At 41.3% G+C, this 72,089-nt stretch overlaps 2 protein-coding genes and 5 non-coding genes across 9 annotated transcripts in view; 2 read left to right on the forward strand and 5 right to left on the reverse strand.

The window, feature by feature from the left end:
• The first annotated feature begins 1,050 nt into the window (after positions 1-1,050).
• LOC133614961 (U8 small nucleolar RNA) lies at positions 1,051-1,183 on the forward strand. Its single transcript, XR_009816662.1, has one exon. It is a non-coding gene; the product is annotated as a U8 small nucleolar RNA (small nucleolar RNA).
• A 2,434-nt stretch (positions 1,184-3,617) lies between these two features.
• LOC133614958 (U2 spliceosomal RNA) lies at positions 3,618-3,815 on the forward strand. The gene has a single exon (XR_009816659.1). It is a non-coding gene; the product is annotated as a U2 spliceosomal RNA (small nuclear RNA).
• Positions 3,816-16,118: 12,303 nt separating this feature from the next.
• LOC133614962 (U8 small nucleolar RNA) lies at positions 16,119-16,251 on the reverse strand. Its single transcript, XR_009816663.1, has one exon. It is a non-coding gene; the product is annotated as a U8 small nucleolar RNA (small nucleolar RNA).
• Positions 16,252-22,486: 6,235 nt separating this feature from the next.
• LOC133614967 (U1 spliceosomal RNA) lies at positions 22,487-22,650 on the reverse strand. Its single transcript, XR_009816668.1, has one exon. It is a non-coding gene; the product is annotated as a U1 spliceosomal RNA (small nuclear RNA).
• A 3,781-nt stretch (positions 22,651-26,431) lies between these two features.
• On the reverse strand, positions 26,432-26,595 carry LOC133614930 (U1 spliceosomal RNA). The gene has a single exon (XR_009816632.1). It is a non-coding gene; the product is annotated as a U1 spliceosomal RNA (small nuclear RNA).
• A 7,084-nt stretch (positions 26,596-33,679) lies between these two features.
• Positions 33,680-53,247, reverse strand: LOC133614386 (heterogeneous nuclear ribonucleoprotein L-like). Its single transcript, XM_061972295.1, has 14 exons — positions 53,082-53,247; positions 47,463-47,578; positions 47,138-47,375; positions 46,971-47,058; positions 45,247-45,341; positions 45,101-45,173; positions 40,962-40,994; positions 40,664-40,735; positions 38,481-38,725; positions 38,284-38,405; positions 38,006-38,207; positions 37,881-37,938; positions 34,211-34,321; positions 33,680-34,133 (listed from the first exon to the last, which is right to left on the reverse strand). The coding sequence occupies exons 1-14, from the start codon at positions 53,157-53,159 to the stop codon at positions 34,075-34,077; spliced, it is 1,590 nt and encodes a 529-aa protein (XP_061828279.1). The 5' UTR covers positions 53,160-53,247; the 3' UTR covers positions 33,680-34,074.
• A 1,208-nt stretch (positions 53,248-54,455) lies between these two features.
• Positions 54,456-72,089, reverse strand: part of srsf7a (serine and arginine rich splicing factor 7a) — an 18,281-nt gene continuing 647 nt past the window's right edge. For 2 of the 3 annotated variants that reach the window (XR_009816569.1, XR_009816568.1), the window contains exons 2-9: positions 66,680-66,910; positions 65,168-65,353; positions 64,979-65,071; positions 62,461-62,502; positions 57,000-57,044; positions 56,745-56,840; positions 55,597-56,089; positions 54,456-55,005 (exon numbers count right to left, since the gene is read on the reverse strand). Coding sequence is in view for 1 of the 3 variants with exons in the window: in XM_061972310.2 (XP_061828294.1) it covers positions 54,945-55,005; positions 56,745-56,840; positions 57,000-57,044; positions 62,461-62,502; positions 64,979-65,071; positions 65,168-65,353; positions 66,680-66,903 (747 nt within the window). In the remaining 2 variants the exon portion in view is untranslated. The remainder of the gene's footprint in view (positions 55,006-55,596; positions 56,090-56,744; positions 56,841-56,999; positions 57,045-62,460; positions 62,503-64,978; positions 65,072-65,167; positions 65,354-66,679; positions 66,911-72,089) is intronic. The other variant, XM_061972310.2, reaches the window with a different exon arrangement.

The following is a 72,089-nucleotide window of genomic DNA, read 5'->3' on the forward strand; positions in this document are numbered from 1 at the left end:
TAAAGTACTATCTATCTATGATATCACATATTATAGTAAACATTACAATTGTAACCTATTTTTATGGGCTTTCCTCTTGGTGATGTTAAGTTCCTTGTTATACGCTGTCATACAGTATATGCCTTGAGCTCTTACTTTGAAGGTGCTAAGAGCGGAAGTGATGTCACGTTGTTGGAGTGGAGCGGAGGAAAATAAAGTGGTCCTCGTGTAAACTGGAAATTCCGTGTTTATACGAGGACCACTTTGTTTTCCTTCTTTTCAAAACCTCCGCGCCACTCCAACAACGTGACATCACTTCCGCTCTTAGCACCTTCAAAATAAGAGCTCAAGGCATATACTGTATGACAGCGTATAACAGGAATTTAACATCACCAAGAGGAAAGCCCATAAAAATAGGTTACACAATGATTGAGTGGCATAAATGTTGCAACCCTGTCATGTGGTAATCTGATGGTTAGTTTTATTCTGGCAGGGTTGAACTCAGCACAGACATCTGCCTGCCGAACACCGACATGACCGCTTCTGATGTTATGTCACCTATTGTCTATTTCTAAACTAACCAAGGAACTGCAATTTACGTCGTTATTTGGTATATAATTACAAAATAAAGAAATATAACAAGTATGATCACTCAGTGAGTAATCCAAGATTTATATGTTCAGATCAAACCAGGAAGTAAAATCCTCCCTTTTCTTCTTCTGTGGTGCTATATTTGTGTGTTTTAATTATTTCTTGAATCAAAATAATATCAAACAAAATCAATGTTTTGGATATTTTGTTAGGGAATAAATGAATGATCTATAAGGGTTTGGTGAAAAAAGCTCCATCCTTGGGTTGGATAGTGAGTTTCTTGACTATACGACAACATGCTTCATTATTTACAAATTGATTTGATCCAAAACACAAAATGTGAGCATTTAACTCAAATATCCGAGCATGTTTGCCTTTTGGTTAATATATGAATATATGTGAGTTTGTGTCAAAAGGAAACCATGACTTTGTTATCTTTGCCCTGGAATATAAAAACATTGCTCTGTCAGTTGGGAGATATCTTCAGTGAGGTACATCCTTACCTGTTACTCCAGCAATGGAGTTACAGAACATGATGAATGGAGAATCATGAGATATGATTAATATCTCTTGTTTGCAGAGAACAGCAACACTCTGCAAAACTCATTCTGACATTATTAAGCTAACAGAGTTTATTAGTTTACACATTTTCTAAAATTAGTTTGTTTTTAAGTGAATATCCAAACTGGTTTTGTGTCATTTATTGATGCTCTGGTGTTGTCCAAGTCCTTCTTATTCTGCACAGTAAAAAAACAACTAAACAGAAAAGTTAAACACAAGATCCCAATGACATACTTGCCAACCCTCCCGAATTTTCCGGGAGACTCCCGAAATTCAGCACCTCTCCCGATAACCTCCCGGGATAAATATTCTCCCGAAAATCTCCCGATTTTCAGCCGGAGCTGGAAGCCACGCCCCCTCCAGCTCCATGCGGACCTGAGTGAGGACAGCCTTTTTTCATGACGGGAGGACAACAGAGTGACAAGAACTAAATCATCCAGACTAGAGATAAATTGTATTATTATGTTTATCTTACCTAAAAATAAATATATTTATTAATTTACAAAAAAAACAACTAAATACATGTTTACTATATTTTGCTAAAAACATCAAAATTAATTGTATTTTTATTTGTATTTTTTCCTGACTCCTTATTACATCCAGCCATAGAATTATACATTAAAATAAACATATTTGAAATAATTGATTTTAAATTATCATAATAATTCATTTAAAATGACCATATTTAATTATTAAAATAATTGCTTGTTTATCAACAACTTTTGCATTTTATTCATTACATTTTGAAGCTCTCAGAAGCCAAATTATGTTATATTCCTTAATATTTATTTATGCAAGTTTGAAGTATCAATTATCTAAACACAGTTTTGTTTGCATATTTTCAGGATGTATATATATATATATATATATATATATATATATATATATATATATATATATATATATATATATATATATATATATATATTAGAGATGCGCGGTTTGCGGACACAACCGCGGAGTCCGCGGATTATCTGCGGATCGGGCAGTTAAACCAATTCGGAAATATATATACATAGTTAAATGTTGTTACCCACATACGAAAAACGAGCAGGCACCTGCAGCATATGCCACAACAGAAGAAGAAAAAAAAAAGAGATGGACACTTTTACGGAGCGGAGAAGGGACGCCTCGCCGGGGTCCGGGACTGAGGCCCCTTCCCCCGAGAGGGCCCCACCGGGAGCCGTAGCTGAGGTGATCCGCGAGAAGGGCCCGACGCACGTCCAGGGTCACCACCGCGCCCACCGCACCGACACCCCGCCTCGTCCGCCTTCGCCGCGGCCGGCGTCACGCTTACCTGCCCGCCACCCCCGTGGCCGGGGGCTCGTAACAGGGGTCACTCCGCGCGCAGTGCGCTCACGAAAGGGGTGGGGCTCACCCTGGTTGATATAGACAGCAGGACGGTGGCCATGGAAGTCGGAACCCGCTAAGGAGTGTGTAACAACCCACCTGCCGAATCAACTAGCCCTGAAAATGGATGGCGCTGGAGCGTCGGGCCCATACCCAGCCGTCGCCGGCAGCAAGAGCCGCGAGGGCTAGGCCGCGACGAGTAGGATGGCCGCCGCGGTGCGCGCTGAAGCCTCGGGCGCGAGCCCGGGTGGAGTCGCCGCGGGTGCGAGGGACATCACACAGCGCGGCTCCCATATGATTGCGCACTGGTGTGCGTCTGGGCCGTGACAGCGAGTCACGCATTGAATGTCTCTGCTGCATTGGATCAGTCTCCTTTCTTTAACAGGCAAAAGCTTTATAACCTCACTAATGCCTTGCATCGTCTAAATTAGATATATAACAACGGGCGGGTGGCGGATGGCGGGCGGGCGGGTGCGGTTTTGATTAAATATTAGATCGGGTGGATGGCGGATGGTTGACGACTTTCTGATGCGGTTGCGGATGAAATAATTGCCTATCCGCGCATCTCTAATATATATATATATATATATATATATATATATATATATATATATATATATATATATATATATACTGTATATGTATGAAATACTTGACTTGGTGAATTCTAGCTGTCAATATACTCCTCCCCTCTTAACCACGCCCCCAACCACGCTCCGCCCCACCCCCGACCACGCCCCCACCCCCCTCCTCCCGAAATCGGAGGTCTCAAGGTTGGCAAGTATGGGCCCAATGATCATTAATTGAAGTAAACATTCTCAAATAACATGCAAATGTACACATAAACAACAATTTACAATACTTCATTATTCCTTCATTAAATTATTAAAACATGATTAAGTCAACTTAAGACCACTTCTGATTAATTTTTGTCGCAGTAAATCAACCAGGAGTGATCAAACACTTCCAGTCATTCAAAGTATTTTATAGCCTTCAAAACAGTGCAAGTCATTCAAAAAGTGCATGGTTGTTGTTTGGTGTGTTGATATGTGACGTGGTGGTTAATGAATGTGTGTAACCGTCACTTTAGCTTGTTGTGTCTGGAATGACATCCTCCCTTCTGACAATTTGGTAACAACGCTTCTCTGCCTTTAGACCAAGATTAAGTGCAGCGTCTGTTCTACTCAGTTAATATCGTATATGTACCCTACTTGGGGATTATATTTTAAATTGATTTTTTGGAACAAGGAGATGGAATAGGGGCTTTCTATGTCCACTCCATGCGTTGACCTGATATCGCAGTACTCTCTCTCTCTCTCGTCAGAGTCAAATAAATTGGTAGTCACTCTTGGACCCAGGAATGCGGCTAATGATACAAACTACATTTTTCAATTCTGCAGGATAAGCATGGAAGTCTTAGACTGAGGTGATATAGTCATCATCGTGCACATGTACATTATACATAACACAACTACCACCCACAATGATGTGGGTACTTGCAGGTGAACTTGCACATGCACAGTACGTTTTACGTGCCTTTCTTTATATCTAGTTTTAAATACATGCAAACTTTTACAGGATGAAACCAAATTAATGATTGAAGTGATAAACTTGCTATCCAAACAATATCCCGTTTGTTGACAAGAACACACAGCTTTGGAAGCACATTCAATCTATTCATTAGGCGGAGGTAACACAAACCCGTGAAAGATTCAAAAGAGCTGCCGTCAGAGCCAACAAATTGCTGCTGCCAACCTACTAAGCTAACAAAACAGCTCGAGCTAAAATGCTGAGACTCATGGTGCGTTCCATTTGTACTGGAAAGTTGGAATTTCTGAGTTCCTAGTCAGAATTTGTATACATTTGTATATGAGCGAAAAACATTTTGAATCCCAATTGGTTTGATATGTAACTTAGGTTCAAAATGTTGTTCCACCTCACGCGTAGTTTACTGCGACAGGTGTCACGATTACATTAGTAAATGAGCCGGACTACACTTACAAAAAGACTGAGGGTAGCTTAATGGTTAAGACTGCTGCCTCTCAGTCAGTAAAACTGGTTTCAAATCCATAACTTGGAATAGCTGCTTTTTTGTTTCACCTATCATAGTTAAATGATTGCATTTGTATATTAAGAAAAATATTTTCGCATCAAAACCCAGGATAGCTCAATGGTTAAGCCTCTCACGCAGTACTACCAGGTTAAAATCCATAACTTGGAAGATCTAGTTTTCTGTTTCACCTCTATCATAGTTTAATGATTGCATTTGTATATGAGCGAAAATCACATCTTGCTAGGATCCAGGATAGCTTATTTGTTAAGACTGCTTCCTTGCACTCTGTATTACTGGGTTCAAATCCATAACTTGGAAGGTCTTGATTTTTGTTTCACCTCTATCATTGTTAAATGATTGCGTTTGTATATGAGCGAAAATCATGTCTTGATGGAACCCAAAATACCTCAATGGTCAACACTGTGGGCTCAGAATACAGGGGTACTGGGTTTGAATCCCAATTGGTTTGATATGTAACTTAGGTTCAAAATGTTGTTCCACCTCAAGCGTAGTTTACTGTGACAGGTGTCACGATTACATTAGTGAATGAGCCAGACTACACTTACAAAAAGACTGAGGGTAGCATAATGGTTAAGACTGCTGCCTCTCAGTCAGTAAATCTGGTTTCAAATCCATAACTTGGAATAGCTGTTTTTTGTTTCACCTATCATAGTTAAATGATTGCATTTGTATATTAAAAAAACTATTTTCGCAACAAAACCCAGGATAGCTCAATGGTTAAGACTGCTGCCTCTCATGCAGTACTACCAGGTTTAAATCCATAACTTGGAAGATCTAGTTTTCTGTTTCACCTCTATCATAGTTTAATGATTGCATTTGTATATGAGCAAAAATCACATCTTGTTGGAATCCAGGATAGCTTATTTGTTAAGACTGCTTCCTCGTACTCTGTATTACTGGGTTCAAATCCATAACTTGGAAGGTCTTGATTTTTATTTCACCTCTATCATTGTTAAATGATTGCATTTGTACAGTATATGAGCGAAAATCATGTCTTAATGGAACCGAAGATACCTCAATGGTCAACACTGTGGGCTCAGAATACAGGGGTACTGGGTTTGAATCCCAATTGGTTTGATATGTAACTTAGGTTAACTTTAGCTCCACCTCAATCGTAGTTTACTGCGAGAGATGTCACGATTCCATTAGTGAATGAGCCAGACTACACTTAAAAAATGACTCAGAATAGCTCAATGGTTAAGACTGCTGCCTCTCATGCAGCATTACTAGGTTCAAATCCATAACTCGGAAGATCTGGTTTTTTGTTTCGCCTCGATCATAGTTCACTGATTACATTTGTATATGAGCGAAAAACAGACCATAACGGGACCCAGGATAGATCAATGGTCAACACTGTGGGCTCCTAATACAGGGGTACTGGGTTTGAATCCCAATTGGTTTGATATGTAATTTAGGTTAACTTTAGCTCCACCTCAATCGTAGTTTGTAACGATTCCATTAGTGAATGAGCCAGACTACACTTTAAAAAATTACTCAGAATAGCTCAATGGTTAAGACTGCTGCCTCTCACGCAGCATTACTAGGTTCAAATCCATAACTAGGAAGATCTTGTTTTTTGTTTCGCCTCGATCATAGTTCACTGATTACATTTGTATATGAGCGAAAAACAGACCTTAACGGGACCCAGGATAGCTCAATGGTCAACACGGTGGGCTCCTAATACAGGGGTACTAAGATCAAACCCCATACATGGAATCAGTAATTTGGCTGTATGGCGTCAAAACGACATACATTGTGGGGTGTTTCTCCTCCCCCACACAGAGTAATGTTATGTGCTAGTTGTTTGAGTAACATATAGTTGGAAAATTACGTAAACACTAAAGATAACAATAATCAAAAATAAATTGTCGAATAGTCAATGAGGACACCTCAGGGGTTACCTGTGAGTGTGTGTGCGTGTGCGTGTGCGTGTGTGTGCGTGTGTGTGTGTGTGTGCGTGCGTGCGAGAATGAACGAGTGTGTGCGAGTGAGTGTAATTCCTGAGGTGGGTGGGAATAGAAGTATAAAGTTAATAATAAAGAGCGTTGACCAATGACCTCTCCTGGGTACAATTAAAATAAAATAGGTTAATTGTAATTGGATAAAAAAAAGTTTATGAAATAATCACTTTAACATTATATGGGAGAAGTGACACAGTCACAATATATGTCACCTTGAAGCGTCCAGACATTTTTGTAAATTACATTTCAACCAACCAGGATTCGAACCCAGCACCCTTCAACCTGAGTCAACAGTCTTAACCACTGGGCTATCCTGGATCTTGTAGAGAGAATTTTTTTTTTCATACACAAATGTAATCGAGGACTCCTGGCTCAGTAAAGTATGATGAGGTAGAACAAAATACCATTAACCAGAGTGGGGTTTGAACCCAGTACCTTTCATTCCAAGTCTGCAGTCTTAACCACTGAGCTATTCTTGGTCTTGTGTAGAGTTGATTTATTTCCATACACAAATGTTATCTACGACCCCTGGCTCATTAAAGTATGATGAGGTGGACCAAAATACTGCCAACCGTAGTGGGGTTTGAACCCTGTACATTTCATTCTACTTCAACAGTCTTAACCACTGGGCTATCCTCAATCTTGGGAAGATAAGATTTTGGTCCATACACAAATGTAATCGAGGACTCCTGGCTCAGTAAAGTATGATGAGGTAGAACAAAATACCATCAACCAGAGTGGGGTTTGAACCGAGTACCTTTCATACTAAGTCAGCAGCCTTAACCACTGAGCTATTCTTGGTCTTGTGTAGAATTGATTTATTTCCATACACAAATGTTATCTACGACCCCTGGCTCACTAAAGTATGATGAGGTGGACCAAAATACTGCCAACCGTAGTGGGGTTTGAACCCTATACATTTCATTCTACTTCAACAGTCTTAACCACTGGGCTATCCTCAGTCTTGGGAAGGTAAGATTTTGGTCCATACACGAATGTAATCGAGGACTGCTGGCTCAGTAAAGTATGATGAGGTAGAACTAAATACTGTCAACTAGAGCTGGGTTTGAACCCAGTATGACCTCTCCTGGGTACAATTAAAATAAAATAGGTTAATTGTAATTGTATAAAAAAAAAGTTTATGAAATAATTATTTTAACATTATATGGTAGAAGTGACACAGTCACAATATATGTCACCTTGAAGCCTCCAGATGGTTTTGTAAATTACATGTCAACCCAACCAGGATTCGAACCCAGCACCCTTCAACCTGAGTCAACAGTCTTAGCCACTGGGCTATCCTGGATCTTGTGGAGAAAGTTTTTTTTTTCATACACGAAGGTAATCGAGGACTTCTAGCTCAGTAAAGTATAATGAGGTAGAACAAAATACCACCAACCAGAGTGGGGTTTGAACCCAGTACCTTTCATTCCAAGTCAGCAGTCTTAATCACTGAGCTATTCTTGGTCTTGTGTAGATTGGATTTCTTTCCATACACAAATGTAATCGAGTACTCCTGGCTCAGTAAAGTATGATGAGGTAGAACAAAATACCATCAACCAGAGTGGGGTTTGAACCCAGTACCTTTCATTCCAAGTCAGCAGTCTTGACCACTGAGCTATTCTTGGTCTTGTGTAGTTTGGATTTACTTCCATACACAAATGTTATCTACGACCCCTGGCTCACTAAAGTATGATGAGGTGGACCAAAATACTGCCAAATGTAGCAGGGTTCAAACCCTGTACCTTTCATTCTAATTCAGCAGTCTTAACCACTGGGCTATCGTCAGTTTTGTGAAGGTAAGATTTTGGTCCATACACGAATGTAATCAAGGACTCCTGGCTCAGTAGAGTATGATGAGGTGGAACTAAATACTGTCAACTAGAGCTGGGTTTGAACCCAGTATGACCTCTCCTGGGTACAATTCAAATAAAATAGGTTAATTGTAATTGGATTTAAAAAAAGGCCGCCTTAACAACAAAGCGCTGCGGGAAACCCTGAATATATCTTATTAATGCAACTATTCATTTGAAAACATTTACTCTTTTATTTCTCATTATTGTAGAATTGTTTTGTACTGTAATTGGAAGGTAAACAACTTTGTTTTCCTATATAAATAAACAAACAAAAAAATCAAATGGACTCATTTCTGAAAGCAAAAATGGAACCTAAGTAGATATTCAACATTTTAAAGTGCATTTGTTTCCCAGTTGAAAAAATGAGGTTGGACCTTGTCTTTTTGTTTATTGCTATCATGTGATTGTTGCATTATCGCTTGTTCATCCGTGTTGATGGGCTCATATTGCCCATTGATTTGAAGATGAAATATTCCCACAACAAGACATTAGTGATGCATCGGCGCATGCGTCGAGCTCATAGAGCAAAACCCTGTGTCGGTGCGCGTACCGCTTTTAGAAAGTCACGTGACCGATCATGAGCTGTTTCGGCCACGTGACCGATACGCGAACTGTGTCACACTGACGCCTCCTCTGTGTCCTGTGAGCGTGTCTTTTCTACAGCCGGAGAAATAATAACTAAGAAGAGAAATCGTCTAAAATGTAATACGTTGGAAAAACTGTTTTTTTTAAATAAAAATATGTAAAAAAAATAAATAAAAAAAATTCCCAGTCTACAGGCATTCTCATCCACAACACGTTCTCTTAGATTTCCATGTTATGATACATGTTCACATTATTTATTGACTGTATCTAAAAAATATAAAAATATATTTTTATCTAAAGGACGATATGAAATAATCCTAAATGAAATACAAAGACTTGGTTTATATTATTGTATATACTAGGTCTTTAGCGCCGCCCTAGTGGCTCTCTGGAGCTTTTTCAGAAATGTATGAAAAATGGAAAAAGATGAGGGGAAAAAAAAATCTATTTTTTGTTTTCATATGGTTTCTGTAGGAGGACAAACATGACACAAACCTCCCTAATTGTTACAAAGCACACTGTTTGTATTAAACATGCTTCACTGATTCGAGTATTTGGCGAGTGCTGTTTTGTCCTACTAATTTTGGCGGTCCTTGAACTCACCGTAGTTTGTTTACATGTATAACTTTCTCCGACTTTCGAGGACGTGTTTTATGCCACTTCTTTTTCTGTCTCATTTTGTCCACCAAATTTTCAAGGTTGTGCATGAAAGGTGAGTTTTGTTGATGTTATTGACTTGTTGGAGTGCTAATCAGACATATTTGGTCACTGCATGACTGCAAGCTAATCGATGCTAACATGCTATTTAGGCTAGCTATATGTACATATTGCATCATTATGCCTCATTTGTAGCTATATTTGAGCTCATTTAGTTTCCTTTAAGTCCTCTTAATTCAATTTATATCTCATGACACACTATCTGTATGTAATATGGCTTTTAATTTTTTGCGGCTCCAGACAGATTTTTTTTTGGTATTTTTGGTCCAATATGGCTCTTTCAACATTTTGGGTTGCCGACCCCTGTACTAGGTCATAAAATCAGTGTCAGTTACCTGTAGGGATTTTTAATGTCCAGCAGATGTCAGTATTTAGTGACACAGTGTCGACACAGTATCAATACAGTTTTGCAATGTGTCTAAACGCTTCATGACGCCTCATCAACCCATCACTAACTAGTGATGGGTCCGGCAACACCGATGCATCGGCGCATGCGTCGAGCTCATAGAGCGAAACACTGTGTCGGTGCGCGTACCGCTTTTAGAAAGTCACGTGACCGATCATGAGCTGTTTTGGTCACGTGACCGATACGCGAACTGTGTCGCACTGACGCCTCCTCTGTGCCCTGTGAGCGGGTCTTTTCTACAGCCGGAGAAATAATAACTAAGAAGAGAAAGCGTCTAAAATTGAATACGTTGGAAAAACTGTTGTTTTTTAAAAGAAAAATGTGTAAAAAAATTTTTATAATAATTTCTAGGTCCACAAGCATCCTCATTCACAACACGTTCTCTTAGATTTCCATGTTATGATACATGTTCACATTATTTATTGACTGTATCTAAAAAAGACAAAAAATATTTTTTTATTTAAATGAAGTTATGAAATAATCCTAAATGAAATACAACCTTTTTTCAGCAATGTACCCCCTGTGAAATTTTTTTTAATTCAAGTACCCCCTAATCAGAGCAAAGCATTTTTGGTTGAAAAAAAAAGAGATAAAGAAGTAAAATACAGCACTATGTCATCAGTTTCTGATTTATTAAATTGTATAACAGTGCAAAATATTGCTCAATTGTGGTGGTCTTTCTTGAACTATTTGGAAAAAAAAGGGTCGGGTCCGCGCCGTGACATCTTTCTTGTCTCTCCTTCTCACAAAGACATAAAACAAGCGCACCTTCTTACATACGTCACATACTGTCGCGCGTGCAACGTCATACGTCCTCGCGGAGCAGAGAGGTAGCGGCGTGGATAAAGTTAGCTGTGGCAGGTGGTGCTAGCGGAGTGGTGAGAGTGGTAATACGAGAGAGAAGGTGCGAATCTGGTTACAAATGGAGGAAGAACTAATTCCCTAAAAAAAGAGCAGGGGGTCCATCGTCTGGCGGTGGTTTGGCTTCAAGCGGGAAGATGTTGAACAGACAACCGTAATATGTAAAGTATGCGGCAAAAGCGTTGCTACAAAAAGTAGCAGCACTACTAATTTGTAGCATCATTTGGAAAGTCGCCTGCTAGAGAATGAAGAGTGCTTGAAAGGCTGCATGTCAACATCTCGGCCGGTGCCACACCCAACAAAATGTCGAAGCAACCAGCACTGACACAATTCAGCCTGGCGTCTTCCATTTCCACATCAACAAAAAATAGGAGATAATGTGTTTTAAAATATTGTAATGGCATTCTGTACAAAAAGTGCACTTTAATATAGTGTGGTTTTGATATGTCATCTTAGTGACATCATGCACTAAAGTGCACTAATAGCTTGTTTTAAAATGTCTCTGACAATCTTGCACTTTCTGTTTTGAAATGACATGAATGTTTGTGCCACTGCTTAATAACTGTTTAATAAATACATCCACCCATCCATTTTCTACCGCTTGTCCCATTCGGGGTCGCGGGGGTTATAGTTTTGGTAAATTGACTTAGTTGTGATTTCCCTCTCTGCATGAAAGTTTAAAATGAGCATATATTAATGCAGTATGAACAAGAATGTTTTAATGTAGACACATAGAATTCTAAGTTCATTATTATTTGCAAAAAAAAAATAAAGTTTATGAGTTTGAACATCAAATATGTTGTCTTTGTAGTGCATTCAATTGAATATGGGTTGAAAAGGATTTGCAAATCATTGTATTCGGTTTATATTTACATCTAACACAATTTCCCAACTCATATGGAAACGGGGTTTGTAGTACTACTAACTAGGGATGTCCCGATCCAGGTTTTTGCACTTCCGATCCGATACCGATATTGTTTTTGCATTTCCGATCCGATACCGATACTGACCGATACCGATACTGACCGATACTGGCCTATCCGAGCATGTATTAAAGTTTAAAGTTATTTAGCCTACTTAGTTGTCAGAATCATGTTGAAAAGGGTTTTAGTACTCTTGATAACAACTAGCCAGCTGAATTAGGGGAGTTTGAATAATACACAATGGTTGGTAACAAGAAACTGACCTGTTTATTCAAGGATAAACACAAAATAGACAAAATTATACATGACAAACAGAAATGGCATCATTGAACTAGGGCTGGGCGATATGGCCTTTTTTTAATATTGCGATATTTTAAGGCCATATTGCGATACACAATATATATCTCGATATTTTGGCTTAGCCTTCAATGAACACTTGATGCATATAATCACAGCAGTATGATGATTCTATGTGTTTTGATTGATTGATTGAGACTTTTATTAGTAGGTTGCACAGTAAAGTACATATTCCGTACAATTGACCACTAAATGGTAACACCCCAATAAGTTTTTCCAGGGGTCCACTTCAATTGATTCATGATACAGATATATACTATCAGATATATACTATCATCATAATACAGTCATCACACAAGATAATCACATTGAATTATTTACATTATTTATAATCCAGGGTGTGGAGGGGGGCGCCGGATGTCAAAAAGTCAGTGTCAAAAAGACAGCCAAAAGAGTTTGATATGAGAATAAATCTAAAGTTAAAATATAGGGTAGAAATGCACCCATTTGCAGGAAATGTAGTCTTGATTTTCAAAATTTTCTTTCAAGGCTTGCATGTCTACATTAAAACATTCTTCTTCATACTGCATTAATATATGCTACTTTTAAACTTTCGCGCAGAGAAGGAAATCACAACTAAAAAAATCACTAATTTTTTCATACAGTGTTGATGTGGAAATCTTTGCCTAGGCATTTTGATGGTGTGGGCGTGTGGCACCGAATGGAGATAAGCGTCTCGACAGACGTCACAATATTTGAACAGTGATGACGAAAACTGTTTTCTCTGTCGTGTCCGTGTGTCGAAAATTGTTATGCGCTTATTTTTTTATTTGATTTTGTGCGTGGCATATAATTGCTATGCGCAGAGGACGCAATTGCACAGGCGAGCACCTTAGAGGGAGCGTTGCTCGCACGGCTGCGCTAGCATCACAGCTAACGTTAGCCATGCTGCTACCTCTCTGCTCGGGGAGGACGTATACGTATGTGACGTATGACTTGACAGTATGTGACGTATGACGTGACAGTATGTGACGTGTGTAAGAAGGTGCGCTGCTGTCTGTGAGAGGGAGACACAGGAAAGAGTGAGAAGAGCCTGTCGTGTAATGCCAGCAGCTAAAAGCAACTGCGTGAGAATCCACAGACCTGTGGATGTGTTGAAGGTGTGCTGGAAAATGCGGAACGGAAATTAGGGAGCAGCAGAAAAGTGGACTGTATTATTTAAATCGGTGCGTTGGAAAACACGGACCGGAGTTTTTTTTTAAACTGGATCTGGATCGGCATTTTCCCATGCCTTGCCGATACGCAATTTTTGGCAAATATCGGCAGCCGATCCGATCCAAATATTGGATCGGGACATCCCTACTACTAACCGAACATTTCTGTCTCTCTCATAACAGACGGCATCTCGGATCAGCATGAGGCTGTCTGTGGTCTTCCTCCCTGGAATGGCACAGGTCACTTAATGTAAAAACAAGGACATCCGTGTGGGTACAAGTTTATTAAAAAGTTTACGTCACAGGGTGATGGGTCACCAAATCTTTCAGGCGGTTTTGTCATTCTTCTTGTTTAGGAGCGTCACTATCCCGATTCAAGATAGAAATTTTACGTTTGCACTTCATTGATCTGGGGCCGTATTTATCGAGCGTCTTAGAATTACTCCTAAGAAGTCTGCTAAGAGTTGACTTATGAGTAAAGAAATTCTTCGCTGAAAGCTGCACTTAAAAGTTAGTTATCAAGCGTCTTACTCACACTTTCAGCGAAGTGTAGGACTGAATCTTAAGTGTCACACTCAGAGCTGAATTACGACATTACTATGTGCCGTAAACGGAATTTTAGGTGACGTCATTTCTGTGTCCATAGAAATGACCAATCACAGTCTAAGAATAAAGAAATATCTTAGAAATATTTAAGTGGACAATGGGAGTGTATATTTTGACAATAAACTACAAAACAATACAAAACAAACAAACAATACTGGCAATGAATCAAAAATAAATGTTTCCTTTTCTTTCCAATTCATTTTCCCAGTGGCGAGATATCGAAGCATTGTGATGGCCTTTAGTTCTGCTGTGAAAGCTCTGCTGCGTGATGTTGCTGATGAGATGACGCCCCTTATTATTAAAACTGTGACAAAAATAATACCCGCTCTGTCTAAACCAGGGGTGCTCACACTTTTTCTGCAGGCGAGCTACTTTTCAATTGATCAAGTCGTGGGGATCTACCTCATTCATATATATAATTTATATTTACTTATTTATGAAATATATGTTTTTGTTAACAAGTTAAAGGTGTTTAAAGATAATGCAAGCATGTTTAACACATATAGTTAATATTGTTAACAAGTTAAAGGTGGTTAAAAATAATACAAGCATGTTTAACACAAATAGTTAATATTGTTAACAAGTTAAAGGTGTTTAAAGATAAAACAAGCATGTTTAACACATAGTTAATATTGTTAACAACTTAAAGGTGTTTAAAGATAATACAAGCATGTTTAACACATATAGTTAATATTGTTAACAAGTTAAAGGTGGTTAAAGATAATACAAGCATGTTTAACACATATAGATTCCTTTCTTTCATGAAGACAAGAATATAAGTTGGTGTATTACCTGATTGTGATGACTTGCATTCATTGGAATCAGACAGTGGTGATGATAACGTCCGCATTTTCGAATGGAGGAGAAAAAAAGTCCTCCTTTCTGTCCAATACCACATGAAAGTGGTTGGTTTTTGGCATCTTATTTGTCCAGCTTCCGTACTCCTTTGTATACACTTTACAAGAAATACATTGTCGGCAAACTCCGTAGCTTGCTAGCTTGTGCACGCCAGCTTTCTGAGACTCTTATTTTGGTAGCGCAGGCAGGATGAAGCAGAGCTTTTATTGTGCAACTGTGCAGTCGGTCTTTGGAGTTTTGACGACAGGTACGGCGCCAGAGTCTGTTGAAATAAAGTGTTTCTCGCCTTCCAGTCGGTAATTTTAATGAGCTGGCAGCAGCCAGCGTCATCTCAGAAGACCCTCGGGTGCCGTGAATGTCAATCAAGTGACGAAAGTGACGTCATAGTGAAGATTTATGATCGCTCATTTTTAGGACTATTTTTTTAATGCCTGGCTGGTGATCGACTGACACACCCTCCGAGATCGACCGGTAGATCGCGATCGACGTAATGAGCACCCCTGGTCTAAACGATACTGTTTGATCAGCTGCTTGTCATCAAACAAAGCTAGGACATCCTTCCGCTCCCTGAACGTTGGCGCACGTCTCTCTCGCCTCAGTGCCATCCCCCGCTGGCCACTCCTAACCACTTAGGACACCTCTGAAGGTCTCTTAAATATCGTGGAGAGTAGGAGTGATTCTTAGACTTAAGAAAGTTGATAAATAGCTTTTATTCTTAAATTTGAGAGTAAGACTAAATTTCGCAAATTCTCAGGACTTAAGTGTAAGATGGCACTCTAAGACGCTTGATAAATACGGCCCCTGATTGATTAGTATTATTATTTATTGATTATTGGTATCGATTGATTTATTATGCATTGGATTATGTTTTCAATCCACATTAAAGCTGATGTTTTATATATTAGTTTTTATAGTTGAATTGTGTTGGCCCTGTGATGAGGTGGCGACTTGTCCAGGGTGTACCCCGCCTTCCGCCCGATTGCAGCGGAGTTAGGCTCCAGCACCCCCCGCGACCCCGAAAGGGATAAGCGGTAGAAAATAGATGGGGATGGATGCTTTCTAAGTTCACAATTCGATAATGTCAGCGAAAATGTTAACAAGTGTAGAATGTGCTACTTACCACTAGAGAGCGGCAGCATTGGCATCATTTTGCAAGGACCTGCTCAAAGCTCTGATGTCATCCTACAGGACATGCTTCCCTACACATGGACAATCAATGGCAGACAGCACATAAGATATAATGTTTTGCTTTAATTATTTCTTTTAACAAGTCAATAAAGTCAGAATGGGGTTTGCAGAGAGTTGCTGTTCTCTGCAAACAGGAGACATTAATCACATCTCATGATTCTCCACTCATCATGTTCTGTGACTCCATTGCTGGAGTAACAGGTAAGGATGTACCTCACTGAAGATATCTGTCAACTGACAGAGCAATGTTTTTATATTCCAGGGCACAGCTAACAGAGTCGCGGTTTCATGTCACCGCGGTAACGTTCCTCTTCACACAAACTCAGAATCAGAATCAGAATCAGCTTTATTGTCATTACGCAAGGTAACGAGATTGAGGCCATTCCATACAGTGCGATGTGTGCATGCTAGAAAAACAATGTGCAAATATATAAAAATTTAAAAAATGTAGAAGTGCAATGAATATGGTGTGAAATGAATATATACATGAAAAAACAAAACAAAAACAGGGTGGTTGGTGGAATGGGTTATTGCACCGAAGAGAAGGCAGTTATGAGGGACAATGGGGCAGTCCGTTCAGGATGGTTATGGCCCTGGGGAAGAAGCTGTTCTTTAGCCTGTTTGTTTTGGTTTTAATGCACCTGTAGCGCTTCCCAGAGGGCAGCAGGTGGAACAGGTCAGAGCCAGGGTGGGTGCTGTCTTTGATGATGGCACTGGCTCTGTTGAGGCAGCGGGAGGTGTAGATGTCCGTCAGAGAGGGGAGAGGGCGACCGATGATCTTCTGAGCCGTCTTGACCACTCTTTGCAGCCTCTCCCTGTCTGCTGCAGTGCAGCTGCCGTACCATACCGTAATACAGTAGGTCAGCAGGCTCTCGATGGACGAGCGGTAGAAGGTCAGCAGCAGGTCAGGCTTCAGGTTGTACTTCTCGAGGACTCTAAGGAAGTGTAGCCGCTGCTGAGCCTTCTTGATGATTGATGTGGTGTTGACTGTCCAGGAGAAGTCATTAGAGATGTGGACTCCAAGGTAACTGAAGGTGTGGACCCTCTCTACACGCTCGCCGTTGATGTAGAGGGGGGCAGGGTCGGTGCTGCTCCTCCTGAAGTCGACGATGATCTCTCTGGTCTTGCTGGTGTTGAGAGCGAGGTTGTTCTCCGAAGACCAGGCCGTCAGCTTCAGGACCTCCTCTCTGTAGGCAGCCTCGTCACCCCTGGAGATGAGCCCGACCACTGTGGTATCGTCGGCAAACTTGACGGTAAGGTTGTCACTGTGGGCCGGACTGCAGTCATGGGTGTAAAGGCAGTAGAGGAGGGGGCTCAGCACACAGCCCTGTGGGGAGCCGATGCTCAGCGTGCGGGAGGATGAGAGGTGCGGGCAAAGTCTCACATTCTGGGGTCGGTCCGTTAGGAAGTCCCTTATCCAGGCGTTTGTGAGAGGGGGGAGGCCAAGAGTGTCCAGTTTATTGCAGAGTCTGTCCGGGATTATTGTATTGAAGGCAGAGCTATAGTCCACAGAGACATATATTCATACATGCTCTCACTGGATTAACCAAAAGGCAAACCCATCCATCCATTTTCTACCGCTTATTCCCTTTGGGGTCGCGGGGGGCGCTGGAGCCTATCTCAGCTACAATCGGGCGGAAGGCGGGGTACACCCTGGACAAGTCGCCACCTCATCGCAGGGCCAACACAGATAGACATGCTAGGATAATTTAGTTGAATGCTCACATTTTGTGTTTTGGATCAAAGCAATATGTAAATAATGAAGCATGTTGTGGTATAGTCAAGAAACTCACTGTTGAATCCAAGGATGGAGCGTTTTTCACCAAACCCTTATTCATTTATTCCCTAACAAAGTATCTGTTACGGCTACTCTTCTGTCCAAAAAGTTCGAAAAAATAAAAATAAAGTAATGCAGAGTAGTCCTGAGGAGGAGGTGTTTGACTCACTAAATTCCTTAATAAGCACTCGCGGAGATATGTCGAGATTCCAAATGATCATAATTTATTTTCACAAACAAAACATATTCTCCGTGGTTGACTTTCAACGTAATCAAAATAACTTATTTAGCGTGGCTTCAACATAATTTAGCGTGGCTTCCAAATAATTTAGCGGTAAACAAACTGTTTCACTCCTCACTCCTTCAACATGATGGACCAGGGGTCGGCAACCCGCGGCTCTAGAGCTTTTAGCGCCGCCCTAGTGGCTCTCTGGAACTTTTTAAAAAATGTATGAAAAATAGAAAAAGATGAGGGGAAAAAAATATATTTTTTGTTTTAATATGGTTTCTGTAGGAGGACAACCATAACACAAACCTCCCTAATTGTTATAAAGCACACTGTTTATATTAAACATGCTTCACTGATTCAAGTATTTGGCAAGCACCGTTTTGTCCTACTAATTTTGGCGGTCCTTGAACTCACCATAGTTTGTTTACATGTATAACTTTCTCCGACTTTCTAGGACGTGTTTTATGCCACTTCTTTTTCTGTCTCATTTTGTCCACCAAACTTTAAACGTTGTGCGTGAATGCACAAAGGTGAGTTTTGTTGATGTTATTGACTTGTGTGGAGTGCTAATCAGACATATTTGGTCACTGCATTAGTGCAAGCTAATCGATGCTAACATGCTATTTAGGCTAGCTATATGTACATATTGCATCATTATGCCTCATTTGCAGCTATATTTGAGCTCATTTAGTTTCCTTTAAGTCCTCTTAATTCAATTTATATCTCATGACACACTGTCTCTATGAAATATGGCTTTTCATTTTTTGCGGCTCCAGACAGATTTGTTTTTGTATTTTTGGTACAATATGGCTCTTTCAACATTTTGGGTTGCCGACCCCTGTGATAGACAGACAAAGGGCACCCAGCTGTCCCGTCTTCTTAATTCTAGGAGGAGGAAGTGGCTCACCAGTAGGAGCGTGAGCAGCTGAAAACAATCAGTCAATCACAATGAAATCTAAAACATCCAATAATTCATCAACATCATTATTGACATGATTTGATTTCATTGTCAAAACAATTAATAAATAAATAATATAGCTAGGCTCCAACAGTATCTGAAACATAAATATTGTTTGATTTAACAAAGAATACAAACACACAACCAAGGCAGAAATATAGTACCGCAAAAGAAGAAAAGGGAGTATTTTACGTCCTGGTTTGATCCGAACTAGGGCTGCAACTAACGATTAATTTGATGAATCTGTCGATTATTACTTCGATTAATCGATTAATAATCGGATAAAAGAGACAAACTACATTTCTATCCTTTCCAGTATTTTATTGGGGGAAAAAACCAGCATACTGGCGCCATGTTCTTTCAACTTGCCAAATAAAACAAGGAAAATGTTACAAAAATACACACTTTTGACACCCCTGCTATGGGGCAGGGCCGACATCCGGGCAACTGAGCTACATACGGGTTCTTCGAGCCATAGCAACCTGACTGGCGTTGAAAACAAACCGTCGCCATTACTCTTTAACCTGTCGACCTGCGCTGATTAAACCCGTCATTCTGCCTCCAAAATGCCCAAAAACTGTGTTGTTTTTGGTTGTGCAAACCACAACTGGAAACAGGGAAAACAAAGGTCGTATTTTGTTCTGCCAAAGCGTGCTTAAAAGCCCACAGAGACGAGACAAATGGCTCGCAGCTTTACACCGGGAAAACGAGGACGGTTCTCACTGGAGTCCCCCAAAATCCCCGGTCGTGTGTTCGGATCACTTCGTTTCTGGTAAATATAAGGAACAAAAATCCACCTTCTTAACCACAACTTGGTCCATGCTAATGTTGAACCCGTTGAATTTTTACTGAATAACGTTCGACAGCTGAAGTTGTTGTTGTTGCACAACAATAACATACGGTATAAAGGCTATTTCCAGTAATTCAGCAAATAATAAATCATAATACTGAACTGAATTTGAATGAGCTCTCTACAGATACTGGTAGCCACCGTGTCATCCTTATTATCATTTATCAACATACCTTGGGTGATTTAACCATTTTTATGTGATTTATTCGTTATATAACAACCGAAGCTAACAACCGACCTGGTGCGCTTGTGAGGTAGACATAAAGATTTCCAAATTCCATGTCCGGCCATTGTGTAGGATTATCAATCAATCAATCAATCAATCTTTATTTATATAGCCCTAAATCACAAGTGTCTTAAAGGGCTGCACAAGCCACAACGGCATCCTCGGTACAAAGCCCACATAAGGGCAAGGAAAAACTCACCCCAGTGGGACGTCGATGTGAATGACTATGAGAAACCTTGGAGAGGACCGCATATGTGGGTAACCCCCCCCCCTCTAGGGGAGACCGAAAGCAATGGATGTCGAGTGGGTCTGACATAATATTGTGAGAGTCCAGTCCATAGTGGATCCAACATAATAGTAAGAGTCCAGTCCATAGTGGGGCCAGCAGGACACCATCCCGAGCGGAGACGGGTCAGCAGCGCAGAGATGTTCCCAGCCGATGCACAGGCGAGCGGTCCACCCCGGGTCCCGACTCTGGACAGCCAGCACTTCATCCATGGCCACCGGACCTGTGCCCCCCCCCCTCAAGGAAAAGGGGAGCAGAGGAGAAAAGAAAAGAAACGGCAGATCAACTGGTCTAACAGGGGGGCTATTTAAAGGCTAGAGTATGAAAATGAGTTTTAAGATGGGACTTAAATGCTTCTACTGAGGTAGCATCTCTAATTGTTACCGGGAGGGCATTCCATAGTACTGGAGCCCGAATAGAAAACGCTCTATAGCCCGCAGACTTTTTTTGGGCTCTGGGAATCACTAATAAGCCGGAGTTCTTTGAACGCAGATTTCTTGCCGGGACATATGGTACAATGCAATCGACAAGATAGGACGGAGCTAGACCGTGTAGTATTTTATACGTAAGTAGTAAAACCTTAAAGTCACATCTTAAGTGCACAGGAAGCCAGTGCAGGTGAGCCAGTATAGGCGTAATATGATCAAACTTTCTTGTTCTTGTCAAAAGTCTAGCAGCCGCATTTTGTACCAACTGTAATCTTTTAATGCTAGACATAGGGAGACCCGAAAATAATACGTTACAGTAGTCGAGACGAGACGTAACGAACGCATGAATAATGATCTCAGCGTCGCTAGTGGATAAAATAGAACGGATTTTAGCGATATTACGGAGATGAAAGAAGGCCGTTTTAGTAACACTCTTAATGTGTGATTCAAACGAGAGAGTTGGGTCGAAGATAATACCCAGATTCTTTACTGATTCACCTTGTGTAATTGTTTGGTTGTCAAATGTTAAGGTGGTATTATTAAATAAATGTCGGTGTTTATCAGTCCACGCATCTGCTGGAAGGCGGTAAGGGCAGTCGTTTAATCCGACTACAGAACATTTTAACTCGTATCTTAACCTAGCCTCACTGGAAAGACTATTTACATAATCATACGCCATTTAGAACAGTTTAAAATGCCGTGAAACCTCGTTAAATGCCTTTTCTGTCAATGCTGTGTTCGCTGTGAGCTGGTTTGTTTTCAACGAATTCAATATGGCGACTGCGTTGCTAGGGGATTGGAGGGCGGAAGTGACGTAGGTCCGCCCTCGCCCATTGATAATAAAAAATTAAATCTGATAAATCTATGGATAAAAAGCAGAGCCTGACGACGCATGCGCGTTTATCATAACTCTCTCACTCACGAATCCTGCTGCACGCACAATTTGTTGTGTTTTTAACCCCTCCTTAACCCTGAACGTACATTGAAAATACACGCAATCCTAACTCAAAATGCCGGACATTTGAGGCATTTAAGAAACACCGCCCGACAGCCCCGCAAAAGAGGACATGTCCGGTGAAAAGAGGACGTATGGTCAGGACCTAGCCCGGTCGGTTTCACGTCCGGTGAAACCGATCGCTGCTAGTCCTCTTTTGCTAGCAGCTAAGGGGCTAGGATAGACTGACCACACGTCCTCTTTTCACCGGACATGTCCTCTTTTGCGGAGCTGTCAGGGCGGAGTTTCATAAATGCCCGGCATTTTGAGTATTGTTTACACAACGTGCAGTACGCTACTTAATATGTCCGTGTGGAAACTCGTTCGGTACACTTCTGCACCAAAACGAAACCCCCGTACCGAAACGATTCGATACAAATACACTTACCGTTACACCCCTATTATTTTGATTATTGTTTCTCAGCTGTTTGTAATTGTTGCAGTTTATAAATAAAGGTTAAAAACATGTTTTAAAAACGAAGGCTCTGCGCATGCGCATAGATCCAACTTTGTTCGGTGAACACATTTCTTGAACGACTCAATTTAAGGAACTGGTTCTAGTAATTCAGTACAGTCAAAAGAGCCGCCGTTCCCATCACTACCACTCTCCACTATATGGTAGCAGCATTAACATGTGTACATTTCAGTAACGGAACATGCACTCCTCCTGAGGACGTGCCACTCTTTGTGTATTGTCATTGAACACTTGATCAGGGGAGAGCGCGAACGCAGTCCCCCACTACCACAAATTATGCAGTCGAGATTCCCACATTTGGGGAATTCGTAAGGGTCAGCACAGCCGGAGTGCAATGGCTGAGCCTCACCCTAGGTGAACCACCTTCTTGATCATGGTATCTCCCCTGCCAGGTAAGTATGAGTTGTACACGTCTCACACACACAACTCATTCACACACACACACCATGTTAAGTGATGGTGCACACTAGCAAACACACACACTCAACAAGCCTGCACATGTACAAGAGTCTACTACACAACACTGTTGGATCATTACAATATTATCACTATTTATATTACACTTCAACACAACTATGTGTTCCCATCATGCAATGGGGCTTGTTCTACACGACTCAGCTCAACTGGGCAGTCATTGGCCCCGCTTTACAGACACTTCCTGTTTCCTAATAAGGGCATACTTGTCTGTGTGTGCTGGTGTGACATTAAAGTCATGTGAATCTTTGAAATGACACAAAGGTTTATGTGAATGGATACAGTTTTTTGTTGTTATTTTAAACTAACCTGTGTTGTTTCATCAACTGAACGACTCAACTAGGAATTCTACCTTCCCGCTTCTACTGCAACTTCCTGTTTCTTTGTTTGCACAGGATCACATGCTAACGCTACTGCCATCCTGTGGTGAGTACTGCACACTGCACTGTTTATGGATGGATTGATTGATTGAGACTTTTATTAGTAGATTGCACAGTACAGTACATATTCCGTACAATTGACCACTAAATGGTAACACCCCAATAAGTTTTTCAACTTGTTTAAGTCGGGGTCCACTTAAATTGATTCATGATACAGATATATACTATCAGATGTATACTACCGTGTGTGTGTGTGTGTGTGTGTGTGTTGCCTGGAGGTGTTCTTTTATTGCGGTTTTGAAGGAGGATAGAGATGCCCTTTCTTTTACACCTGTTGGGAGTGCATTCCACATTGATTGTCTTTGCTAATAGCAATGTATCAAAGGAGTCCAATTATCATACATTATGGGGTTAGGGAGAATTATTAAAATTCTACAGAGGGGGAAATTATTGTGCAAATACGATTATCAGTTGGCCCGCGGCTTTGTTCAGTTTTAAATTTTGGCCCACTCTGTATTTGAGTTTGACACCCCTGGCATAGATCCAACGAATCGATGACTAAATTAATCGCCAACTATTTTTATAATCGATTTTAATCGATTTAATCGATTAGTTGTTGCAGCCCAAATCCGAACATATATGTCTTGGATTACTCACTAATTGATCCAACATGTTATGTTTCTTTATTATGTAATTAATATACCAAATAACAAGATACATTTGCAGTTCCTTACCGTTTTGGTTAGTTTAAAAATAGACAATAGGACACGGTCATGTCGGTGTTGGGCCGGCAGATGTCTCTGCTGAGTTCATCCCTTCCATAATAAATCTAACCATCAGATAACGAATATTTGTATGTGTACTAAAATTTGTGATAAATCATTGTAATAGAGTGATCTACGTTGTCTGTTGCCATCTCCTGGTGAATGTTGGCTATAGCGTTCTGGGGTTGCTTTTCGATCATCCAATCTCCTCTCGCTGAAGAAAAGGGGAGCAGCAGAGAGAGAGGGAAGAGAGACTGGAAGGAGCCAGAGTGAAGTGGACGTGGAGCGAGCGAGAGAGGAGGAGAGCCAGAGACAGAGGACGACGACGAGCGAGCGAGGAAGAGGAGCTGAAAAGCGAGGAAAGAAAGAGAAAAGACTTTGTGTAAAATTAAAAGATTGTAAACCTGGCAAAGCCGTCTGGCGTTCAGTCTGTCGATCCTGAAAGAACCCCACGACACAAGACGTGTCACAAACGCTAACGTTAATTAGTTGTGCAAATACCTTTTACAACATTAACAGTTACATATACTATGTACAAACCAACAATTAACTTTCACTTTAATCATACTATCATTGTTGTGTTATTAAGAAAAATAAGCAATACTTTTACTTTTGTTGAAATGTTTACACTGTTGTTACAGAATATTTCGTTTTGCACTTTTTTGTATTGGATGTTTATCTTTATTTTTACTTTTGTTGAAATGTTTACACTGTTACAGAATATTTCCGTTTTGCACTTTTTTGTATTGGATGTTTATCTTTATTTTTGCACATTTTAAAGCAAAATAAGCAATACTTTTACTTTTGAAATGCTTATACTATTGCAGAATATTAAGATTTGCACTGGATGTTTACTTTTATATTTGCACATTAAAAAGCAAATAAGCTACTTTTAATTTTGTTAAATGTTAAAAGTTTTAGGGCTTCACGGTGGAAGAGGGGTTAGTGCATCTGCCTCACAATACGAAGGTCCTGAGTAGGCTTGGGTTCAATCCCGGGCTCGGGATCTTTCTGTGTGGAGTTTGCATGTTCTCCCCGTGACTGCGTGGGTTCCCTCCGGGTACTCCGGCTTCCTCCCACCTCCAAAGACATGCACCTGGGGATAGGTTGATTGGCAACACTAAATTGGCCCTAGTGTGTGAATGTGAGTGTGAATGTTGTCTGTCTATCTGTGTTGGCCCTGCGATGAGGTGGCGACTTGTCCAGGGTGTACCCCGCCTTCCGCCCGATTGTAGCTGAGATAGGCTCCAGCGCCCCCCGCAACCCCAAAGGGAATAAGCGGTAGAAAATGGATGGATGGATGGGTTAAAAGTTTTAAATGTTTACATTCTTACAGAATATTTTGTCATGTTGTTGTCAATGTTGACTGAGTGGCCATACTTTTTCTTTTGTAAATAAAAGCCATGCCTTTTGAAAAAACTGGCCTACATTTATTTTTTCATCTTCATTTTAAATAAAAACAATAATCGGTAAAAAGAAAAATAATCTAGAGATTAATTGAAAACAATAATCTATAGATTAACCGATTAATCGAAAAAAAATAATATATAGATTAATCGATAGAAAAATAATCGTTAGCTGCAGCCTTATCTAAGTTACATTTAAACCAGTGTGGGTGGCACTGGGAGCAGGTGGGTCAAGTGTCTTGCCCAAGGACACAACGGCAGGGACTAGGATGGCGTAAGCAGGAATCGAACCAGGAACCCTCAAGTTGCTGGTTCTACCAACCGAGCCATGCCGCCCCACCGAGTGACGGTTACACACATTTATTAACCACAACGTCACATATCAAGACACCTAACAACAACCATGCACTTTTTGAATGACTGCATTATTTTGAAGGCTGCAAATCCTTTTAATGAACAGAAGTGTTTGATCACTCCTGCTTGTCATGGTCACGTGGTACACGTCAGTCCAATAGTAAGCCGCGAAATCCATTTTTCAAACACTCGCATCGCCCCAGTCTCATTCAACCAAACAAACAATGCATAGTCTTCAATATAAAATACATAAATGTTGGTGGTTGGTAGAATATTTTAGCAAAACGCAAAGTAGCCGTACGATCAACATTTGACCAATTTAAATGTCGAGCCCGCTTAATGACCAAACTACTTCCGGCTTATTTTCTTCTGCCATTGAGACAAACGCTTCCGCCACCAAGTGACGTGGAGTGGTAACTGCATCACTTAAAACCAGACATGAAGGCAATAAAACTTAAGCATTACTTGTAACTAACACGTACTAAAATGGATAACAATTTCTCAGTACCTGTACTGATAAAACAACACAGGTTGTGTTGTTAAAAGCATAGCCAGCATATGTGCAAAGGTGTTACCAGTAGGTGGCAGTACAACACCAGCTTTCCCTACACTCACTGCATGATCAGTCAAGTTGAATTGTTGTTTGTTTGCAATTCGATGTCAGTGACAATCTGTAGCATTGTAATATGTACTACTCACCACTAGATGGTTGCAATATTGACATGTATCCATTTCACTTAAAAAACATGTAATTGTTCTGAGGACGTGACAGTTTTGATGTATTTTGTTATTGTACAGATGATCAGGGGAGAGCGCGAACGCAGTCCCCCACTACCACAAATTATGCAGTCGAGATTCCCACATTTGGGGAATTCGTAAGGGTCAGCACAGCCGGAGTGCAATGGCTGAGCCTCACCCTAGGTGAACCACCTTCTTGATCATGGTATCTCCCCTGCCAGGTAAGTATGAGTTGTACACGTCTCACACACACAAGTCATTCACGCACACACCATGTTAAGTGATGGTGCACACTAGCAAACACACACACTCAACAAGCCTGCACATGTACAAGAGTCTACTACACAACACTGTTGGATCATTACAATATTATCACTATTTATATTACACTTCAACACAACTATGTGTTCCCATCATGCAATGGGGCTTGTTCTACACGACTCGGCTCAACTGGGCAGTCATGGCCCCCCTTTACAGACACTTCCTGTTTCCTAATAAGGGCATACTTGTCTGTGTGTGCTGGTGTGACATTAAAGTCATTTGAATCTTTGAAATGACACAAAGGTTTATGTGAATTAATACAGTTTTTGTTGTTATTTTAAACTAACCTGTGTTGTTTCATCAACTGAACGACTCAACTAGGAATTCTACCTTCCCGCTTCTACTGCAACTTCCTGTTTCTTTGTTTGCACAGGATCACATGCTAACGCTACTGCCATCCTGTGGTGAGTACTGCACACTGCACTGTTTATGGATGGATTGATTGATTGAGACTTATCAGTAGATTGCACAGTACAGTACATATTCCGTACAATTGACCACTAAATGGTAACACCCCAATAAGTTTTTCAACTTGTTTAAGTCGGGGTCAACTTAAATTGATTCATGATACAGATATATACTATCAGATGCATACTATCGTGTGTGTGTGTGTGTGTGTGTGTGTGTGTGAGTGTGTGTTGCCTGGAGGTGTTCTTTTATTGCGGTTTTGAAGGAGGATAGAGATGGTAAATGTAAATGGTAAATGGGTCGTACTTGTATCGCGCTTTTCTACCTTTTTTTTAAAGAACTCAAAGCGCTTTGACACTATTTTCCACATTCACCCATTCACACACACACATTCACACACTGATGGCGGGATGCCCTTTCTTTTACACCTGTTGGGAGTGCATTCCACATTGATTGTCTTTGCTAATAGCAATGTATCAAAGGAGTCCAATTATCATACATTATGGGGTTTGGGAGAATTATTAAAATTCTACAGAGGGGGAAATTATTGTGCAAATACGATTATCAGAGTACGTCTGTCAACTTTGACGGGCACCATTGGCATTTGAAGGTTCTGACGTTAAAATGAATGTTGTAATGTATGTAACATATTGTGAAGTTAAAAGTTAAAGTACCAATGATTGTCACACACACACTAGGTGTGGCGAAATTATTCTCTGCATTTGAACCATCACCCTTGATCAACCCCTGGGAGGTGAGGGGAGCAGTGAGCAGCAGCGGTGGCCGTGCCCTGGAATAATTTTTAGTTATTTAAGCCCCAATTCCAACCCTTGATGCTGAGTGCCAAGCAGGGAGGTAATGGGTCCCATTTTTATAGTCTTTGGTATGACTCGGCCGGGGTTTGAACTCACAACCTACCCATCTCAGGACGGACACTCCAACCCAGGGGTCACCAACCTTTTTGAAACCAAGAGCTACTTCTTGGGTACTGATTAATGCGAAGGGCTACCAGTTTGATACACACTTAAATAAATTGCCAGAAATAGCCAATTTCCTCAATTTACCTTTAACTCTGTTATTATTAATGATATTTATCTTTGTGGAAACACTGATCATCTTAATGATTTCTCACAATAAATATATATAAACAGATAAATATCAATATGCAACACTTTAGTTTTATATTTTCTCCAAGTGCACATTTTTCAAATTGAACATTTTCAAATGATCACTTCTAAGACAGTCTTGTGAAATCACAATATCCCATTTTAACTAGCTAGCCACTAACATTTTTTAACAAATCATGAATTACTTTGCACCATGTTTGTACAAATAATAACTCATGTAAAATACAAAAGTCAACTCTCAAATTTTTAAATAAATCATGTCACACTTTGAACTGGACACCAAATATATATACAGGTAAAAGCCAGTAAATTAGAATATTTTGAAAAACTTGATTTATTTCAGTAATTGCATTCAAAAGGTGTAACTTGTACATTATATTTATTCATTGCACACAGACTGATGCATTCAAATGTTTATTTCATTTAATTTTGATGATTTGAAGTGGCAACAAATGAAAATCCAAAATTCCGTGTGTCACAAAATTAGAATATTACTTAAGGCTAATACAAAAAAGGGATTTTTAGAAATGTTGGCCAACTGAAAAGTATGAAAATGAAAAATATGAGCATGTACAATACTCAATACTTGGTTGGAGCTCCTTTTGCCTCAATTACTGCGTTAATGCGGCGTGGCATGGAGTCGATGAGTTTCTGGCACTGCTCAGGTGTTATGAGAGCCCAGGTTGCTCTGATAGTGGCCTTCAACTCTTCTGCGTTTTTGGGTCTGGCATTCTGCATCTTCCTTTTCACAATACCCCACAGATTTTCTATGGGGCTAAGGTCAGGGGAGTTGGCGGGCCAATTTAGAACAGAAATACCATGGTCCGTAAACCAGGCACGGGTAGATTTTGCGCTGTGTGCAGGCGCCAAATCCTGTTGGAACTTGAAATCTCCATCTCCATAGAGCAGGTCAGCAGCAGGAAGCATGAAGTGCTCTAAAACTTGCTGGTAGACGGCTGCGTTGACCCTGGATCTCAGGAAATAGAGTGGACCGACACCAGCAGATGACATGGCACCCCAAACCATCACTCAACCATGCAAATTTTGCATTTCCTTTGGAAATCAAGGTCCCAGAGTCTGGAGGAAGACAGGAGAGGCACAGGATCCACGTTGCCTGAAGTCTAGTGTAAAGTTTCCACCATCAGTGATGGTTTGGGGTGCCATGTCATCTGCTGGTGTCGGTCCACTCTGTTTCCTGAGATCCAGGGTCAACGCAGCCGTCTACCAGCAAGTTTTAGAGCACTTCATGCTTCCTGCTGCTGACCTGCTCTATGGAGATGGAGATTTCAAGTTCCAACAGGACTTGGCGCCTGCACACAGCGCAAAATCTACCCGTGCCTGGTTTACGGACCATGGTATTTCTGTTCTAAATTGGCCCGCCAACTCCCCTGACCTTAGCCCCATAGAAAATCTGTGGGGTATTGTGGAAAGGAAGATGCAGAATGCCAGACCCAAAAACGCAGAAGAGTTGAAGGCCACTATCAGAGCAACCTGGGCTCTCATAACACCTGAGCAGTGCCAGAAACTCATGGACTCCATGCCACGCCGCATTAACGCAGTAATTGAGGCAAAAGGAGCTCCAACCAAGTATTGAGTATTGTACATGCTCATATTTTTCATTTTCATACTTTTCAGTTGGCCAACATTTCTAAAAATCCCTTTTTTGTATTAGCCTTAAGTAATATTCTAATTTTGTGACACACGGAATTTTGGATTTTCATTTGTTGCCACTTCAAATCATCAAAATTAAATGAAATAAACATTTGAATGCATCAGTCTGTGTGCAATGAATAAATATAATGTACAAGTTACACCTTTTGAATGCAATTACTGAAATAAATCAAGTTTTTCAAAATATTCTAATTTACTGGCTTTTACCTGTATATTGTCATTTGTAAGTTACATGTAAGTGTGATTTAAACAAGAATAGCTAAATAAAAAAATTCTTTATATATATATAAAAAAAAGGGTATTTCTGTCTGTCATTCCGTCGTACATTTTTTTTCCTTTTAAGGAAGTTTTTTTGTTTGATCATTACAATATTATCACTATTTATATTACACTTGAACACAACTATTTGTTCCCATCATACAATCTACACTGCCTCTCTTTACAGCCACCTCCTGTTTCTTTGTTTGCCACCATCTAGTGGTGGGTAGCACACACTACACCGTTTAAGATGTTCACTGACATCAAACTTGAACAACTTTATAATGAAACATAAATCACATTTGAATTAGCTTGAAAAAAAACCTAATTCCAATACAAAATATTGGGCAATATCTGAAAAATGCTGTTCACAAACACCTTCCGTCTAATTCGACTTAGTTGGAAATGTTTTGCGAAGAAGAATGGGCAAACATGTCAAGTCTCTCGATGTGCAAAACCGGTAGTAACAGACCCAAAGACACGCAACTGTTTGCAACTTTTCCACACTATATGGTTCAGTTTTCTGTTCGTATCTCGTCTGAAACGTCTTCAACAAACAAAGCTTTGCATGTTTAAAACTAGATGTAAAGAAAGGGATGACTTTACATGCAAGTACCCAGACCACAGCACAAAAAAAATATTTGTGAAAATGATGTAAGAAAATATTGGTACTTAACGCGAGTATATGGTTTTAGGCAGGCCCGGCCCTAACCAATCTGGCGCCCTAGGCAAGATTTTAGGTGGCGCCCCCCCACATCGGCAGTGAAGTGTATATACTCACAAGAAACCGAATAGCTTTGTCTTTGACCTTTTTTTTTTTACTTACAACTATACCTAATATATAAAGGGGTGGAAAAGTGACTATTACCTGCAGGGCAAACATTAGCTAACCAGAAGGCAATAACAATGTAAACAAAAAACACCTGCTTAAAATATCTAATACAAATGTCCCTGAGGAATGTAAGGTGGGAGTACTGTAATTACCTAACGTTACATTATTATTTGTATTGTATTGTTGTAACAAATATTTCTATTAAATAGGCTTTACTTTGCATTTTAATTAACGTGGGATTATTTTTTGTATTTAGAAATAATAGTACCACCTTTTTTTCTCTTTTTTTCTCTCCAACATTTGTGGCACTTGCGTGGCGCCCCCTGATGGACGGCGCCCTTAGCATTTGCCTATACGGCCTATGCCAAGGGCCGGCCCTGGTTTTAGGCCTTACCTGTGGACCGCAGGTGAAATTAAAATGATCCATCTTCATATGACTTGCATTAAAACTTTAAAAGTCCACTTGAATCAATGTTTTATCGCATTTTTTTTTTAAGTCAGCTCGTTAGCCACCGCTTGGTTACTGCAAAATAAACGTGAAAAAGCACCAAGATAAAAATGATTAAAAAAAAGCAATAAATGTTTTTAAAGACGTATAAAATGTATAGTCTTTGGCTGAAGTTTGAAAACGAGGCCTCGCGGCCATGTCGAGGCTTAATGAGCTTTAAGCTAACATCACTTGACCTGCAACACCTTCAGCAATGTTGCCAGATGGAAAATGACAAATTATCGTACTAGAAACCCATCCATCCATCCATCTTCTTCCGCTTATCCGAGGTCGGGTCGCGGGGGCAGCAGCCTAAGCAGGGAAGCCCAGACTTCCCTCTCCCCAGCCACTTCGTCCAGCTCCTCCCGGGGGATCCCGAGGCGTTCCCAGGCCAGCCGGGAGAGATAGTCTTCCCAGCGTGTCCTGGGTCTTCCCCGTGGCCTCCTACCGGTCGGACGTGCCCTAAACACCTCCCGAGGGAGGCGATCGGGTGGCATCCTGACCAGATGCCCGAACCACCTCATCTGGCTCCTCTCCATGTGGAGGAGCAGCGGCTTTACTTTGAGCTCCCCCCGGATGACAGAGCTTCTCACCCTATCTCTAAGGGAGAGCCCCGCCACCCGGCGGAGGAAACTCATTTCGGCCGCTTGTACCCGTGATCTTGTCCTTTCGGTCATAACCCAAAGCTCATGACCATAGGTGAGGATGGGAACGTAGATCGACCGGTAAATTGAGAGCTTTGCCCTCCGGCTCAGCTCCTTCTTCACCACAACGGATCGATACAGCGTCCGCATTACTGAAGATGCCGCACCGATCCGCCTGTCGATCTCACCATCCACTCTTCCCTCACTCGTGAACAAGACTCCGAGGTACTTGAACTCCTCCACTTGGGTCAGGGTCTTCTCCCCAACCCGAAGATGGCATTCCACCCTTTTCCGGGCGAGAACCATGGACTTGGACTTGGAGGTGCTGATTCTCATCCCAGTCGCTTCACTCGGCTGCGAACCGATCCAGCAAGAGCTGAAGATCCTGGCCAGATGAAGCCATCAGGACCACATCATCTGCAAAAAGCAGAGACCTAATCCTGCAGCCACCAAACCAGATGCCCTCAACGCCTTGACTGCGCCCAGAAATTCTGTCCATAAAAGTTATGAACAGAATCGGTGTACTAGAAACACAACATTGTATTTTGAGGGCCAATTATCGTACATACTTGATTAGATATTGCACAGAATGTCCAGGAGTTTACAGCAGAGCCTGTATAAAATACATTTAATTATAGTTTTACTTGTAAACTTACAGCATTGTCTAAATTAAATTGCAGGTTTAAGTAAAGTGCCCCTTCAGACTTCAAGAAAGTTATTGTACTCTAGTTTACTTTTTGCATGACTGTGTGCGACTTTTTCCAAGGGTATGGTTGATACCGTTTGCCGTGTTTTGTAAAGTTGAAATCTTTTATTTTGTGGAACATTAAAAACATCGGATCAAAATATTCCTACCCCTATTCCACGTGTTACATCACAACAAATTCATTTATATAAAAATGTGACTTTTAGTCAAATTGTCTTCCAGTGTTTTTATTGAGTATGACAGCAGGATGCCGCTGTGGGGTTGCCAGTTTCGACTGACGTGTCGAGCGGTAAACCACCGTGTTGCCTCAGTTAGTGCAAAGTTGTGCGTTCGCGGATATTATACGAATTAGCATACATTAGGAAACACTTTAATTCAAGACATAAGTCATAGCAAAGTACTGTTTTTTTTTTTTTTTTACCAAGATGTCTTATGCAAATGTGCTGTTCGATATTCAAAATTGTTTTGTGTTCCATGTTTTTGGCTGGATTTACTTTGTGGGATTTTTTTTTGTTGCATAAGGTTTGGTTCTTTGAAACAGATTAGCAAAAATTAGTTACAAAAATAAAAACATTTCAGAGTGGGGGATTTTCAGACGTGTTTTAGTCTGGGCTTGTTGCAAAATGTCATATTTTTCAGGTCTTATCTGCAACACCTTTCTGGTCCCGGAGATGGAAGCTTCCCACCGTCATCGAGGCTTCCAGTCGGATGCAAAATTAACAGAAAACATAGATGAAACCAAGTAGTTATTGTTTGTTTTTTTTAAAAGACATGCACAACTCAAGTTGTCAATAAGTCAACGTGCCACAATCAATAAGTCTTTGTGTAGCAAGTACAAGAAAGCTGAACAAATAAAAAGTCCAATCAACTTAAATTTTTAGTTTGTAATTTTCTTACAACAAAACAGTCCCTCAGCATGTTGGACATGACGTCAGAACTCACGAGCCAGTAATTAAAAATACAAAAAAAAAACATCTAGCATTTTAAAAGCTTCAAAAGACAACTTTCAAAAACCATGTTGTCTGGCGTTCTACATTAAGCCTGAAATTAACTCTTACAAAATGAGCTCACATCGAAGTCAGATAAGTCAAAAAAAAGAAAGGGAAATGACAACTGCACATTGGAAGGCTGATAATGAAAACGACACTTAAATAACACATTTGACTTCCCAAGACACAAATGCACTGAGATCTAAACTGCATGTCGTCGCATGGAAATGAAGCCAGGCCCGATCTTCCGAGAGGGGAAAGCATCTTAGTTGGCGTGTTGAACGGTAGAGAAGCACAGCTTGAGGGTGTACGGGTACGGACCAGCTGCAATAAGGGCAAACAATCAGTCAACATTCATGAACGGTAGAGCGGACTTCAAAACATCTAACTTGAAGACTTACTTGAGTTCTTCATCTGATGATGGTTCATCACGGACAGAGCCTCCATGGCGTCGTTGATGGACTCCCACTCCAGCAGGCCTGAGGCGCTGCGGTCGCTTGAAGCTGCGCCACCTGGTGGAGGAAACCGAAAATCAGTCTCGGTCACAGGGGCGTAAAAAAATAAAATTCACATCTGAATTGCAATTCTTATTTGTTTCAATTCCAAATTGATTAATCATTTTCAGAAGTCCATATAAAAAAAATAATTAAATATATATACCGTATTTTCCGCACTATTAGCCGCACCTAAAAACCACAAATTTACTCAAAAGCTGACAGTGCGGCTTATAACCCGGTGCGCTTTATATATGGATTAATATTAAGATTCATTTTCATAAAGTTTCGGTCTCGCAACTACGGTAAACAGCCGCCATCTTTTTTCCCCGTAGAAGAGGAAGTGCTTCTTCTTCTACGCAAGCAACCGCCAAGGTAAGCACCCGCCCCCATAGAACAGGAAGCGCTTCTTCTTCTACTGTAAGCAACCACCTGCCCCGGTAGAAGAAGAAGAAGCGCGCGGATATTACGTTTCATTTCCTTTGTGTGTTTACATCTGTAAAGACCACAAAATGGCTCCTACTAAGCGACAGGTTTCCGGTTCATGAAAAGACGCAATCTCTCCATCCGCACACGGACTACTATTTCACAGCAACTGCCTAAAGACTTTCAAGAAAAGCTGGCTACTTTCCGTGCATATTGTAAAAACAAGATAGCTGAAAAAAAGATCCGGCCAGAGAACATTATCAACATGGATGAGGTTCCACTGACTTTTGATATTCCTGTGAACCGCACTGTGGATACAACGGGAGCACGTACGGTGAATATTCGCACCACAGGGAATGAGAAGTCATCCTTCACTGTGGTTCTAGCTTGCCATGCTAATGGCCAGAAACTTCCACCCATGGTGATATTCAAAAGGAAGACCTTGCCAAAAGAGACCTTTCCAGCCGGCGTCATCATAAAAGCTAACTCGAAGGGATGGATGGATGAAGAAAAGATGAGCGAGTGGTTAAGGTAAGTTTACGCGAAGAGGCCGGGTGGCTTTTTTCACGCAGCTCCGTCCATGTTGATATACGACTCCATGCGCGCCCACATCACGCTGGTTTTTAATATATTATTAAAGTTTGACTGACCTATCAGACTGTTTTTTTGACATTCCTTTAGCGCAGTTAGATGCGGCTTATAACACGGGGCGGCTTATAGGTGGACAAAGTTTTGAAATATGCCGTTCATTGAAGGCGCGGCTTTTAACCCAGGGCGGCTTATGGTGCGGAAAATACGGTATATATATATTTTTTTTTCTTTCTTTTCTTCATAGTTCAGGCTCCAGTGCGACTTATATGTTTTTTTCCTTTTTTATTATGCATTTTCGGCAGGTGCGACTTATACTCCAAAAAATACGGTATATGTATTGTAAGAATCAATTTCTAAAAATACATTTTAAAACCCATCTTCATGCGTTAATTTTTTCTGTCAAAAAGGAAACAATGAATACATTTAGTAGGAAAGTTGAAGTACACACATTATTTCCAGGTCACATAAGTTTGACACCTGTGGTCTAGGAAATGCGGAAGATAATGCAATCATTAAAAAGCTTTATCGTTTAAATGTTTAATTTTAGATTACCGTATTTTCCGCACTATTAGCCGCACCTAAAAACCACAAATTTACTCAAAAGCTGACAGTGCGGCTTATAACCCGGTGCGCTTTATATATGGATTAATATTAAGATTCATTTTCATAAAGTTTCGGTCTCGCAACTACGGTAAACAGCCGCCATCTTTTTTCCCCGTAGAAGAGGAAGCGCTTCTTCTTCTACGCAAGCAACCGCCAAGGTAAGCACCCGCCCCCATAGAACAGGAAGCGCTTCTTCTTCTACTGTAAGCAACCACCTGCCCCGGTAGAAGAAGAAGAAGCGCGCGGATATTACGTTTCATTTCCTTTGTGTGTTTACATCTGTAAAGACCACAAAATGGCTCCTACTAAGCGACAGGTTTCCGGTTCATGAAAAGACGCAATCTCTCCATCCGCACACGGACTACTATTTCACAGCAACTGCCTAAAGACTTTCAAGAAAAGCTGGCTACTTTCCGTGCCTTTTGTAAAAACAAGATAGCTGAAAAAAAGATCCGGCCAGAGAACATTATCAACATGGATGAGGTTCCACTGACTTTTGATATTCCTGTGAACCGCACTGTGGATACAACGGGAGCACGTACGGTGAATATTCGCACCACAGGGAATGAGAAGTCATCCTTCACTGTGGTTCTAGCTTGCCATGCTAATGGCCAGAAACTTCCACCCATGGTGATATTCAAAAGGAAGACCTTGCCAAAAGAGACCTTTCCAGCCGGCGTCATCATAAAAGCTAACTCGAAGGGATGGATGGATGAAGAAAAGATGAGCGAGTGGTTAAGGTAAGTTTACGCGAAGAGGCCGGGTGGCTTTTTTCACGCAGCTCCGTCCATGTTGATATACGACTCCATGCGCGCCCACATCACGCTGGTTTTTAATATATTATTAAAGTTTGACTGACCTATCCGACTGTTTTTTTGACATTCCTTTAGCACAGTTAGATGCGGCTTATAACACGGGGCGGCTTATAGGTGGACAAAGTTTTGAAATATGCCGTTCATTGAAGGCGCGGCTTTTAACCCAGGGCGGCTTATGGTGCGGAAAATACGGTATATATATATTTCTTTCTTTTCTTCATAGTTCGGGCTCCAGTGCGACTTATATTTTTTTCCTTTTTTATTATGCATTTTCGGCAGGTGCGACTTATACTCCAAAAAATACGGTATATGTATTGTAAGAATCAATTTCTAAAAATACATTTTAAAACCCATCTTCATGCGTTAATTTTTTCTGTCAAAAAGGAAACAATGAATACATTTAGTAGGAAAGTTGAAGTACACATTATTTCCAGGTCACATAAGTTTGACACCTGTGGTCTAGGAAATGCGAAAGATAATGCAATCATTAAAAAGCTTAATCGTTTAAATGTTTAATTTCAGATTATATACATTACAATCCTCCGATCCCTATCTCATAAAATCTGCAGTTGGGACTTATTGCCAACAAATTGATAACCAATGTTTTAGCATCCGTAATAATGCTGCTAAAATGACGACTCACCGGCCTACTGCCTCGGTTATGGCGGCGTTCCCAAATGAGGTAAGCTCTTTTGATTACCTCACTAACATCTTTAATGATGCCTTGCGCAATGCCATTGATGGTATAGCACAGTTAAAACAAAAAATGGCTCCTTCGAGGCGTACACCTTGGTATACCAATTAATCACTTTTACATTGTTTTATTGATTCAATATACAAACTGTTTTATTTACAAACCCTGTTCAGGAATCAATTAAGTTTTTAAAAAAGAGGTTTGACTATAGTGAATGAATTGTATAAACTGATCATTCTTAGTGTGTTTATCTGCAGTGTGGCTACTTTATTCTGCCAACAACTGGCAAATGTATCACATAACCAAAAAAAGCTGAAATTTTGTGGATATCCGTCACTTATTGATGCTATAAATTAACAACATTCAGTTAAACTTTCGAGGAGAAATTTTAATTTGATGTGAAAAAAGCCCCCCGCCCACCCGCCACTTCTACAAATAGACAACTTACTCTTTCCTGTGAACAGTTTGACGTTAGTGGGAGCCTTCACGCCGATCTCCTCACAGATCTGCAAAGAAAGCAGTTATTAACGGCGGCGACACAACAAAGGCGACACCAGATGAACAAATGGTCACCTGAGTGAAGATCTCTGCCGTAACGTCAGGCTGAGCGTTGAAGAAGTGCAGAACGTTGCTCGGGTGTTGTATGCGGTTTTTGGCGGCCTGTTCTGGTGACGTGAAGCGGTTGTTCCTGGAGCCGTGGAAGTCCTTGAAGCTGCTAGAACCATCCTCCAGCTCGTAACATTGACCCGGCATGATGGCCAGTTGCTTGGAGACGCTGCAGGAAGGAGGAGAAGTACATGTGTGAGGGGTGAAGGACTTCCATTATCATCATCAAACAAGTGCCTGCTCACCACACGTTGAGCTTCTGTCCAAAGAGGAAGTTGTTGTTGAGATGTGTGATGGCACGGTCCACACCGTAGCAGTCGCTCATCTCCACCATGGCGGCGCCAGGCTTGCTCTTCATGAACTTTACCTGTAATGGGAGGCAGGATGGCTCAAAATCAGCACAACTCCCAAATGAGCAACATGCCAGCCACGCGACACTAACCCGCTCCACGTTGCCATAGAGACAGAACATGTTGAAAACCCGGTCGGCGTTCATCTTGAGCGCCTCCAGTCCATAAACCATGAGCACCGGTGACTCCGCATGGGCACCGTACTCGCCAGGAGGGGGAGGCGGTCCGTAATTCGATGCATAGTTTCTGCCCCCGCGCCCTCTCATCGGGGGGCCCATGCGGCGACTCTCATATGGGGAGGAGCCATAACTCTCGTCATACATATGGTAACCATTGACTGGGAAGCGAAGCAGAGCACAGTACAAGTTAGGAAACATCCAAACATCTTTTTATTTGAGACGTCCGAGGTCAAAACAAAAAAGAGAAAAAAAGGGAAAAAGTACAGTGCATCCATTAAGTATTTACAGCGCTTCACTTTTTCCACATTTTGTTATGTTGCAGCCTTATTCCAAAATGCAATAAATCTATTTTTGTCCTCAAAATTCTACATATAATACCCCTAAATGACAATGGGAAAAGTTTGTTTAATTTTGCAAATGTATTAAAAATAAACTAAACAAAATATCACATGTACATACAGTAAGTACTCAGAATAGGCCTGGGCGACATATCGATATATTTGAGTATTTTGTTGCAGATTATTTGAAAAATGAAATCGATTTTTTTTCTCCTCTTGCTTCGGCATACAATCAATGTGTTCTTTTCTATGCGTATTTTGTGTAAAATCTTATTTTTTCACTTGCTTGTACTTTATCGCATTTTGCAATGGAAAATGTATTTTAGATAGCCGTTTGTCTTTTGTCACTTGTATTTCATTATCAACTGTTTTTATAGGTTCATTTTTAAAATGAAAGCCAAGTTTACATACTGTTTAAAATAGAATGGGCAACCAAATATATTTTCTAATTAACAGTAAATAATCGTGATGAATGATCTTGATTTCTATATTGATGAAAATAATCAGTTATTATTTTGGCCATAATCGTGCAGCCCTGGCATGTGGCATTGTATTCAAAAAGACTTGAGGCTGTAATTTCTGCCAAAGGTGCATCAACAAACTATTAAGCAAATGCTAACAGTACCGTATTTTCCGCACTATAAGGCGCACCTAAAAACCACAAATTTTCTCAAAAGCTGACAGTGCGCCTTATAACCCGGTGCGCTTTATATATGGATAAATATTAAGATTCATTTTCATAAAGTTTCGGTCTCGCAACTTCGGTAAACAGCCGCCATCTTTTTTCCCGGTAGAACAGGAAGCGCTTCTTCTTCTACGCAAGCAACCGCCAAGGTAAGCACCCGCCCCCATAGAACAGGAAGCGCTTCTTCTACTACTGTAAGCAACCACCCGCCCGCGTAGAAGAAGAAAAAGCGCGCGGATATTATCATTTCCTTTGTGTGTTTACATCTGTAAAGACCACAAAATGGCTCCTACAAAGCGACAGGGATCCGGTTCATGAAAAGACGCAATCTCTCCATCCGCACACGGATTACTATTTCACAGCAACTGATATTCCTGTGAACCGCACTGTGGATACAACGGGAGCACGTACGGTGAATATTCGCACCACAGGGAATGAGAAGTCATCCTTCACTGTGGTTCTAGCTTGCCATGCTAATGGCCAGAAACTTCCACCCATGGTGATATTCAAAAGGAAGACCTTGCCAAAAGAGACCTTTCCAGCCGGCGTCGTCATAAAAGCTAACTCGAAGGGATGGATGAAGAAAAGATGAGCGAGGGGTTAAGGTAAGTTTAAGTTCACGCGAAGAGGCCGGGTGGCTTTTTTCACGCAGCTTCGTCCATGTTGATATACGACTCCGTGCGCGCCCACATCACGCTGGTTTTAATATATTATTAAAGTTTGACTGACCTATTTGACTGTTTTTTTGACATTCCTTTAGCGCAGTTAGATGTGGCTTACAACACGGGGCGGCTTATAGGTGGACAAAGTTTTGAAATATGCCGTTCATTGAAGGCGCGGCTTATAACCCAGGGCGCCTTATGGTGCGGAAAATACGGTACTTGTTTTTTTATTTTTAATAAATCTGTAAGATAAAAAAATACTTCCACATTATGGGGTATTGACTGTAGAATTATGAGGACAAAAATCCATACTCCTTTTTGGAATAAGGCTGTAACATAACAAATGTGGAAAAAGTGCAAATATGAACTAACACCAGCTGTCATGTGCATTCTGTCCAATCAGAACCTTACCGAAATCCGGGGGGTGGTCGCCCAACAGAGCTGGCTGACGTTGGCGCTTGTTGGGGTTGGCGGTCATGTCGTCTGTGAGGAGAGAACAAAGATGGCGACATGGTGTGTTAGCTACAGCGGAAAGATGTGACCCGCACACAGTTTGGCCCCGCCCTCTATGAAAGCACTCCTTTACAATTAGCGGGGCCAGACAGGAAGACAAGATGGGTGGGTGTTGGTGATTTGTGCGGGGTGGGGGGTTAGGACAGTGACAAACGGCTAGGTTTTTATAAACAAGACGAGGCGCATACAGACACACCTGGGTTGCCGCCATTGCCATCTGCATCGCCATCTGCACAGGGACATAAAATAAATCACAGACATTCAGAGAGGCCACATCAACAATCACATGTCAACAACACTACAACGGGGTCGTCAAATCAACATAATCATGGCCTGAGATGCCCTCGTACACGCCACTTCAAACTAGAGGCGCTCAGCACATCCTACATCAATTTAAAGGCTGTCACATGACGTCAGAGGGGATTCCAAACATGGTGGTGTCAGTCAGGTGTGTCCATGTTGGGTGCTGCTCGTTGTTGCGGTGGTGTGGTGCTGTTACTTACTGCATGCTCACACACAGGAAGGCTGCAGTAGTTTCACCACTCCACTACTCATTTCACACTCCTAGCCTTTGCCTCTTTTGGGGGAAACAACTCGCCAACACGCCTTCTAACTCGGTCGCTCGGTCCGAGTTTCGGGTCCCTTTTCGGAACGCTCCGTTTACGCGCCCCCTGCAGGCCGGCCGTGTGGCTGCCATAGCGCAAGCTGGCTCCTTGGAGGCGCAAAGCGGCCATAGCGCGCAGGAGGACTTAGTCAGCTTCTAGACTCTGAAAGATGGAGACAAAGCAGCGACACAGGATGCATGTAGAGCAGACAAGGCTGAGTTCTGCACAAATGGGCCTGACTGGGCTGCGTGTTCTGATGGTGTTGTCAGCAGTGTCGTTGTCTTCATCAGTTGTCTCCATGGTGACGTCTATTGGATCAGTTGCGGTGTGTTGTGTTGGCGCATCAGTGTGTCCCTTTTGTCTGTTTGGGCAGATCTCTTTGGTGTCAGCCTCCGTGTTCTCATGGGAGGGGTGAGGGCGTGTTCAAGCGTTGGCACTTTAATGTGTCTGAAGGGAGGGACCAAGCGTAGCTCAGCGCCTTCAAGACGTGTGCGTTGTCATCGGGGATCAGGTGTGAGTGAGGAATCAGTCCTACAGAGTCTCCATGTTTGTTGCCTTACAGCCTCATGTCTGAGGGTGTGGTGAGTGGGCATGTCCTCAGTGAAGGAGGACACACGGTGATGTCAGCATGTGTCTGCTGCTCCCTCCTGCGTGCGTTATAGTGTGTTCGAGGCGGAACCCTTGCTGTGTTAGAAGCACGTAATTTAACTGTGGGTGTGGGTTATGGTCACAAGGTGTTTCCAGAAAAAATGACTGAAGGAAGGCAGTTGAAAGACTAAAGTGCACATTTGTCAAGAAGCCCGATGCGACTGTGTGGCCGAGAACGCAAACACTGATAGCGCACTCACAGTATCTGGCCTGCGCTCACACTGATCATTCAGGCATCAAAACTATTCTGCAGTTTCGCTCAAATTTCTAATGACTTTGTGGAATATTTCCAGTCTTGTTTGCAGCCATTTTGAGTAATATGTGCAAGGTTGCCACTGTCTATTTTTACAAGAGCAGAGATGGCAGGTACACATACCAATGTAGTCGTGGGTGAGTACGTGTGCTGCGAGTTTGGCTTATTTTGAGTCTTTTTATTTTATTTACGTTATGAATTGTGTTAGTCATCATTAAATATCTGCAAGGAGCGGGCGCATTTCAGTTTATTCTATGATTTTACTATGTTGTGCATGTTCATGGTATCGCGCTGGGCTCTACAATGGCTCCAACAATCGCCGCACCGGAGCATCTACACCTGCCAAACGTACCTTGCTTTAAGTGTTAAGCGAGCTCACGCACAATAGAATTAGCGCTGTGCCAGTATGCTCCTAGAAAATGAAAAATCACCTTTACAAAAAAAAAAAAAAAAAAAAAAAAAAAAAAAAAAAAAAAAAAAAGACTTCCAGCTGCCTCACTCTGCATGCGTCTCAAGATCTCATATCAGCAAGCACCAACTCATTTAAATTCATAGAAAACGCTAAATATGTCACTTGTTAGCAATATTAACACTAAGTATGTTTCCATGCGCTAAATTAGATTTCTCAAATATTTCAGCTTGACACAGGGAAACACCTACGGTAATCTGATTGGGTTTGGCTTTTTAAAGATCTGATTAACACACCTACATTATGTGATTGGAAACCAGTTCTCTGAGTTATCGGCGCACCAATCTCTGTGTGGACATGCTTTACTACATTATTCACAGGTGTAGACACCTAATCTGATTGTGTTTGGCTTTTTAAAGATCTGATTGACACACCTACATCGTGTGATTGGAAACCAGTTCTCTGAGTTATCGGTGCACCAATCTCTGTGTGGACGCTCTTTACTACATTATTGACAGGTGTAGAAAAACAGGCCGGGGCTGGGGAGAACTCTTTACACCAGGGGTGCCCACACTTTTTCTGCAGGCGAGCTACTTTTCAATTGATCAAGTCGTGAGGATCTACCTCATTCATATATATAATTTATATTTACTTATTTATGAAAGATATGTTTTTGTTAACAAGTTAAAGGTGTTTAACGATAATGCAAGCATGTTTAACACATATAGTTAATAAATTAAAGGTGTTTAATGATAATACAAGAATGTTTAATACATATAGTTAATATTGTTATCAAGTTAAAAGGTGTTTAATGATAATACAAGCATGTTTAACACATATAGATTCCTTTCTTTCATGAAGACAAGAATATAAGTTGGTGTATTACCTGATTCTGATGACTTGCATTGATAGGAATCAGACAGTAGTGCTGATAACGTCCGCATTTTCAAATGGAGGAGAAAAAAAGTCCTCCTTTCTGTCCAATACCACATGAAAGTGGTTGGTTTTTGGCATCTTATTTGTCCAGCTTCCGTATTCCTTTTTATACACTTTACAAGAAATACATTGGCGGCAAACTCCGTAGCTTGCTAGCATGTGCACGCCAGCTTTCTGAGACTCTTATTTTGAGCTTTTATTGTGCAACTGTGCAGTCGGTCTTTGGAGTTTTGACGACAGGTACGGCGCCAGAGTCTGTTGAAATAAAAAGTGTTTCTCACCTTCCTGTCTGTAATTTTTTTCTTAATAATGAGCTGGCACCAGCCAGCATCATCTCAGAAGACCCTCAGGTGCCGTGAATGTCAATCAAGTGACGAAAGTGACGTCATATTTTTTTAATGCCTGGCCGGCGATCGACTGACACACCCACCGCAATCTACCGGTAGCTCGCGATCGACGTAATGGGCACCCCTACTTTGCACCAACAAGCATACACGTGAAAGATTTGGCAGTTGAAATAGCTCAATATTTTTTCAGTATATGATCATGTGGAAACAGTCTATTTTTACACCTACAGCCCGCAGCAAAAGTGAAGCCACAGGAGTGATGAGAGACAAGAGTTTGAAAGAAAAGATCTTGATGACAAAATGAGTAGTTACGTTTAACTTCATGGTTCATCTGGGGGAACAGGATTTTTGCCTTTTATGATTTCTTAGTGGGAAGAAAACACTATTATTTGGACCCTGAATTATTTTAAGGACACGCATTATTTTCATTTATTACAATCAGCAATACAATGTCTTCTGTATAAATCTTATTGGCTTAGTTCTGTCGGTCTCATTTCTATGTTGGGTTGGACAGATTTGTTTTTTTTGTCCATCCATGAAATCATATTCAGAATGTTTGAGTTGTCCATCAATGAAATAATTAAAACTTATTTTTCCCCTACAAAATTATTCTAATTGTGTCCATGGGTCAGAGTTAAGTGGGTAGTGTATTTGTACTCAAATTAGTTGGTGACATCTTTTTTTCCCTACAAAATGTTTTAGATATTTTAGGTCAAGTGTCTATATTTTGGGCAGAAGTGTGAACTGTTAAGATTTCTTCTCACAAAATCCTGTGTAAATACATATAGATTAATATCTGCTATCGGTGTGAAGGTCGAGACATTTTAGGTTATAGGTTCAATTTCCATTATCGTGCATCCCTAGTGCTACCTATATTCATGAACATGAAACGTGTTTATACATTCCTGTCACACAGTCACTCGGCAGTTCACTGCATTGTTTCAATAAGTACAGGTTTATATGAAAGATGTTTCGACACAATGTTTGCTGTTTTGGACGTCAGTGTTCCCTCTGCTATCTGACTGCATTACTTCAGGACAAGCTGTTTGACAAGTGATGCAACATAATTGTGAGTGCATTTGTACTAAGCATGTGTTTGGAAAAATGTGTGCGTGTGTAAAAGCGAGAGAGCGTTACCTGGGCCACCCAGATTGGGGTTGGTGTAGTCCCAAGTGTCCTGGTCATTCTTGAACACGTTCAACCGAGTGGGCTGAGGAAAGAAGATACAATTATACATTATGTAATAAAGATGCATCGGTTATTATGCGAGGGGCCAAATGTACTTTGGCGTATTCAATCTTCAATGTGCAGCAGCCAGAGTAGATGTCAGCTCCATTGAGAGATGCTTTGGCTCGTTGGGCGCTTTGCACAGAGTCAAATGTAGCAACAGGGTTAAGAAACAACGTCAAGTTCTCGAGTGTAATGACAGTCAGTACCTTTCCATGCACGAAATTGGTCTGATTTCTCAAATAATTTGGTTTCTTATATTTTCACACATGTGAAGTCCCAGTTTCCATGCTTTATCTCTAATGCGACTGTTGGCCATACGCTGGGGCTGCACATCTAATCGACATTGAGGTTTTAGTGCGATAAATATCTGCCAGAAGCGGGATTTTTTTTCTCCGCCGTCACCTACATTTGAGTGACAGACATGTCGAGTCTCGCGTTTCTTCGTCTCTCGGTTCAAACAGGGAGAAAGACGTCGCCCTCAGGTTAACAGAATTAACTGAAGGCCGTGTGCTCTCTTTTCAGTCATTCACAATCTTTGATTCAGTGGGCAGAGAGCGAGACACACAAAGAAAATGTATATTTTGGTAAACTTATTTGACTTTTCACTAAACTATGAAGCACATTTTCTGATGATTTATATGCCAATGGCGTCTAAATTGTTGTATATGGACGGCTAATTCTAACGTCACTAAAGTTTGAACAACAATGATGTGAACTTGTGCATGATTGGAATGAATGAGATTGATGTAGTCTTGAAGTCATGTAATCTTAACACTATTTACCCTTGTCCTGCACTGACTAAGAAAAGACACGCAAATTTTGTTTTACTCTGAATTAAATGCATTGTGTATACACAACTTTTAGTGTCAAATTACAGCTGTTTGCAGGTTTCGGTCTACCGGCCAGAATGTGCTCGCGTCATGTCACATATTTTGAGTGTCTTCTTTGAGGATGTTTCACCACTTATCCAATGGCTATGTTTTAAATCTTAATGTCCCCTCAGGGATTATTCAAAGTATCTCTGATTCTGATATACCGGTACTTAAATATATTGACTTATTTTAGCTTGTAGATCTTTACTTTGTATGTTAGATGGTGTGTTGGTCCTTCACCGAAATTGCCGCATTGATTACTCACCAAAGACCTTGTTTATAATAGCATAATCTGTGTGTGTTAATCCAATCTTTAAAAAGCCAAACACGATCAGATTAAGGTGTTTGCATGTGTTGTAGAAAACTCAAAACGTTTAGGAAATCAGACTAATGTAGTGCATAGAAACCCCTGAGTCATGTCAGGTCTCCATATCCTGTCTGACAGGTTTTTTGTGACCAAAAGAAGATATTTCTCAAAGTGCATATTGTTTATATTCTCAAAGGTTAAAAACTGTGGTGGTCAACCAAGCCAAGATTGCGGTTGTGCAGCAAGCAGCGCGCGAACAGAGTACACAAAGGGCCTAGATCTTCATGCAAAAAGCAGATACGAGCAAAAAATCCAACTATGGAATGGAATCTATCCCTATACTTTACTTTGATCAAAAAATTGTCGAGTGACATCTTGTGCTCCAGACATCATTCTACATGACAGAACAGATGCAAAACGTGGACAAGCATAAAGTTCTACAATTTCTTTGTGTGGTTGGGTCAAGGAAATCGTTATCAAGACTCTCCTGGATAAATACGCATCGTTTTTGTTCAAGTAAGGTTGCATTGCATGATTTAACTTCGCATCTACCGCCATGTTTGTTGTTACTGTTGCACACGTTGTCATTCAAAAGGATATTCCACCATGGCCTGCACACCATTCTTCCTAAAGATGACAATTCTTTGTACAGGGCCGCAGTTGTTGCAGATGGTGTAAAGAACCTCCTGTGGGTGGGGAGAATACAAAATGATGTTGAAAAACGGTCTGTTGTCCACAGTAAAGAAGATGCACCGTTGAGCTCACCGTGGTGATGGGGTAAATAGGGTTCATTATGGTGAGTAGAAGGACATTGTTGACACTCCTGGAGTCATCCCCGTCCCCCGGCCTAGAGATCTTCTGGCTTGTAGAGTAGTTGACAAAGGCCGGGTGGCCCGCAATGTAAACTTGATTGTCTGCGCTATAAGTCACCGCCGTGGACGAGCCGTTCATGTTCTCGTACTCCACCAGAGCCTGACGCTTTTTGGGCATCACCACCACATAGCTGCAATGATATCACCATTGACAAAATAAGCCCTCGGAAGACTAGTTAAGCAGTGAATGTCAACCACCATTGCTAAACTTTCTTTACCTAATGGCTCCAAACTCTTGCAGGGTCTCCACTAGGTCGGCCTCTGTGACACCATCCACCAGTCCCCGGACGTGCACGACGACGGATGGCAGGGTCTTGTGGGGGTCCTCAAATCCCTATCACAAAAATATTGTAGGTACTTTGAGGAGGTTTGCGATGTGCGTCATTGTTTACTCTTGTGTGGGCTTTTTGGACCAGTAAAAAAGGTTGATGACAGTCGACTTTGAAATTTTACAGATGTGATTTGAAGAAATGGAAGAAATCAACAAACTTTTACATTTCAAGATCGTACAAAACTATACACAAAAGGTACATTTTTATAAACATATTTGTCCGTATAATTAGATTTAATGGAAAACCACATTGGAAAACTTCAAGAAATATAGAAGTCAGAGCTCTTTTCTTTAATTGTACGTCGCCACTTAAAAAAATAAATAAAGCGTGTATCAAAAGGGTTTGTTTTTTCATCAAATGATTTGGACTCGACGTCCATTGCACCGGTTGCCCATGGTGGGGGGTGGGAAGAGTCCCCACATCTGTGGTCCCCTCCAAGGTTTCTCATTGTATCCCATTGGGTTGAGTTTTTCTGCCTGATGTGGGATTTGAGCAGAGGATGTCGTTGTGGCTTGTGCAGCCCTTTGAGACACGTGATTTAGGGCTATATAAATCAACTTTGATTGTGTGTGTGTGTATGTAAGTGTGAATGTTGTCTGTGTTGGCTCTGCGATTAGGTGGTGTACCCCGCCTTCCGCCCCAATGCAGCTGAGATCGGCTCCAGCACCCCACGCGACCCCAAAACGGACAAGCGTTAGAAAGGCTCAGTGGCCTAGTGGTTAGAGTGTCCGTCCTGAGATTGGTAGGTTGGGAGTTCAAATCCCGGCCGAGTCATACCAAAGACTATAAAAATGGGACCCATTACCTCCCTGCTTGGCACTCAGCATCAAGGGTTGGAATTGGGGGTTAAATAACCAAAATGATTCCCGGGCGCAGCCACCGCTGCTGCCCACTGCTCCCCTCACCTCCCAGGGGGTGATCAAGGGTGATGGGTCAAATGCAGAGAATAATCTCGCCACACCTAGTGTGTGTGTGACAATCATTGGTACTTTAACTTTAAATGGATGGATGGATGATTTTCTCTGGGTTACTTTAACCAATCCATTCACTACATACATGTATGGCAAATAATAAAAGGGAGCTATAGTGTTTTGAAATCATGTTCCAAAATGTAGGTCACATATTTGTCTTTTGTCTTAATGGAGAATCTAGTAGTGTACAGCTCTGGTAATGGGTACATTCGCACCCACCTGCACAAATGTACTTCAAAATGTAACAATCAACATAAATATGACTTTTTTTTATTTATTACTAGGGCATGCATATATAATATGCATTAGTTTGACCATTTAAAATCAACGATAATAAAAAGGAGATGCTTGGAAATAGCATAAAAATGCCCCAAAAACTTGGAAAAACGCGATTCATAGCGTTACTTTTTGGTGTAACCATCATGAGCGTTCTGTTCAAGTATATTTCTTCTATATTTTGATAAATCATATTTATGTATTACTAAATTTAAATAGGTATTGATCAATCTTTAAGCTGTGTGTATTTGATTTCAGTTTGCTTTTGACATCATCTTTAGAATTGTAGTTGAAACTTTTACAACCTTGTGTTGCGCTCATGATGGCATAACCAAACTCGGTTTCATTTAATGATCTTATTTTGAATATTTATTCCCTTTTTTACATTTAGTATATTTAAATATTCATTTATAAACATTGAATACATTTCAAATAATAAAATGCAATTGCCTTCATCTTATAGGGTAATAATTTCACTACACCTAGTGTGTGTGTGACAATCATTGGTACTTTAACTTTAATGTTTAGTTACACCAAATCATGAGTGTAACACTAAGCTTCATCACTTTGACTTAAAATTATGTTTCTAGCAATACTTTAATTTTGCCTTTGAAAGTAACAATCCAATGTCATTTAGTGGAGCTGTACACAGTAGAAAAAAAGCAACTGATTTTTAAACTTCAAAACTCCCTTAATATTTGACCTATCACAAAGGTTCAAGTACCATTGGAAAGCATTTTCCCCAGTTTTGGTTTGTTTTGCAATAATGTGGAATCTTTTTTTTTTTTAAACATTTTGCATTTGAATGGTTTTGTTACGTACCGACATTATTATACAGACCAGCATAACGTTTAAGGCTCATGCACGTTGCTTCAAAAAAGCAACTTGCACGTAGGGCTACACGATATATCGATATACGCGAAATATCGCGGGTTTGTCTCTGTGCAATATAGAAAATGACTACATCGTGATATCGAGTATACGTTCTCACGCAGTTGCTTTTAGCTGCGGGCATTACACTACAGGCTCTCCTCGCTCTTTCCGGTCTCTCCTTCTCACACACGTCACATACTGTCACGTCACACGTCACATACGTATACGTCTTCCCCGAGCAGAGAGGTAGTAGCATGGCAAACGTTAGCTGTGATGCTAGCGGAGTGTGCGAGCGGTAATACAAGAGAATGAAGGTGTGAATCTGGTAACAAATGGAGGAATAATTAATTCCCAAGAAAAACAGCAGGGGATCCATCGTCTGGCGGTGGTTTGGCTTCAAGTGGGGAATATGTCGAACAGACAACCGTAATTTGTCAAGTGTGGGGCAAAAGCGTTGCTATAAAAAGTAGCATTACTGCTGTAACAAACAGTGTCCCAAGTTACCGGAGTGTGTTAGGTAAGGAGGAGGAGTTTTGTCCCTCCAGAGTTGCCGTAGGGCTGTGGAAGGAGGTGTGTGATGTTGACATTAAAGAAGCGGTGGCTACCGAACCTGTTCTAATGTCCCCCGTTTATTATTTTATTAGTTAAGTACACTGTTTAGGCCAGGAGTTGGCAACCCGCGGCTCTAGAGCCGCATGCGGCTCTTTAGCGCCGCCCTAGTGGCTCTCTGGAGTTTTTAAAAAAATGTATGAAAAATGGAAAAAGGTGACGGGGAAAAAAATTGTTTTGTTTTAATATGGTTTCTGTAGGAGGAAAAACATGACACAAACCTCCCTAATTGTTATAAATCACACTGTTTATTAAACATGCTTCACTGATTCGAGTGTTTGGCGAGCGCGGTTTTGTCCTACTAATTTTGGCGGTCCTTGAACTCACCAAAGTTAGTTATATATATAACTTTCTCCGACTTTCTAGGACGTGTTTTATGCCACTTCTTTTTCTGTCTCATTTCGTCCACCAAACTTTTAACGTTGTGCGTGAATGCACAAAGGTGAGTTTTGTTGATGTTATTGACTTGTGTGGAGTGCTAATCAGACATATTTGGTCACTGCAAGCTAATCGATGCTAACATGCTATTTAGGCTAGCTATATGTACATATTGCATTATTATGCCTCATTTTTAGCTATATTTGAGGTAATTTAGTTTCCTTTAAGTCCTCTTAATTCAATTTATATCTCATGACATCTGTATGTAATATGGCTTTTCATTTTTTGCGGCTCCAAACAGATTTGTTTTTGTATTTTTGGTCCAATATGGCTCTTTCAACATTTTGGGTTGCCGACCCCTGGTATAGGCGAACCCAGGACACTCGGCTACACTGCTAATATGCAGCATCATTTGAAAAGTCACCCGCTAGACAATGAAGAGTGCTTACTCTGCACGTCAATATCTCCGTTTGGTGCCACACGTCCACACCATCAAAATGCCGAGGCAAACATTTCCAGATCAACACCGTATGAAAAAAATACGGTATTTTCCGCACTATTAGCCGCACCTAAAAACCACAAATTTACTCAAAAGCTGACAGTGCGGCTTTTAGCCCGGTGCGCTTTATATATGGATAAATATTAAGATTCATTTTCATAAAGTTTCGGCCTCGCAACTTCGGTAAACAGCCGCCATCTTTTTTTCCGGTAGAACAGGAAGCGCTTCTTCTTCTACGCAAGCAACCGCCAAGGTAAGCACCCGTCCCCATAGAACAGGAAGCGCTTCTTCTTCTACTGTAAGCAACCACCCTATCACCGTACGTTTCATTTCCTACCACCCGCCCGCGTAGAAGAAGAAAAAGCGCGCGGATATCACCGTACGTTTCATTTCCTTTGTGTGTTTACATCTGTAAAGACCACAAAATGGCTCCTACAAAGCGACAAGGATCCGGTTCATGAAAAGACGCAATCTCTCCATCCGCACACGGATTACTACCGTATTTCACAGCAACTGATATTCCTGTGAACCGCACTGTGGAACGGGAGCACGTACGGTGAATATTCGCACCACAGGGAATGAGAAGTCATCCTTCACTGTGGTTCTAGCTTGCCATGCTAATGAAACTTCCACCCATGGTGATATTCAAAAGGAAGACCTTGCCAAAAGAGACCTTTCCAGCCGGCGTCATCATAAAAGCTAACTCGAAGGGATGGATGAAGAAAAGATGAGCGAGTGGTTAAGGTAAGTTTAAGTTTACGCGAAGAGGCCGGGTGGCTTTTTTCACGCAGCTCTGTCCATGTTGATATACGTATGTTTGTGATTGCACATTTGCGTACATTTTGGGAGTGAACAGAGTTGTTAGAACGCTGGTTTTTAATATATTATTAAAGTTTGACTGACCTATCTGACTGTTTTTTTGACATTCCTTTAGCGCAGTTAGATGCGGCTTACAACACCGGGCGGCTTATAGGTGGACAAAGTTTTGAAATATGCCGTTCATTAAAGGCGCGGCTTTTAACCCAGGGCGCCTTATGGTGCGGAAAATACGGTAGTGATTTTTTTAGTTGTGATTTCCTTCTCTGCATTAATGTTTAAAAGTAGCATATATTAATGCAGTATGAAGAAGAATGTTTTAATGTAGACACATAGAATCATCATACTGCTGTGATTATATGCATCAAGTGTTCATTCAAGGCTAAAGCAAAATATCGCGATATGGCCTTAAAATATCGCGATATTTAAAAAAGGCCATATTGCCCAGCCCGACTTGCACGTATTTTGCATTTGAGTGGTTTTGTTACGTATCTACATTATTACACAGACCAGCATAACGTTTGAGATCACACACACGCTACATGCACGTTGCTTCAAAAAAAGCAACTTGCACGTACGTGCTAACGTTGGACTCTTTGCTTTAGCGAGGGGGGTGGGTTAGCTGACCAAACTCATGGGTTGGAAACCACTAGCTTTATTTGCTGATATTTAAACGGGTAACATATCAGAATATGAATACATTTGTACGCTTATAGCGAACCGAAATGGTTATTGTCGGAAAAAGATGCAAAATCGAATCTAGCTAGCTAAGCTGTTAGCTTACTGGCTAGCTAAAGGTTACGTACGGCTTAAGCTACCCGCGCGAGAACAAAGCCATCTCCGGGTAGGCCCAGCGAGGGAAAAAGCCCTCAAATGTCGCCATTCAAACAGCGTATTCGTTGGTAGTTCGGTCTTTTCTTGTTAAATTAGAAATTATATTAAGAATAGCAAGAGAGTAATATTGAAGACGCTCTCGACGAATGCGTATATTTTGCCAATGGGCAACGAACACATGACGCAGGTTTGACCACTGCCAACGTTTTAGCTTAAGCAACTCAAGTATAATCAACACGACTATCTTACCGCGGCCATGCCTTCGGTTTTCTGCCTTTTGGTCGCCCTCCCGTCTTCGCTGTAGTATCGGCTCGTTGCAGTTGCCATGTTGCCCGAGTTAAAAAGGATGGTGCCACTGACGAAGCTACGAAATGGACGAGAAGTGCCGATGAAAATCAGACGCTTTTTTTCCCCACCCCCCTCCTTGCGCGTTGCATTCTCTGATAGGCCGATACGCTTGCCAATCAATACGTCATTTGAGCCGCAGCCAATGGGAAGTCAGGATCTATCATTTAGCGTTCGTGTGCGTCACACTTCATGGTTACATTTTAAGATAATTAACGTTTAAATGTGCCCGTTACTACATCACATATATACATACATCCATCCATCCATTTTCTACCGCTTATTCCCTTTGGGGTCGCTGGAGCCTATCTCAGCTGCACATGGGCGGAAGGCGGGGTACACCCTGGACAAGTCGCCACCTCATCGCAGGGCCAACACAGATAGACAGACAACATTCACACTCACATTCACACACTGGGGCCAATTTAGTGTTGCCAATCAACTTATCCCCAGGTGCATGTCTTTGGAGGTGGGAGGAAGCCGGAGTCCCCGGAGGGAACCCACGCAGTCACGGGGAGAACATGCAAACTCCACACAGAAAGATCCCGAGCCCGGGATTGAACCCAAGACTACTCAGGACCTTCGTATTGTGAGGCAGACGCACTAACCCCCTCTGCCACCGTGCTTAATTATTTCAAATATGTTTATTTTAATGTATAATTCTATGGCTGGATGTAATAAGGAGTCAGAAAAAATACAAATAAAATACAATTAATTTTGATGTTTTTAGCAAATTATAGTAAAAATGTATTTCGTTGTTTTTTTTTAATTAATAAATATAATTCATGTATATAAAACCTCAATTGAGGTGTTTAGGTGAGTTTTTTTAAAAAGGGAAACTACACTTTTTTGGAATTTTGCCTATCGTTCACAATTATGAAATACATTTTATAATTTTTTTTTAATGCATTCTAAATATTAAATGAACAAGTTCGCTAACAAGAATATATTTTGTGAACGATAGGAAAAATTCCAAAACATTCCGGTGCAGTTTTCCCTCCAAGGCCTATATAGCTTAAATTAAGTGAATTATATTTATATAGCGCTTTTCTCTAGTGACTCAAAGCGCTTTTACATAGTGAAACCCAATATCTAAGGTACCGGTACATTTAAACCAGTGTGGGTAAAGTGTCTTGCCCAAGGACACAACGGCAATGACAAGGATGGCGGTAGCAGGAATCGAACCTGGAACCCTCAAGTTGCCGCCCCTGGCTCAACCTGTGCCTTTCATGATTCAAACAAGTTCATTTGCTCAATTACTTCCAAGAAAACGACAAGCATGTTGGGAAGATTTATTGAAAAATAAAAATGCCAGCGTCTCAAACAGTACAAGCAGGAGCCCATCCAAATTCTAGCTGAATCACCAAAAAACAATTTCAAATAATACACAGGAATAACCTGAAGGGCCGAGAACATCTTTTTAAGCACACAAACTTCGAGAGAAGAAAAAAATGGATGGGAGCAGTGCAGGACAGAAATATACATATTTAAGGAATTGGGTGCTTAATGAGCGCACAGGAGCAAAAAAAGTGTTCGAATGTCACTATTAAAAGTCCACTGCAACATACAGCACCATGCAGATGTAGGCGTTGCCTCTCATACAAACTACATGTGAAGGATGTCCTAAAACCTTCCGCCAATCAAAAAGCAGTTCTGAAGCTGCACTTTATCTCCGAAAGAAATGAAGCATAACCACACATGGAAAACTTGGGAGCGCTGCTGTAAAAGAGAACAGGGGTTGGGATTGAGGGGTGTCTTGTTTGTCACTCAGTTGGCGGCTGGCGATGGACTTCGTGGTGGTGGTGGTGGTGTTGCTGAGCGGGAACAACTGAAACAAAAACAAAGAGAGGTTAGTGTGCTGTAAGGGAGAATGGAAGAACGAGGATACCACAGACACACACACACACCCAGCTACTTCATCACTGAAGAACTTGAGTGTAAAAAACAAAAATAAAATAAAAAGCATATAGGTGGTGTATCTACCTTACATGTTTTTAAGTATCCCAAGACAAAAAGGGGACTAAGTGAATCCCCCGTGTGAACTGAAACCACTCATCACCTGACTACCCAAAAAGTTGACTACTGAAATTGGGATTGTGAGGACAAATTGCACCCAACTACTTCCTAAGATACTAAACACCACAAGGGGCACGGAACTTAACAGTTTGGTTTACTTGCAGAATTTGAATGTTTTCATGTAATAGTTTCTGTTGATGTTGAAGGCATGCACGGCAGAAATGTGCGCACCATAGAGCCTCCTGCGACAACACTCATTCACAGCACACACACGTAGCATGCTCATTATCATCTTTAGCTTTCACCACCCACGTTGCACATGAAGCCTGTGAATTTGCTTTGACCATAAAACATGAGCTTGTCATGGGGAAGGGGGGGTAGATAAAGAGGGGGTTGTCGTTACCTTTGGAGACACTGGCAGAAAAAACAAGTACAGAGAAGCGAAGGTTGAAAGCACTGAAGGACGGATGACTACGCTCTTGAAGACTGATCTCAGGTCAGCTCACTCTCATTTTCAGAAGCTAAGTCAGAGGCCGCAGAGCTCTGGTAGGTAGGGGGTCTGGTAGGTAGGTAATGGATTTTAAATGGTCGAACTCTGAACCGTTCATGCCGACGCTCTGGTAGATCTGCCGGCTGGCTGGCTGACGGCCTGGGTGACTCTAGGAGAACAACTGTAAGTGTGCACGGGCTGATCTCGTCTGAGCATGTGCGTCGGTTGGACAGACGGTCACCCATTCACTGCGCGGGGGGAGATTCTCGCTGTCTAACGCCAGGCGAAGGCTGATCTCAGTTCAGCGCCTAGTCACCCTCCCGCAGGATGTACACACCGCCAGCTGGCAGACCCTTGGCCTGGGATCAGCTGCAGTGTCAACGCAGTGCGCAGCTCCCAGCACACACTTTAAAGAAAATATGAAAAATAAACAAAACTTTGCTGCAAAGATCTTAAACTTTAGCTGCTGCTCTGCATTTAAAAATCTGAATTCTCTTGTCTAGCCACACTCAGGCTGGGAATCATCAATTCATTGAACTTGCGTAACATTTATCATTCGGTCAGCCTAAACATGAATTTAGCAAACAAGAGTACATATTAATAGTTAAGACGCTCTTCAGCTTTTAGCTGAACTTAATTAAAAAGTAAAGAACATCATTTGACTTATTTAGCCCTACACTTCGCACAAGCCAAACGTTGCAGAGTATACCCTGCCACGCCAACATGGCTGACAGCAGAGGCCGATGATTCCAATATGTCAGCGGTGGTAGAGGGGTCGGGGGTCCTCTGATCGCTCATCTCACTCAGCATGGAAGGCGGTCGGCGGCAGTAAGATACCCCAGGTTTGGAAGAAAGATCTGGTCAATACGGCTGACTGGAGCTGTAACTAGCTGGACTACTGATCGTCTCCTGGAAATCAACAGCTGTAGTTCCAGCTGACATATCTGACAGAATCATCTAGAACCTAATGGTAACTCTTCCTCTTAAGTGTTATTTGCTGGACCGGGCAGGTCTAAAAACTAGAGCTCAATTGTTGCGCATGCGGGAGACTTGAAGTTTACCTGTTCTTCTTGTGATTGGCCGACTGTGACCGAGAGCGGGAGCGGGAGGCAGAGCGTCTTGGTGCTGATCTGGACCGAGAACGAGACCTGGAACGACTGGGGGTGGGAGGACATTTTTATACGTTTAATTTTGTAGAACCCAAAGATGTAAGTAGCTGAATAGGAGTGAGCCAATTATGCAGCTTTAATTTCCACCTTATATGTGGAAAAGAGTGACCTTATCAACAAAAAAGTGACAAATTTGACAACTTTTACCTTCTCACTGGAGTCCTGGACTTGGAGCGGGCTTGAGAGCCAGACCTGGTAAAGGAAAGATCATAGGTTTAATAAATTTTATGTCTGGTTAAAAAAAGCTCTAGTCCACTTGCTCTGCTCGTAACAAACCATCTGGTCTAGTGTGAACATAGTCCACTGAACTCAGGACCGGTCCATAACGAGCGAACAGAGACCTATCTTTTCTTAAGTGATGCAGCAACACCCGATGGGTCACAAAATACAAGCAAAACTTGACGATATTTAGCAAAAAACTTGGAAGGGGAATTTAACTTTCTTTTGAAAATGTTCCCATCTTTATGAGACAAGAAGACAACAGGTTTTGTATATTTTTGCATTCTAATTTGTAACAATTGGTTTGTTCTAGGTGGATAGCAATGCCGCCTCTAAATCATTTTGAAAATGCATCCAAAAACCGCCAAAAATACTTTATTCACCGTATTTTCCGCACTATAAGCCGCACCTAAAAACCACAAATTTTCACAAAAGCTGACAGTGCGGCTTATAACCCGGTGCGCCTTATATATGGATTAATATAAATATTTATTTTCATAAAGTTTCGGTCTCGCAACTACGGTAAACAGCCGCCATCTTTTTTCCCCGTAGAAGAGGAAGCGCTTCTTCTTCTATGGTAAGCAACCGCCAGGTAAGCACCCGCCCCCATAGAAGAGGAAGCGCTTCTTCTTCTACTGTAAGCAACCACCCGCCCCCGTAGAAGAAGAAGCCCCCGGATATTGCGTTTCATTTCATTTGTGTGTTTACATCTGTAAAGACCACAAAATGGCTCCTACTAAGCGACACGCGTATAACGCAGAATTTAAACTTACATCACAGATGGTGTCAAAAAACAAGTGAAGCACACAAATACAACACTCGCCGTCATTCCGGGTGGATTAACCAAAGAACTCCAACCGCTCGATATTGGTGTCAACAGGGCATTTAAAGCACGACTGCGAACGGCGTGGGAACAATGGATGACCGAAGGCGAACACACCTTCACTAAGAAAGGGAGACAGCGCCAGACGACATACGCCAACATCTGCCAGTGGATCGTAAATGCCTGGGCGGATATTTCGGTCACAACTGTGGTCCGAGCTTTCCGGAAGGCAGGATTCACAGAACTGCTGGACGAGACGGAGCCGGCCATTTTGGATCCCGTATTCGCCCAACTTTTTAATTCGGACACCGAAGGAGAAGAATTCGAGGGATTTATGAATGAAGAATAACTTCAGAAAGTGAGTGTTATGTTTATTTTGTGTGTTGTGACATTAATGTTCGAGCAACATTATGTTGCTATTGCTCTGCACTATTTTGAATTTTACTATGTTTGTGATTGCACATTACCGTACATTTTGGGAGTGAACAGAGTTGTTAGAACGCTGGTTTTTAATATATTATTAAAGTTTGACTGACCTATCTGACTGTTTTTTTGACATTCCCTTTAGCGCAGTTAGATGCGGCTTATAACACGGGGCGGCTTATAGGTGGACAAAGTTTTGAAATATGCCGTTCATTGAAGGCGCGGCTTATAACCCAGGGCGGCTTATGGTATTTTCAAGCCTTGCATAAATGTCCCTGCCAAAATGTTTAAAAAAAAAAAGTGTGTGTTGTACTGTGCAGGTTTGAAATAAATAATTCAATCAAAAAAATGGTGCGGAAAATGCGGTACATACTGTAACCTTCCTGACTGGGAATTAAAAAGTGCCTGCCAGCAAATTTAGTTTTTATCCGAGTTTGATACATTTTGTAAAATTTGCACAGCTATGTTATTTATTTTACGTAGATAGAATATTTTTCTATTTTATGTAGACAGAATATTTTTCTTCTATTTTATTTAGGTTATGTAATTCTGTGCTACTTAAACAGTTTATTTTCTGTGCTGTTAATACCCATCTTAACTAACTGGGTTAATAAAAGTGCCACTGACTGTTCACAGTACAGTTGTCATTCAGTTCAATTTCAGTGAATTTCACTCAAAAATGAATTATCTTTATATGTACCGTATTTTCCGCACTATAAGGCGCACCGGATTATTAGCCGCACCTTCTATGAATTACATATTTCATAATTTTGTCCACCAATAAGCCGCCCCGGACTATAAGCCGCGCCTACGCTGCGCTAAAGGGAATGTCAAAAAAACAGTCAGATAGGTCAGTCAAACTTTAATAATATATTAAAAACCAGCGTTCTAACAACTCTGTTCACTCCCAAAATGTACGCAAATGTGCAATCACAAACATAGTAAAATTCAAAATAGTGCAGCGCAATAGCAACATAATGTTGCTCGAACGTTAATGTCACAACACACAAAATAAACATAGCGCTTACTTTCTGAAGTTATTCTTCATTCGTAAATCCTTCGTCTTCGGTGTCCGAAGTGAAAAGTTGGGCAAATTTACGATCCACTGGCAGATGTTGGCGTCGTCTGGCGCTGCCTACTCGTCTTAGTGAAGGTGTGTTCGCCTTCTGTCTTCCATTGTTCCCACGCAGTTAGCAGTCTAGCTTCGAATGCCCTGTTGACACCAATATCTAGCGGCTGGAGGTCTTTTGTCAATCCACCCGGAATGACGGCGAGTATTGAATTAAGCGCGTCTCTCAATGTGCTGTTATGAGCTAGCAAATATAACAACTACACTACCCAGCATGCAACGATAGTTACGAGCATGCGCAGTAGCCCTGAGAAGCGATGTTGTATGCTGGGAGTTCGAATGTGGTTATGAGCACGCTGTGAGAAAACGTTGAGAACTCAGTTAACACGCCTCGTCTGCATTATTTATAATTAGACAGACAACACACTTAATAGGAGCCATTTGGGGTCTTTACATAAACACACAAATGGAAATGAAACGTCACATATCCCAGCATGCACCGCGCGCTTCTTCTACGGGGAAAAAAGATGGCGGCTGTTTACCGTAGTTGCGAGACCTAAACTTTATGAAAATGAATCGTAATAAAGCGCACCGGGTTATAAGGCGCACTGTTAGCTTTTGAGAAAATTTGTGGTTTTTAGGTGCGCCTTATAGTGCGGAAAATACGGTATATTTTCATTGGGAAATACATATCGAGATATATATCGAATATCGAGTTTAAGTAAAAATATATCAAGATATACTTTTTCGTCCATATCCCCCAGCCCTACTCCTTTTATTCAGGTTAAAATAGATAATGTTGTGAATCCTCATTTGTCCAAAAATAGTTGTCTTCGTTGTCTGTCTGCCTGCCATGATTAAAACACACAAGCATTTGTTTCCGGAAGTAGAAACACATTTGTTGCCGAAAGTGCGTTTTTATGGGAACGGAAATATATGCGCGTAAGAAATAAGTTTTGGTATTGCCTAAAATACAGTAAATATTGTACATTTTACATATTTTTATGAATGTGTCTGTTTACAATATACATACACTTGCAGCTTGTACATAAAACATTGGAGGGTTTCAAAGTTGTTTTAGAGGGCTACAACGGTGACCCATTAGCCGCATCTCGCAAGCATTAAAAAAAAAAATCTTTAGAATTCTAAAAAAGAGAGACATGTCTTTAAGTGCAGTTCCCCTTTAATAGAAAGTAGAGCGGGAAAAACAAAAAAGCGTCAATGTCATTGCCAAAAGTGTAAATGCAGTAATTAAACAGATCTTTTCAACCAAGGATCACATTGCTAGTTAGAGCTCAGTGAAGTCGTCAGTAGGGATGTACCGTATTTTTCGCACCGGCCGAAAATGCATAATAAAGAAGGAAAAAAACATAAGTCGCACTGGAGTATAAGTCGCATTTTTGGGGAAAATGTATTTGATAAAACCCAACACCAAGAATAGACATTTGAAAGGCAATTTAAAATAAAGAAAGAATGGTGAACAACAGGCTGAATAAGTGTACGTTATATGAGGCATAAATAACCAACTGAGAACGTGCCTGGTATGTTAACGTAACATATTATGGTAAGAGTCATACAAATAAACATATAGAACATGCTATACGTTTACCAAACAATCTGTCACTCCTAATTGCTAAATCCAATGAAATCTTATACGTCTAGTCTCTTACGTGAATGAGCTAAATAATATTATTTGATATTTTACGGTAATGTGTTAATAATTTCACACATAAGTTCGCTCCTGAGTATAAGTCGCACCCCCGGCCAAACTATGAAAAAAACCGACTTATAGTCCGCAAAATACGGTATATAGGATTTTATCAGGACCAATATCATTATCGCCGTTACTGTATGTAATTGGTGCAAAAGGTGTGAAAAAAATGCATATTAATTACCGAAGGAGTTTGTACACCATCAACATCATGTAACATCTAACAACTATCCAGGAAATCGCAAAAAGCCGCTGCCTGACCAGGGCTCAGAAAATCTGTAGACTCCTCCCACCAAGGACTGTTTTCACTGCTGGTCTCCAGAAAGAGGTTCTGCAGCCTCCGTAGCAGAAATTCCAGGTTCTGTAACAGCTTCTTCCCTCAGGCCATAAGACTCTTGAACGGATCATAATAATCCCCCAAACACGGATTAACTCGCTGGAATATAAAGACAATATAACATACATCCATAAACATGGATGCATATGCAAAAGTGCAATATATTTATCTGTACAGTAATCTATTTATTTATATCTGCACTTTATTGCTCTTTTATCCTGCACTACAACAAGCTACTGCAACATATCGTTCTTATCTGTACTGTAAAGTTAAAATTTTAATGACAATAAAAGGAAGTCTAAGTCTCTAAGTCTAACATCTCACAGCAGGGAAGTCATATATCAACACCTGTTTTTAAAATCTTAAACAAGTCAAGTATGTTTGCAGTGCAAGTGAAATGCCGTAACGTCATCTTAAAAAGACCACACAGATCCATCACTGTGTTTCGATTTATAACAATTACACTCAGCCAAAAATATTTATATATAGCATTCATGTGCACAGCACAGACCTTATCATATCACATAAATCAAAACAATGAATTAGTGTGTTAGGTGGGTGTGCATTTAAGCAAGGTGTGTTTTAATGATGCAGTAATATTGGCCTATGGATTACTGGATTGCTGAAGGTTGCATGAAGGTTGATGAAGCGCGTTAGGGATTCAGTACTTTTATAGGCACAGGCCGAATTCCATCGTTACTACAGAGTATCGATTTAAATAAAAACGTTTTTATTTTTTAAACCGTCTGCAACAAAAAACTTCAATATATCCATAAAACCGATATATTGCCCAGGCCTACGTGATGGTGTTCATAGAAACATGGCTCTATAAAAATATTTTGTGAACTTCCTCATTAAGTTGGAGGCTTTTCTCTATCACCACTTTATGCAAAGGCTGACAAAAATAAATTAGAACGCTAACCGACCTGCACTCAGGTACACACCAGATATCTTTTTACATTTTGGTCCAGACCAAAAAAAGAGATGTGAGCACAGTAAAGCTCATTGGGCCAAATTTTATCTTACCTGCTCCTGCGCCTTGAGTATGATGGGGAGCGGCGGCGGCTCCTGGGAAAAAGTAGAAGTCAATGTAATTGGAGACAATAACGGTGATTAAGTAGTTATCAATGTGACCAAGAAGTTTTAACGTTTAATCTTCTACACTGTCATTTCAAACTGGGTCTTTTAAAGTACCAGTAAAGTGGAAAAAAAAGTTGACTTTATATGCATAATTGTGTTTAATTGTATCCATTAAACCATATCCAATTGTATTTTCAACCAGCAAAGTATATGAAAATACCGCAAAACATCACAAAATGCCACAATTTCAGGCGGCCATTTTGAATACTCCACTTTGAACGTCTTCTGTAATTTCCGTAGATTGACGTCACTGGAGTAACGCTTCTGCACTCGGACCAGTGTCGGACTGGAAATACGCAAAAATTAGAGAGAGATGTGCTGTCCATCATTCCCAATTCCTATATAAGACACAAATTTTTTATGTATTCTTAAATCGTAAATAAATAAATAGTCCATCAATGCAGGCTCTCTATTAGGCCCACAAAACCCTCTAAATAACAATCCAAAACCCACCATCGATACTCCCTATAGATTTTGTGACCTAAATATTAGCGATGTTATTATAAACGCTAACGCAGACTACCAATTTTTTAGCTGCGGGTTGATAACACACAGCGAAGTGGCCCTCCGCTGCTGTATTGTGAGATGGCCGCGATGTCCTGCTGCTCCCGCATCATCACGTCTCGACTCGTCAAAGTTATTCTAGATTATAAATCATGCCTCTCATCTGGATATTAGGAGGATTTAGCCAGAAATCTATGAGTTGTTCATCTGTAACATCCAATTTGTACCTGGAAATGGACAGACACACATAACCGAAGACAGTGTCTACAGGGAAACTTTTCCTTGTTAACCCCCATGGAAGATATAGACATCATATCAGTCGTCATCGAAGTGAAAGCAGACATTGTACAGTAAGCTATCGCTTTATTATGTTTGTAGTTTGTATTTCTTGTCTAGCACTTAGCAATAATGCTACATGATGCTTAGTGTTTCACAAAAGCTGGATCTGTATAGCAGAGCTTCCAAAACCTGTAGCTCATCCTTATTACCGTATTTTCCGCACTATTAGCCGCACCTAAAAACCACAAATTTACTCAAAAGCTGACAGTGCGGCTTATAACCCGGTGCGCTTTATATATGGATTAATATTAAGATTCATTTTCATAAAGTTTAGGTCTCGCAACTACGGTAAACAGCCGCCATCTTTTTTCCCCGTAGAAGAGGAAGCGCTTCTTCTTCTACGCAAGCAACCGCCAAGGTAAGCACCCGCCCCCATAGAAGAGGAAGCACTTCTTCTTCTACTGTAAGCAACCACCCGCCCCCGTAGAAGAAGAAGAAGCGCGCGGATATTACGTTTCATTTCCTTTGTGTGTTTACATCTGGAAAGACCACAAAATGGCTCCTACTAAGCGACAGGTTTCTGGTTCATGAAAAGACGCAATCTCTCCATCCGCACACGGACTACTATTTCACAGCAACTGCCTAAAGACTTTCAAGAAAAGCTGGCTACTTTCCGTGCATATTGTAAAAACAAGATAGCTGAAAAAAAGATCCGGCCAGAGAACATTATCAACATGGACGAGGTTCCACTGACTTTTGATATTCCTGTGAACCGCACTGTGGATACAACGGGAGCACGTACGGTGAATATTCGCACCACAGGGAATGAGAAGTCATCCTTCACTGTGGTTCTAGCTTGCCATGCTAATGGCCAGAAACTTCCACCCATGGTGATATTCAAAAGGAAGACCTTGCCAAAAGAGACCTTTCCAGCCGGCGTCATCATAAAAGCTAACTCGAAGGGATGGATGGATGAAGAAAAGATGAGCGAGTGAGGGAAGTTTACGCGAAGAGGCCGGGTGGCTTTTTTCACGCAGCTCCGTCCATGTTGATATACGACTCCATGCGCGCCCACATCACGCTGGTTTTTAATATATTATTAAAGTTTGACTGACCTATCTGACTGTTTTTTTGACATTCCCTTTAGCGCAGTTAGATGCGGCTTACAACACGGGGCGGCTTATAGGTGGACAAAGTTTTGAAATATGCCGTTCATTGAAGGCGCGGCTTATAACACAGGGCGGCTTATGGTGCGGAAAATACGGTATATTCAGGATCAACAATATAAGTTTGGATCATATTTCCCCCCGAAAGTATTCGTTGTTGGCTCTCACAAAGTCTGCATGACTTGCATTGTTGTTGTTGATGAAGGGATCTGTTGTCCCTACCTCTATGTCATGCGATTACATTTCTGGATAACTCATTATCTCTCAAAATATCTCGGGAATCTCTGGGAAATTGGTACTATTTTGATCTGATTACTCGCAAACTTTGTAAGTCTTTCAGTGTCATAAATCAGATATACATGATAATAGCCTCAATATATAGGCAACTATTTTTTTCCACTGTACTTGTACTTCAAAGGACAACTAATCAATTAACATTTTAGAGTCTTTCCTACCTGCTGCGGCTACGGCTGCGAGAGTGAGAACGGGAGCGGTAGCGGCGCCCACGAGATCTGGACCTGGACCGTGATCGAGAATGGGATCGGGACCTACCACACACACAAAAAAAAAAGTTTAGGTTAAGTTGTGGAGCACTTATAAGGAAATGTATTATATTACGCAGCCTCAAGCACATTTTTTACCTGCTGCTGCGGCGTCCTCCTCCTCCTCCTCGCTTGCTGAAGCGGTAGCAGTCATAGGCATAATGACCGCGGTCCCCACACTGGTAACAGCGGTCATTTGGGTCAAACTGGCGACGGCTGGGGCGTCCGCGGCCCTTCCTGGACATGCCAGTTGACATCTCCACTCGTACACGTGACCCACACAAGAGCCTTTGGGCAACAAGCAACAACTCCTTAAAGCTTACAAGACAATTTCTGCCCAGTAACAACCATGCATGTATGCACTTGATGATAAAGGAGGAGTTTAACTGGGTACTAACTTTAGGACTACGACGACTAATAAATTGAGAAAACACTTTATAGAAGATTTATATTTTTGTTCTTTCGATTTGTTTGAGTCAAACTAATACAAATTTATAACAGACGAAAACATTTTTTTTAATGCACAACTTTTAAGAAAAATATGGGAACCTGGACTGAATCCCTCAATGTCACACTTAATTTTTTTAAATATATTTAATAGTTTGCACTATTGTCTTTTTTTTCTTTAACTACTTACACCACCACACTACCTCCACAGGCCACAACTTGACTCCAGCTGTCAATTGTGGCCTAGTGGTTAGAGTGTCCGCCCTGAGATCGGTAGGTTGTGAGTTCAAACCCCGGCCGAGTCATACCAAAGACTATAAAAATGGGACCCATTGCCTCCCTGCTTGGCACTCAGTATCAAGGGTTGGAATTGGGGGTTAAATCACCAAAATGATTCCCGGGCGCGGCCACTGCTGCTGCCCACTGCTCCCCTCACCTCCCAGGGGGTGATCAAGGGTGATGGGTCAAATGCAGAGAATAATTTCGCCACACCTAGTGTGTGTGTGACAATCATTGGTACTTTAACTTTAACTTTAACTTTTTAACCATGGGAACATACTACTGGTTTTTGTGTACTACTAATCTTGGATTTCTTATAATTTGTGGGAAGGGAAACATAAAATTATTTGATATATATAAAAACGGAATAGCATGGACTGCCCAGAATACAAGCACGAGAGCCATGGTGTGTGGGTGCCACGGTCTGTGAAAAGTGGATATAAAAAAAAAAAACTTATATTAATGCACACATGTTAACAGTACAATTTAAATGTTAATGATGTGCATTTATTACAAAAAGGATGCTGTTGCTAGCAAAAACATCCATCCATCCTCTACCGCTTATCCCTTCGGGGTCGCTGGAGCCTATCTCAGCTGCATTCGGACGGTAGTCAGGGTACACCCTGGACAAGTGGCCACCTCATCGCAGGGCCAACACAGATAGACAACATTCACACACTAGGGCCAATTTAGTAAAAACAATCTTTATTTAATCTATTTCTACTGAAAAACGCACATAGGCTATAAAGTGTTTTAACCGATCATTTTATTAATTGTACATTAACCGAGAGAATACTCACCTACCGAAATAATCGATTGCTGTAGCCCTAACCTATCTCAGAACTAATAACCAGTGAAAGTATACTACTTTGTGTACAATGTACTCACTTCCCATCCGTGCCTTTAACAGCATCTTCAGCATCTCTTGGATCCTCAAACTCCACAAAAGCAAACCCTGGCGGGTTCCTGGCCACCCAGACGGTCCTCAGCGGGCCATAGTAGCTGAACGCCCGTTCCAACTCCCCCTTGGCGGCACCATTGCCCAGGTCACCCACGTACACCTTACAGTCCGACGCCCTGGACGAACTGCGGGACGATGAGTAGTAGGACATTTCCTGGCTGTAGAAAAACATTAGCAGTGGTAAATAAAACAATTACAGTGTTTGATTGATTGTTTAATCCGATCGGAATTAGGTGAGGAAGCAGCGCCATGTCTACACTAAGCTGGATAACCCCTTAAACAAATAATTATTTAGCCTAAGCCCCGTTTCAGCTACACTAAACTATCATTTAAGGTCCCCCTGCTCGGACCTTAAATGGGGTAATACACGGGTACGTGTGCCGTGTATTTCTTGAATCTCCGGCTCTTAGCTTTGTATGGACTCATTGATCGTTTACAAACTGAGTTTGGAAAGGAAGTGACGTCAGAAAGAACGCGCCACAGCCAGCTTCATAATAAAGTGGTTTCGTAACTCGGAGCTAACCACTGGAAATATGAAGGCGAGTCATCCAGATATGCCCGTGTTTCTCCTTCCGTCTGTACAGACGCTTGTGGAAATCACAAATGAATACCTTAAGGAGGAAGCGATTGCAACTATTTCGGATACAACACTTCTCAGACGGCAAAAAACTTTCAAATGTCCAGGTCAGCTGTGATTCTACTTAGCAAAAAACTTTGTCCATTTGTCGAAGGAGAAACAACGAGAATGCGAGCTCCCGTGGATGTGATAAAAAAGGTAGCGTGTGCTTTGTATTACCTGGCCGTCGAGGGAAAACTACGGAAAACAGCAAATGCATTTGGACTGGCAAAGCAGACTGTATCAGTTATAGTCCGCCATGTGTGTCGCGGACTCAAAGTCTAGGTCCAGAGTATATAAAGTCACCAAAAACTAATGGACAATGAAGGTGAAGGCAAAAGAGTGAGGAGCGTCCTGACCAGATATCTAGATGCCTGGTTTATTTCATTTATAGTATTTTTTTATTTGAATTTTATTTATCATATATTTATTTACCTGCTTGAAGTTTGCAATTTTTCATGTTTACTTGTAAAAAAATAATGTATCTTTATTTCTTACTTGTAATGTTGTAAAATGTTCTTTATCACAGTGTTTACATGTCTAATAAAGATTTGATTAATTTATGATGGCTCAGGTGTGATTAACTACAATAAGGCCCCACAGCACACTGGATTTCAGTTAATTGAAATACCACAACACCAGATATTTTTCAGGTAAGTTAAATTAGATGAACTGTACAGTGCCAGGTGCCTCAAAAAGGCCCAAAACATCATAAGGGACCCATCTCACCCTGGACAAACTTTTAACTGCTGCCCTCGGGCAGGAGATACAGGACAATAAAATGCCAGACAAACAGATTTAAGAACACTTTTTACCCGAGAGCAATAGTGTCGCTGAACACAAGACAATAATGACTGTGCGTGTGAACTGTGTTCTTGGTATTTTTATGTATTTTAATCTATTTATCTATGTTCTTATGTTTTTGTGTGTTATTATGAATTTGCACTAAATTAGTTGTGCATACAATTTCGTTGTACAATGTACAATGACAATAAAGATATATTCTATTATATTCTACAAAGCAACACTGGAGGTGACTATAACGTGCGCATTTTCCGCGGATGTGTATTTGGTCGCATTGCGACGGACGGGGTCTTAAACGGTGGCATTGTTTGATTGATTTAAACTTTTATTAGTAGATTGCACAGTACAGTACATATTCCGTACAATTGACCACTAAATAATAACACCCGAATAAGTTTTTCAACTTGTTTAAGTCGGGGTCCATGATACAGATTAGGGCTGCAACAACCAATCGATTAAATCGATTATAAAAATAGTTGGCGATTAATTTAGTCATCGATTTGTTGGATCTATGCTATGCGCAGAGGCTACTTTTTTTTTTTAAATAAACCTTTATTTATAAACTGCAACATTTACAAACAGCTGAGAAATAATAATCAAAATAAGTATGGTGCCAGTATGCTGTTTTTTCCCAATAAAATACTGGAAAGGATAGAAATGTAGTTTGTCTCTTTTATCCGATTATTAATCAAAGTAATAATCGACAGATTAATCGATGATCAAATTAGTTGTTAGTTGCAGCCCTAATACAGATATATACTATCATCATAATACAGTAATCACACAAGATGTTGTGTGTGGATACGGATAAGGTGGGATTTACCCTGGATAACTGTTATGCTGGGTGTGTAGTAATAACCAACACGAACGTGTTACTTTCCAGTCAGCCTCGTTATTCCCGTATCTGTATTTACCTAATTACATTCTTCTCTCCTCGCCGCCTCTCTTCCGTCTGACTCACTACGCCACCTAGAGGCTGTACAATGTAACTGAAATAACTGTATGGTTAACTCAATGCAGTAGTGCAGTGTTTTTCAACATTTTTTGAGCCAAAGCACATTTTTGTCATTGAAAAAATGCGGAGGCACACCACCAGCAGAAAACATAAAAATATTAAACTCAGTAGCTGATATCGACAATAAAAAGTTGTTCTCGCAAGTTTTGGATAAGAATTCAAACCATAACCAACCATGCATGACTATAGCTCTTGTCTCAAAGTACGGTCATATCACGCTGTGACTTAATGGTTTTTTTTTGGTGTCTTCCTGTGTGTAGTGTTTCAGTTCTTGTCTTGCGCTCTTCTTTTGGTGGCTTTTCCTGTTTTGTTGGTATTTTCCTGTAGAAGTTTCATGCCTTCTGTACAACATTGATTGTCATGTCATGTTCGGATGTAATTTGTGGACGCCCTCTGCTCCACACGCTGTAAGTCTTTGCTGTCTTCCAGCATTCTGTTTTTGTTTACTTTGCAACCAGTTCAGTTGTAGTTTCGTTTTGCATAGCCTTCCCTAAGCTTCAATGCCTTTTCTTAGCGGCACTCGCCTTTTGTTTATTTTTGGTTTAAGCATTAGACGGACGCCTTTTTACCTGCACGCTGTCGTCTGCATATTGTGATCACAACTAGGGCGGCAACTAACGATTAATTTGATAATCGATTAATCTGTCGTTTATTACTCAGATTAATAATCGGATAAAAGAGACAAACTACATTTCTATCCTTTCCAGTATTTTATTGAAAATAAACAGCATACTTGCGCCATGTTCTTTCAACTTGCCAAATAAAACAAGGAAAATGTTACAAAAATGCACACTTCACTCCTGCTATAGATAATAAAAAATTAAATCTGATAAATCTATCGATAAAAAGCAGAGCCCGACGACGCATGCGCGTTTATCACAACTCTCTCGCTCTCGCTGTCTCTACCCACCCTCACGAATGCTGTGCACCTTCCCAATTTGTTTAGTTTTTAACCTTCTTAACCCTGAACGTATATTGAAAATACACGCAACCCTAACTCAAAATGCCGGACATTTGAGGCATTTAAGAAACACCACCCGACAGAGGACATGTCCGGTGAAAAGAGGACGCATGGTCAGGACCTATCCCGTTAGCTGCTAGCAGCGATCGGTTTCACTGGACATGTCCTCTTTTGCTAACATGCTAGCAGCTAACGGGCTAGGATAGACTGACCATACGTCCTCTTTTCACCGAACATGTCCTCTTTTGCGGAGCTCTCAGGGCGGTGTTTCTTAAATGCCTCAAATGTCCGGCATTTTGTTTACGCAATGTGCAGTACGCTACTTAATATGTCCGTGTGGAAACTCGTTCGGTACACTTCCGCACCGAAACGAAACCCCCGTACCAAAACGGTTCGATACAAATACACGTATTGTTACACCTCTATTATTTTGATTATTGTTTCTCAGCTTATTGTAAATGTTGCAGTTTATAAATAAAGGTTAAAAAAACAAAAAAAAACGTAGCCTCTGCGCATAGCTCCAATGAATCCATCCATCTTCTTCCGCTTATCCGAGGTCGGGTCGCGGGGGCAGCAGCCTAAGCAGGGAAGCCCAGACTTCCCTCTCCCCAGCCACTTCGTCCAGCTCTTCCTGTGGGACCCCGAGGCGTTCCCAGGCCAGCCGGGAGACATAGTCTTCCCAACGTGTCCTGGGTCTTCCCCGCGGCCTCCTACCGGTCGGACGTGCCCTAAACACCTCCCTAGGGAGGCGTTCGGGTGGCATCCTGACCAGATGCCCGAACCACCTCATCTGGCTCCTCTCCATGTGGAGGAGCAGCGGCTTTACTTTGAGCTCCCCCCGGATGGCAGAGCTTCTCACCCTATCTCTAAGGGAGAGCCCCGCCACCCGGCGGAGGAAACTCATTTCGGCCGCTTGTACCCGTGATCTTGTCCTTTCGGTCATAACCCAAAGCTCATGACCATAGGTGAGGATGGGAACGTAGATCGACCGGTAAATTGAGAGCTTTGCCTTCCGGCTCAGCTCCTTCTTCACCACAACGGATCGATACAGCGTCCGCATTACTGAAGACGCCGCACCGATCCGCCTGTCGATCTCACGATCCACTCTTCCCTCACTCGTGAACAAGACTCCGAGGTACTTGAACTCCTCCACTTGGGGCAAGATCTCCCCCCCAACCCGGAGATGGCACTCCACCCTCTTCCGGGCGAGAACCATGGACTCGGACTTGGAGGTGCTGATTCTCATCCCAGTCGCTTCACACTCAGCTGCGAACCGATCCAGTGAGAGCTGAAGATCCTGGCCAGATGAAGCCACCAGGACCACATCATCTGCAAAAAGCAGAGACCTAATCCTGCAGCCACCAAACCAGGAACGAATCTCTAACTAAATTAATCGCCAACTATTTTTATAATAGATTTTAATCGATTAGTTGTTGCAGCCCTAATCACAACAAACCATGTTCCCGACATCTACAAAGCAATTATCTACCGGCTGCCACCTACTGATATGGAAGAGTACAATATGGTTACTCTGCCGAGCTCTCGACAGCACCGACACTCAACAACGGCACATTTGCAGATTACTATTACTGGTTTGCAAAAAATATTTTTAACCCAAATAGGCAAAATTACATATTCTCCCGCGGCACACCAGACTATCTCACGGCACATTAGTTGAAAAACAACAATAACCTTATCCGGTTTAGTGTAAACGGGGCCTATGGCGCCAAACGCGGCCTTGCTCGCTTACATCCTCATTCCATTTGTACCGGGCCCAAATGATTTTTCAGTAACAAATGAAACGGAAACAAATAAGACAGTATTAACTAGAAAAGCGTTTGGGTACAATTTAAGTAGCCGATCTTTGGAAAATGACGTCATGCCCACCGCGGCTAACATCGTGTAGCCTTGTTAGCTGGTTGCCCATATAACCTAGATCTG

The sequence above is a fragment of the Nerophis lumbriciformis genome, linkage group LG17, assembly GCF_033978685.3.
Source record: "Nerophis lumbriciformis linkage group LG17, RoL_Nlum_v2.1, whole genome shotgun sequence".
In the NCBI taxonomy this organism is placed as follows: domain Eukaryota; kingdom Metazoa; phylum Chordata; class Actinopteri; order Syngnathiformes; family Syngnathidae; genus Nerophis; species Nerophis lumbriciformis.

Bases quoted from the DNA above. Each gene is read 5' to 3' on its own strand.
- LOC133614386 (XM_061972295.1), bottom strand. From the start codon at position 53,159: ATGGCAACTGCAACGAGCCGATACTACAGCGAAGACGGGAGGGCGACC. The intron at 47,059-47,137 runs GTGAGCTCAACG...CCCCACCCACAG, and splicing joins CTATTTACCCCATCACCACG to GAGGTTCTTTACACCATCTG. The intron at 34,134-34,210 runs GTAAGTCTTCAA...CCCTTATTGCAG, and splicing joins TCATCAGATGAAGAACTCAA to CTGGTCCGTACCCGTACACC.